The sequence below is a fragment of the Gopherus flavomarginatus genome, chromosome 16 (genome assembly GCF_025201925.1).
Source record: "Gopherus flavomarginatus isolate rGopFla2 chromosome 16, rGopFla2.mat.asm, whole genome shotgun sequence".
Taxonomy (NCBI): Eukaryota; Metazoa; Chordata; order Testudines; family Testudinidae; genus Gopherus; species Gopherus flavomarginatus.
The window spans coordinates 13,950,845-14,021,813 of record NC_066632.1 but is presented as its reverse complement, the minus strand read 5'-3'; positions in this window follow the sequence as shown (position 1 = coordinate 14,021,813).

The window sequence follows — 70,969 nt, the reverse complement described above, 5'->3', positions numbered from 1 at the left end:
TATGGTGCAGTGTGCAGTTACTGGTGAGAATATGTTTTAGGTTGGCAGGTTGCCTGTGGGTGAGGACTGGCCTGCCACGCAAGTCCCTGATGATGGGTTGGATAGGTTTTAGCTGGGGACTGTATGTGATGGCTAGTGGAGACCTGTTGGTTTCTTTCTTGGGTTTGTCTTGCAGTAGGAGGCTTCTGGGTACACGTCTGGCTCTGTTGATCTGTTTCCTTATTTCCTCGTGCAGGTATTGTAGTTTTGAGAATGCTTGGTGGAGATTTTGTAGGTGTTGGTCTCTGTCTGAGGGGTTAGAGCAAATGCGGTTGTACCTCAGTGCTTGGCTGTAGACAATGGATCGTGTGATGTGTCCGGGATGGAAGCTGGAGGCATGAAGGTAGGCATAGCGGTCGGTAGGTTTTCAGTATAGGGTGGTAGTAATGTGACCATCACTTATTTGCACCGTGGTGTCTAGGAAGTGGACCTCCTGTGTAGATTGGTCCAGGCCGAGGCTGATGGTGGGGTGGAAGCTGTTGAAATCGTGGTGGAATTTATCCAGAGACTCCTTCCCATGGGTCCAGATGATGAAGATGTCATCAATGTAGCATAGGTAGAGAAGGGGGCGTGAGTGGACGAGAGCTGAGGAAGCGTTGTTCCAGGACGGCCATAAAAATATTGGCATATTGTGGGGCCATGCGGGTGCCCATAGCGGTGCCACTGATCTGGAGGTATATATTGTCATCAAATTTGAAATAGTTGTGTGTGAGGATAAAGGCACAGAGCTCAGCGGCCAATTGTGCTGCGCCATCATCAGGGATTCTGTTCCTGACAGCTTGTATTTCATCTGTGTGTGGGATGTTCGTGTAGAGAGCCTCTACATCCATGGTGGCTAGGAGGGTGTTTTCTGGAAGGTCACCAATGCATTGTAGTTTCCTCAGGAAATCAGTGGTGTCACAGAGATAGCTGGGAGTGCTGGTGGCATTGGGTCTGAGTAGAGAGTCCACATATCCAGACAGTCCTTCAGTGAGAGTGCCAATGCCCGAGATGATGGGGCATCCAGGATTTCCGGGTTTGTGGATCTTGGGTAGTAGATAGAATAACCCTGGTCGGGGCTCTAAGGGTATGTTGATTTGTTCCGGTGTTAGTGTAGGGAGTGTCCTGGGTAGATGTTGCAGTTTCTTAGTGTATTCCTGAGTGGGATCTGAGGGAAGTGGCCTGTAGAATTTGGTGTTGGAGAGTTGTCTGGCAGCCTCCTTTTGGTAGTCAGACCTGTTCATGATGACAACAGCACCTCCTTTATCAGCCTCTTTGATGTCTGGGTGGTTTCTGAGGCTGTGGATGGCATTGCGTTCTGCACGACTTACGTTATGAGGCAAGCAATGTTGTTTTTCCACAATTTCTGCCTGTGCACGTCAGAGGAAGCATTCAATGTATAGGTCCAGACTGTCATTTCGACCCTCAGGAGGAGTCCATGTGGAGTTCTTCTTCTTGTGCTGTTGGTGGGAGGGTATCTGTATATCAGTGCGCTGTTCAGTGTTGTCCTGAAAGTATTCTTTGAATCAGAGACGGCGAAAGTAGGCTTCCAGATTGCTGCAGAACTGTATCATGTTGGTAGAGGTGGCAGGGCAGAAAGAGAGTCTCCGAGATAGGACAGGCTTTTCTTCTGGGCTGAGTGTGTAGTTGGATAGATTGACGACATTGCTGGGTGGGTTGGGGGTACCACGGTTGTGGCCCCATGAGGCAGGTAGGAGTTTAGACAGCTTACAGTCGAAATGAGAGTGGGATACACAGAGGGCCCTGCCCCAATGGCTGATGTACATACAGGGCCCTGCCTCACCTACCCACCAGCGCTCACAGGCGCAATGGCAGTAGTGGGGTCACATAGGCAACTGCCCTCAGTTGCCACCAGGGGTCTCTGCAGCAATGCCAGGGGGGATACATGCCAGGCATTGCTGCCCCTCGCCACCAGGAGTCACTGCTCCTACAAGAAGGCACCTACAGGACACTCCCGTTCCTGGCCAGCAGGGGTCACTATCACTGGGGAGGGGCTATGGGGAAGCAGAGAAAGAGCAACTAACTGCAGTAGGGAAAATCATAATCTACCAGGGAGAAAGAACAGACTCCACTAGGACATCGCACCAACTCCGGCCAGGCTGGATACCAGCAATTCGGGGCTAAAGTAGCTCCAGCTAGAGGCTGGGCGGAGGCAGGTGACCGCGGTTTCTGCACTGAGCAGACTGCTTTGGCAGCGAGGAGGGACAGGGAACCCCCTGGTCAGGGTGTTGCTGCCCAAGGAGGGGGAGATCTGCGGCACTCTTTGGAGTAGCTGGTTCAGCAGCCATGAGCCACATGCTTCTCCCTGCCTGAGCTCTCCAGGAGCACATTATGCACAGGTGTGCGCTGAATGTAGGCACCAGTGTAACAACAGGGCCAGACTCTGCTGAGTGCTGCCTGCGAGAGACAGGGACAGAGTCAGACGGGCAGATAGGGGCAGGAGATGACAGAGCCAGTGGCCAAGAGCTGAACCCATCACAAGTCCAGCCTGTGACATCACCATCCGTCCCTGCAGCTCTCCATCTGTCCCGCTGTCCGTCCAGCCCTCAACCCCTCATCCGTCCCCAATGTATGTCACACACACCCCTTCACCCATCTGCCTCACACACTCATCTATTTCCTCATGCATCCTGCTGTCCCTCTGACTGTCCCTGCAGTGCCCAGCACAAGGAGGTATAATGGACCCTGAGCAAGACTTTTGGGTGATGCAGTAATGGAGCTAGCTGGTGATAAGGGGCATCTCTAATCCCAGCCCCACTTCTTCTATGCCCAAAGCCATGACTGTGAGTCCACCCTTCTCAGTCTCAGACCTCATAGCCCCAAAGACATTACTGGCCACTCACGCTGTGACCCAGTTACAGCAATGAGGTCTCCCTGAAGATAGGGGGTGGGAGGAGCAACCCCCTTATCCTGGCAGGCAGGACACATCCTTCCCAGTATGGCAGAGACCCTGCCCGTGGGCACATAGACCCAGCTGAGTCCATAGGAGACTGGGGAAGGGGGAGCAGAGAAAGAGAATGCAGGCAACTGAACATGACAGGTGTCCATGAAAGGAGAGACAGAGAGAGTTTGAGTGAAAGTTGGCCAACACAGAGAGAAACCTAGGAGGAAGAATAAAATTCAGAACAGGGAGTCACCCTCATGGATCCAACTTTCTGCTAGGGAGCACACACCACTCCTCGCAAGAGAGATGATCAGCCCTCGCAAATGGCAACATCATCTCCCTTGAAGCCACAGATAGTCCGGAAACCCACACCCAGATAACGGGAAGTCCCTGCCTGGAGCCAGGAGGGCTGTGACCAGAGCCCTTCCCAAACCAGATACACATCTCACCGACAGAGATGGTTACTCTTGTCCCAGTTGGGCAGCTCTTGCCTGGCATCAACAGGATTCACGCTGTCACTGCGCTTGTTCACTTTCCATCTCACCTCAGGGCTGGACTCCATCCCCACGACTTCTTTTCCCTTGGTATGAAACACAACACAAGAGGAAAAGAAAAAGCAATGGTGGTGAGGCTCCTCTTCTCGCTACTCCTGCACCCCAGGGTTTCGGCTTCAACCCTCCTCCCATTCTGCCATCACAGCTACAATTAGAAATCTGAGCCCGGGGCTCACACCTGCTTGTCTCCCCAATCCTAGGCCCTGTCCAGCATGTCTCCCTCCACAGAAGTTACCTGGCCTCATCTTACACTCCATCTTCATATTGCTCTTCTCCTTCCCAGAGCTCCTGCTCTGCTCCTCAGACCTGTCTGTCCTCAGCTCTGCAGGCAGAGGGGAAGGGGCATGATGGGAACACACACGCCCCATTCCAGACACCACACAGCATCCACAGGGCTACCAAACACCTCATCTTCGGCCAAAACCACACCTCACCCCGAGGGAGCAAAAAGCCTTTGTGAGCACAGCACACACAAGACAGGAAAAGATTAACACCCACACCCTGCCCAGCCAAAGTGGGAGCTTCCTGGCCACAGGTCCATAGGGCTCATGGATGGAGAAGTTTGCCGGGCTGTGGGGGTCTCTGAAGAAGTAGCTCAGCATGTGAGTGACTGGGATGTATGTGGGGGCCTGACTGTGGGTTGGGGTGTCCAGGAGGACCCCAGGGAAGGGAATAGGGGGATTAGGGATAGAGGAGGGTGGGGTTACCAACGTGCATTGTGGGAATGTGGGATTTAGAGAGCCCAGAGTGGATGGGTGTTGGTGGGTTGGATGACCCCACAGTTCTTGAAAAGGGGAACCTGGCAGGTTTGGGTGTAGCAGAGATTGAAGATGAGGAACCTTACACCCTGGGGATGGACTGAGGGAGTAGGGGGATGGGGAAGTGGGTTCCAGCAATGAAAAATGGGTTGGAGGCAATTAGGGGTGGGGCGCTGAGGACGGGGTTGGGGGGGAGGAGGAGGAAGGGGTGGTGGGGTGCTGAGAACGGGAAGGAGGATGGCAGGGGTGGGGCGAGAGGAGGAGGTCAGTGTCGGGGTGCTGAGGACGGAGGGGGAGGAGGAGGTCGGAGCGAAGGGAGAGGCCAGGTAGAGTGTACACGATGGGGGAGGGGATGCTGGGGGCTGAGGGATCCCCACAGATGGGGGTGGGGCTGGCAAGAGGGTCACAACAGATGGGGGGACACTGGGGGGATGGTTGGGGGGGCTTGAAGGGGCTGCTGGGGCCCTACAGAAGGAGAGGAGGGGGCGGTGCTGGCAGGAGAGTCACAGCGGATGGGGGGGACACTGGGGGGCAGGTTGGGGGAGGTTGAAGGCCCTGCAGCCCCAGGCTGCTGCTTGTGGGGCTGCTCCCAGGCAGCTTACCGCCCCCCCCCCCCGCTGCCCTCCAGGCCCAGCGGGGGGGGGGGGGCGGGGTGAAGCCCTTTCACTCTGCGCTGCCTCTGCCCTGTGCCCCCCGCAGCCCGGCTCCCACGGGCCCGGGGCTGCTCCCGGGGCAGGGGCTGGGCCTGGCGCCTGGAACTGGGTGTCTGAGCCCCTGGTCCCCCCGTGTGGAGCCGCCTCTCCCCGTCCCGCCTCTGTGCTCCTCGGCCCGGCCCCGCCCCGCCCCCCGGCTGCCCCCGTGGTGGGGGGGGGGTGCAGCGAAGCCTCGGGTCCAGGGACCAGGCCTCCCCCCCCAGGGCTGCGTTAGACCAACCCCCAATCCCGGCCCCGCGGTGCGAATCTCTGCCCTGGCTGGAGGCGCCTGTTTAATGTTGGCTCAGCGGGCGGCGCTCCGGGTCTGCGGCGGGTCCTGCGCTGGCTCTGGGTCTGCGGCAGCAGGTCCCTCTGCGCCGCCGCAGATCGGGAGCGAGTGCAGGACCCGCCGCAGACTGGGAGCGCCGCCCGCTGAGCACCGCCCCGCAGGGTTTGTACCGGGGGTTTTCATGTCTTCCCTGCCGGGGCCCCAGCGAGACTGTTCGAATTGGCCCCCCCCTAAAGCCGGCCAGGCTCACCCCGCCCACTGAGTCTGTCCCGCGCTCTCTCCACCAATCAGGGAGCGGGGAGGGGCGCGGCGAAATGACGAGTTACGTCCCCTCCTCCAATACAGGTAGCGTGTGAGAGGGAGAACTACGCTTCCCACTGTGCTCCGGGAGGGGGCGCGTTGCCTGAGCAACTACGCGTCACTTCCGCTCTGAGACGAGCCATGAACTACAACTCCCATCCTGCTTCCGTCGTCTCGAGCCCAGGTGAGGGCAGGTCCCTGGGTCAACCTGACACACCCCCCCAACTCCGCCCCCCGCCCCCCAGAGAGCCCCGCCCCCTGTGAAGTGTATTAACCTGCTCCGCGTGGGAACGTGCCGCACCGCTTCGCCCCTTTCACCCCCCGCACAAAGCAGCTGATCGGGGCGGGAGCGCGAGCGCGCTGGGGGCGGAGGCCGAGGACCGCGGGGGGCAGGTCAGTGCCGGGTCTGTCTCTGCCCGGTGACTTGGTACATTTGTCTGCACCGCGGGGATGTTCCCAGCGCCCCTTGTTCGCTGGGGCTTTAACCCCCCGTCTGGGTGTGAGCTGGTTTCTGGGTGTGTCCGATGAGCCTTGGAACCGGCTCCTTGTCACTCCCCGAACTCCCGCTGTGCCCGGCCACCCAGCCCCGTCCTCCTCCCTCGGGTGAGCCCGGCTTTAAACCCCCCCCTGCAGTGCCAGTGTGACCCGCAGACAAACCTGCCACTGAACCGAATTAATCCTCCTCATTCCCCGAGCTCCGCCCTCCCCCCAAAGCCCTGCCCCCTCCTCCTGGGGTCCTGCCCCCACACTGCCCCTACCCCCGACGTCCTGGCCTCACGTCACCTGTTCCCCTAATCCCTGCCCCATTCCCCAAAGCCCTGCCCCTGCCCCTTCCTCCAAGGCTCCGCCTTCGCATTGCCACTTTTCCCCAATACGCCACCCTCACTCTGCCCCTTCCCTCAAATCCACACTTCTGCATTGTGCCACCCCAATACACCCCTGCCCTGCACCCTTTCCCCAAGGTCCCACCCCCGCCCTCACATTGCCCCTTCTCCAGAGTTCCTGCTGTTAGGCCTGAATAAAGATATAGCAGACAAAACCAGGTATGCCAACCTGACCAAAGTCAGGCTAACAGAGGTTTGTGGGTAATCCCTGAGTGGAAAACACTGAGAAGCAGCAGCATGTCTCACAAGCGCTGGGAAAAAGTGAGATAAGAGAGAAGCTGCATTCCTGGCATAGTACCAGATGTGCTGTGTTCGGGCAGCTCCTTCGAAGAACTGATAAGAGTCCTAGTTTCCCAGCCTCCTTGTTTTCACTCCCTGGTTTTGTTCTTTGTTTGTTTTTAACTCCCCTACATTTCTAACTTTAGGAATGCATGTATACTAAAGGTGTCTAGTTTCTAGTTGTTAGAAGAAGGGGGTGGGTTACTCCAGTGAATAATTTATGACGCAACGGAACTGTCTATATAGGCTTATACTAAGATGTAAAGAGCAGGCTGGTTCTCTCTGGAGACGAGCTGCTCTCTATTGATGCGTGCACTTGTCAATAAAGAGCTTTTGATCGGACCTTGCTGGTGTTGCCTGTCTCTCTCGCGGTCAGACAACGAACTTTGCCGTCTGGGGTAGAGTCCCTGACATCTTTGGCGACTCCACCGGGACCCGTCTGACTCTCCGGAGGGGGATCGGACCCTGAGGCAACGCAACGCGCATCCTCCGGTTTAGAGGAGCCTTGCCTGGTGATCTGATCTCTGCGTCGGCGATAAGGTGTGTTCTGTGAACCAGCTGAAGCTCGTAGAAATCCAGCAACGTCCACCTACCCGTCGAGTAGGGTTCAGGTTGTCGGGGTTAGAGTCCCTGACAACGTAGGTCTGGGTTAGAGTCCCAGTCCAGGTTTGCGTAGGATCCAAGTTGTCTGGGTTAGAGTCCCAGCCTGGGTTTGAGTCCCAGTCCAGGTGTTCGAGTCCCTGGAGAGGTAAGCGAGCGCTCGACGCGGGGAGGTGGGGGTTAGAGTCCCTTTACCTCGACCCGGGGAAGAGGGGTTCGAGTCCCTTCATTAAAATGGGACAAGTTGGCAGTATGTGCCCGGGGGACGCCCCGTTGTCTCTGATACTTAGAGATTGGAAACAGATTTCTGAGACAGCTGATCTAGTTAAATTTAAGATGAGACATCTGTGTTGGATCCAATGGCCATCATTTACCTTTCATTTGTCCCCAACTAGAGACTGGCCGGAGGATGAAACCTTTTCCACAGATAGGATGAACTCCTTAAGGGATATTTAAGTTGATCTTAGGCCGGGACAAATGGATTATTTGTTTGTATGGTATAATTATAAACCCATGGAGGGATGGGTAGCTTTTGAAGCTGTTTGTATGGAGAGCTCTTGTAAAAAAAATCCCCCACCATATGCCCCAGAGCCGCACTGGGAAGAGGAGAATTTTGTTCCTGTTCTTCCTCGTCTGGTGGAGTGCAAGGATTCAAAAGCAGGTTAGGGACAGTTCAGGGACAGAGGAGAATCAAGCGGGAGCTCAGAGTGATGTTCCCTCATCTTCAGAGGAATCAGGCAGCCTCACCCTCTCTGTGCAGCCTCCAGCCAGCCTTTTGCAAACTTGGTCAGGGACTGCTTTTCAAACACCCCCAATATTACAGCAGCCCTCGTCCTTGCCCTTGTGGACCCCTACTAGGTTACTTAACTCCATGAGGGAGAATGTTTCTGAGACACCCCTGATATTACAAGCCTCGTTGAGAATTTATCTGGTTCTACTGGTTGCTGGGGAACATGAGATGGTTTTAGCCATACCCTGTTTGCAACTTCAGATTTGTTTAACTGGCAGTGCACTATGCCTCACTTATGAGACAATCCTGAGGCAGTGGAAAGAATGTTCTGCACAATCTTTTTCACTCATGTGCCCACTTGGGCAAATGTAAATCAGTTATTAGATACTCTCATGAAAGAAGATGAAAGACAAAAAGTGAAAGAAATATCTGCAGATCATTTGAATGCACCTTGGCTAATTACTGACCCTAACTGGAATCCCAATAATCCAGCTCAAAAGACAAAGTTGGATGGATTTTTAAAAGCTGTTTTGAATGGTATTAGAGATGCAGGGGAGGCTACTCCAAATTGGAGCAAGGTGACTGCTTGTGTTCAGCATCCAGATAAGCACCTCTCTGACTTTTGTGCTCGACTGATTTGTGAAGTTAAAAAGCATGGGAATTTAAATCCTGAAACTGATCATGGAAAGGAGATGGTTAAAATGGTTTTCATGTCACAATGTGCAAAGGATATTGCAAAAAGATTTAGAGAGCATCCAGATGGTACGCAAGGGAAAAGTTTGTCTAAAGTAGTTAGCATTGCTACTAGAATGTTTAATGGGAAAGAGAAAAAGAAAGAAAAAGACATAAGGAACGGGTTAATTTAAAAATCATGGTCCCGGGATGGAAGGAGGGAGTTGCTCTGCGTTCAGGGTCAGGAATCGGCGCAGACTGTGCTTGGTGCAGGGAGGGGCTGCTTTCGGCCCCAGCTGGCTGTGAAGGAAAAAATATAGACAGAGGCGAAGCAAAGGAAATACAAGTTACAGAACTGAAATTACATTTGCAAAGCTTAACTGTCCAGTAAGATCCAACAGTGTGTCTTTGTGACCCTGGAGTCAGTATGGCTTGGTGACACCAAAGAAGCCACAGGCAGCCGACCTGGACTGGAATCTCTGAAAGGGACGCCGCAGGAGATTCCAGGGTGTAAAAGAACAGCCCTCCCAAGAGCAGAAGCATGTTGGAAATTCTGGACAAGCTGTATACAGGATAATCTCCCTTCCACCTCTTCCCCCTCCTCTGAACATTATACACAGAAGTGGCCAGTCTGGACGTATGTGTGTAAGTATGAAAGGAGCTTCGGGCTTGGGGCATTAATATTTTCCTGAGTGATGTGAGAGCGTTCAACACTCTCCGTTGTTGTTTTATTATTTTATAAATGAAGCTTTAAAATTCAGTTATATGGTGTGTTTTCTTTATCTTCCCCCAACGATCCTGTAGTGTCAGCCTGATCACCTGACACGAGGGATAGATTGGTAACAGAAATTTGTCACAGTTTGGTGAGCAATTAAGAAGGGGGGAGCCCTGCAGAATTTACACCATCTATTTGTTTTACCCTTGTTATTTTGTGTTTGCTTTGCTTGGTACTGTCGGTGCTATATGCTGAGAACTGCATGAGTAAAAGTGAGTCCTAATAGGATAAGGAAACACTATCTGGTTCTGGTTCTGTTCTATTTAACCAGTTACTGTTGTTTTTTTTTGCTCTGTTCATTTGGGTGTTAGGAGTGTGGGCGGAACTGAACCTCTTGTTCGTAATTCCTCGAAGTGCGAGAAAGCTGAGGTTGAATTGAGATCCTTCTGTCCCGTCCCCTGTAGCGGTCAGTGTATAGAAGTGGGAAAGTCTGGCTTAGACTGTAATTCCCTCTGCTCTCTGTGTAATTCTCTTTTCTGTTTAAGTGTCAAACAGATGAATGAGTCTCTGGGTAAACCCTCTAAGAATAGTCCTTCAAATTATATGTTAAGTAAATGGCCTTTGCCCAATGGGCCATGTGTCTTCGTGTAGGTGGCAAGCCTCATGAAGGAGGACTCGGGTAGTCTTGTGAGTAAGAATGTTTAAGGGAAGAGACCAGGAGGGGTGGGGGCTAGTTGAGAAGCCCACCCTCTTAGCTAAACTGGTAGTGGAACAAGCCGGTGCCTATGGAAGGGACGGTTCAGTGAGAAAAGCAGGATTGGGTCCAGGCGGGAAGGCAACAGACAGAGAGATTGGAAAACAGGTTGGAAAATTTTGAGGGTGTAGTGGAAGGAAGGAGTAAGTAAGTGTAAGCATGGGGATTTCAAATACCCAGGACTTACTTGGAATGGTGATTTGAGTTGATACAAGTGGCTGTTGGGAGACAAGCAAGTGATTTAAGGGAGAGTGAGAAGTTAACTCTGTAGTTGCTGGAGAAAACAGCAGTTGAACTTTGTAAAAATGCTAAAGAGGAAAGTTCTTGCTGTCTTTGAAATGTTTGTAAATAAATTGAGGTAAAAAAAATTGTTAATTGCAATCATTTAGAATTTAATTGAATTAGCTGAAGAATGTAGACAGTGCTATGTAATTGAAATTCTATTAGGCTCTAAGGGCGCTATAAGTGGTGATGTTTTCTTTCAATGTTTGAAAGCAAGAGTTAAAAGTAAAAAGCAAGCCAGAAAGCATCTGTATTAATGCAAATTTTTTAACTGATAAGGTAGAAGCCACTGAAATCTGGGCTGCCTATGAAACACATAAAATATGGGATAATTCCTCTGTTTCTCCTGAAATCAACAAGGGTATTTGTCTATTTTAAGCAATGATTGACTGCCCAGAAGGGGTAGACCTCTGTTTTTTTTGTCTTTCAGATAATCAGAGAAAACTGATGCCAGCTAAACAGCATTCAACGTACCATGCATTTACTGACACAATAGAAATTATGTTTTGTGTTCTATGTTCTGTCTTGTGGTGTTTGTCTTGTGGCCGGAATTTTTGTGTTTAATATTTTTATAAAATAGTCTAGTTTAAAATCAAACAAAAAGGTTAAATTAAAATGCAGATACTTGTTTTGTTCAACTTGAAATACAAAGTGTTTAGATAAATCAGGAGAATGTGATATACTGAAGTCTAATGCATTTCCTTAAGTAAGGAAAAGAAACTTTATTGGTCAAATTGTTAATTGCAAAAATTGTTGTTAAAATTTGCATACCAACAGTCTTTGAAAGCAAGGACATGAAAAGTTAACCCACTCCCCATATTGTACATGGGGTCTTTCTGGCTACCTCAGATTTCTAGCCAGAGGGCTGGGGATGGTGGGCAGCTATTGGACTAGAGGTTGTATTAAGTGAACTCCTCAAAGTGGATGTGCTTGTCCTGGCCTGTTGCTCCAAAGTTCTGTAATAAAGTTATTTTAGTGATAGGGTATATGTGGCATACATTGAATAATAAGACTAATGTACTGTATAATGGCAATGTTTATGTGTTCATGGTTGGGAAAAAGGTGTATAAGTAAAAGTGGAAGTTTCCTTTGCAGGTTAAAAGAAGCCAAGAAGGGAAGAAGGACAAAGAACAGAATGAATTAACTGAAAAATAAAATAAAATAAAATAGCAAGCTCAGGCTATAGATAAGACACTGACTCCATTCAAGGACACTGCTCACAGTTAAGACTTGGTTAACAACCAGGAAAAGGAGGGCTTGAATTTGCCCATGCAGCTATGAGATCTGAAAAACACTGCCAGGCACTAATGAAATGTGTTAGGTTTTTTTTCTCACAGGTAAGGAAGCGCTACCCAAAGACCCTAGCAGCCCTGCCACTCCTTGAAATCAGGAAACTGGATTGATGTAAAGGTCCACCAATTAAAGACTGCCTTGGCTCCACCCTGGAAAGGCCCTTTTCAAGTCCTGCTATCTACCAACACCACTGTAAAGTGCCAAAGGCTGACTGCTTGGACCCATGATTCTCACTGCAAAAAGACCCCTCCAACTCGGGAGAATTCTCCTACTGATGATTAGCCTATTCCTCCTTCTAGCTCCACTGTGTCTTCTGGACAGTAGGGAAAAAGTACAAGGTGACGTGCTAGTAACCTCTCCCTTATCCACCGACAGATCTATTGTGCCTTTGAATTTTTCTAGAAAAAGCAAAACCATTACAGGGTTATGTGCTAGTAACCTCTCCCCTGTAGGATGCTGCACCACGACTGTTTTTGGGAAAGAAAAAGAAACACTCACTCCACTGAAATTGCTAAAGTCCAGGAATTCCTGACTAGAAAGGACATTAAGAACTGACTCTGGTGAAGAAACAAAGAATTGTACACTGGCAGAAAAAATTTGTGGGACCCATGCTTGGGAATGTGGTATTGATTGGATTTTGGGGTTTATTCTACAGGCTGTGCCCTGTGTTCTGGATAAATTCTTCAGCATGTATTGCTCTCTCTAATTGGATTTTAAATAACAAGTACCCAAAGAGTTTGTTCTGCCACTGGAAATTTTACCTGTATTGAAACCATTCCAGTGACTAATAATGTAACCCCCTCCTATGCTATTAATGTCAATGCCTTTTAAAAGTACCTGAAAATAGTTAAATAACAAATGTAATATAGTACTACACCAAGGAAAGATGGTATTAAATATCACTGAGGCTGGGAAGGCATTGCAGTGGGATCTAGTATGTTTAGGAATTCAGAATTTCCTGAATGACCAGGTGATGGCCATTTGGAGTGATCTGGAGTACCAGACTTGGCCCACTGCCCTTACAGACACATCAGCAGTACCATCTGATCTGTGGTCATGGAGATATACTAAAGACTTTCTGGGTGGAAGTGTGAACATTTGCAGTGCTCCTTCCAAGCATTTGGACCGGGGGGTGTGGGCTTCCACATACCGAATCCTGACGGGTCCATGAGGAGGATGCACATGGGACTGGATTATTCACCGAAACATCTGGGAAATTAGACCACTTGGTATACCTAACTGATTTATAGTCAGTGCCCCAATCCCTTAGTTGTCAGACAAACAGGATTCCACTCTTTTGTCCGTGCACTCATTCCTGGATTGTGGGTGGCTAAGCTCAAGAGAGCAGTTGTAAATATTTCTGCAGAGCTTGAAAAAAAATCTAATGCATTAATAGACGCTTTCCAAAAGTTGCAACGAAAGACTGATGAAGTAGCAGAAGTAACTTTGCAAAATAGACGTGTGCTAAATGCCAGGAATGCTGAATTAGGGAGGGGCTTGTGCTCGCATCGGGGAAAAATGTTGCTTTTCTGTTAATCACTCTGGCTTAATTGACAAGGATTTACAAGCTATTAAGAATGTTGCTGTTGTTTTCCATGCTGTATCTCTTGATCACACTTTAGTTTTGAGGACCTCCACCCAGACCTTGGGTCATGGTTTACTAGCCTCTCCCGTACAATTGTTAAATGGATATGTGTCCCAAGAGTCCCATTATGGTCCTCTAGGGACAAAGCGGGGATTGTTAGGCCTGAATAAAGATATAGCAGACAAAACCAGGTATGCCAGCCTGACCAAAGTCAGGCTAACAGAGGTTTGTGGGTAATCCCTGAGTGGAAAACACTGAGAAGCAGCAGCATGTCTCACAAGCGCTGGGAAAAAGTGAGATAAGAGAGAAGCTGCATTCCTGGCATAGTACCAGATGTGCTGTGTTAGGGCAGCTCCTTCGAAGAACTGATAAGAGTCCTAGTTTCCCAGCCTCCTTGTTTTCACTCCCTGGTTTTGTTCTTTGTTTGTTTTTAACTCTCCTACATTTCTAACTTTAGGAATGCATGTATACTAAAGGTGTCTAGTTTCTAGTTGTTAGAAGAAGGGGGTGGGTTACTCCAGTGAATAATTTATGACGCAACGGAACTGTCTATATAGGCTTATACTAAGATGTAAAGAGCAGGATGGTTCTCTCTGGAGACGAGCTGCTCTCTATTGATGCGTGCACTTGTCAATAAACAGCTTTTGATCGGACCTTGCTGGTGTTGCCTGTCTCTCTCGCGGTCAGACAACCGAACTTTGCCGTCTGGGGTAGAGTCCCTGACACTGCCCTTGAGCTTCCCTTTCCCCCCGAGAGCCTGACCCTGCACTGCCCCTTCCCCCTGAGACCCTGCCCCTACACCACCCATTCACCCGGGACCCCGCCCTCACATTGCCCTGAGACCCTGCCCCTGCACCACCCATTCACCCGAGGTCCTGTGCTCACATTGCCCCAAGACCCTGCCCCTGCACCGCCCCTTCCCCCTGAGATCCCGCCCCTACACCACCCATTCACCCGAGACCCTGTGCTCACATTGTCCTAAAACCCTGCCCCTGCACCACCTGTTCCCTCTAATCCCTTCCCCCGCATCGTCCCTTCCCCCGAGGTCCTGCCCCTTCCCCTAACCCCCATCTCTGCATCGTCCCTTCCCCCGAGGCCCTGCCCCTTCGCCTAACCCCCATCTCTCCATCTTCCCTTCCCCCGAGGTCCTGCCCCTTCCCCTAACCCCCATCTCTGCATCGTCCCTTCCCCCGAGGCCCCGCCCCTTCCCCTAACCCCCATCTCTGCATCGTCCCTTCCCCCGAGGCCCTGCCCCTTCCCCTAACCCCCATCTCTGCATCGTCCCTTCCCCCGAGGCCCTGCCCCTTCCCCTAACCCCCATCTCTGCATCGTCCCTTCCCCCGAGGCCCTGCCCCTTCCCCTAACCCCCATCTCTGCATCGCCCCTTCCCCCGAGACCCCGCCCCTACACTGCCCCTCTCCCAGTCCCAGCCCCCCCCGGCCCCTTCCCTCTAGTCCCCGCCCCTTCACCACCCATTCCCCTGAATCGACATCCCTACATCACCCCTTTGCCTGAGACCCCGTCTACACCCTTCCCCTTTGCCCCGAGACCCTGCCCTCACACTGCCTCCTCCCCGAAGTCCCCAATGCCACACTGCCCATTCTCCCGATTCCCTGCCCCTGCATCGCCCATTCACCTGAGACGCCGCCCTTACACCACCCATTCACCTGGGACCCTGCCCTCACATTCCTCTAAGACCCTGCCCTCCCACTGCTCCTTCTCCTAGGACCCTGCCCCTGCACCACCCATTCACCTGAGACCCCACCCTTACACCACCCATTTACCTGGGACCCTGCCCTCACATTCCCCTGAGACCCCGCTCTCTCACTGCTCCTTCTCCTGGGACCCTGCCCCTGCACCACCCATTCACCTGGAACCCTGCCCTCACATTCCCCTGAGACCCTGCCCTCCCACTGCTCCTTCTCCTGGGACCCCGCCCCTGCACCACCCATTCACCTGAGACCCTGCCCTCACATTGCCCCGAGACCCCCCTGCATCACACATTCACCTGAGACCCCGCCTTCACATTGCCCCGAGACCCCCCTGCACCACCCATTCACCTGAGACCCCGCCCTCACATTGCCCCGAGACCCCGCCCTCCCACTGCTCCTTCTCCTGGGACCCTGCCCCTGCACCACCCATTCACCTGAGACCCTGCCCTCGCATTCCCCTGAGACCCTGCCCTCCCACTGCTCCTTCTCCTGGGACCCTGCCCCTGCACCACCCATTCACCTGAGACCCTGCCCTCACATTCCCCTGAGACCCTGCCCTCCTATTGCTCCTTCTCCTGGGACCCCGCCCCTGCACCACCCATTCACCTGAGACCCCACCCTTACACCACCCATTCACCTGGGACACGCCCCCTCACATTCCCCTGAGACCCTGCCCTCCCACTGCTCCTTCTCCTGGGACCCCGCTCCTGCACTGCCCCTTCCCCTGAGGCCCCCCCTTGCACTGCCCCTTGTCCCGAGGCGCCCCCCCTGCACCATCCAGTGACCCAGGAGCAGGCCAGACCTGGGAGTGAGGAGGCAGAAACATGCTTTGCTCTGCCACAGACTTCCTGGGTATCCTTGGGCACATCACTCAGCCTCTCTGGGCCTCAGTTCTCCCGTCTGGGAAATGGGGCTGGTAGCGCTTCCCACCCTCGCACGAGCCTGGGAGGAGAATTACCCTGCGAATTAGGAAGATGCTCAGATCCTGGAGTAACAGGGGAGGGACTCAGGGGGAGCACACCTCCTGACCCTGGCTGGGCGACCCCGGTCCCTCGTAGCAGGGGGCTGTGCAGGAGGTTCTCCTTTCAACCATGAGTGGGTGTCTGGTGGGTTCTGTCACCTCTGCCAGAGACCCCCTAGAATCTCACTAGCTTCCTCTGCATGCGGGGAGGGGCTCCTATTTTCTGACTTGGGGGGACATTCTGTGATGTCAGAGCCCGTGGGGAGAGGGGTTCGAATCACGAATCTGGAGTGGCAGGGCAACCCCCCCCCCCGTCAGATTCCACTAGGGGGCTGGGCTGGGACCTCTAGGGAGGGAGACACAGGAAAAAACAGCCGCCACTATGGAACCCAGGAGTCCTGGCTCCCAGTCCCCCTGCTCTCACCTCTAGACCCACCTCTGCTCCCAGAGCCAGGGATAGAGCCCAACCCCCACCTGCTCTGACCATTAGACCCCACTCCCCTTTTAGGCTCGCTGCCTTTTCTATCCACGCAGCCCACCTGTCCATCCCTTTGCTGCAGGTTTCTGAGGTGTCACCCCTGATCTGCACTCCCTCAGTGCAACCCAAGGCCTTTCCTCTCCCCAACCACATTTCCTCTCCCCCCTTGTGCTGGATCATCTGCTTGCCCCCCTGCCTCTTGCGGTGCGCTGTGCGGCATGGCTGGGGATTGTGCAATGGCCCAGCACCAGGCAAGGCAGAACGTAAACCACAGGCCCTGCCCTGCCTTGCCCTGCCCCACCCCACCCCAACGGATCTGACTTCCAGGTGCATCAGAGCCCAGCGCCCTGCACCTGTGCCCTCCTGCCCCACAAGGGGTGAGCTGCAGTCCCCACCATGCTCTGCAGAGGGGAGAAGGGTCAAGCCAGCCAGCCCATTTAGGATGGGGGAATCAACACCCTTTTTTCTGCACAGCCACTGACCATCAGCAGGATTCCTCCTTCTCCTCCCTCCTGTGCCTCGGTGCGACTAAATCTCTGCACCTAGACAGCCGGTCCATCTGCTGCACCTCAATCCCCCATGCCTGAGCCTCCCTGCCAAAGTCCTGCACCTGGTTCCATAGAATTAAGTCTCACATCTCACTGGGAACTCGACTTCTTGTGCCCAGAGAGTCTTGGTCCCTGTCAGTAGATGACCTAAGTCTGAGAAACACAGTGTCCGTCTTCTCTAAAGAAGTACTTGGAGAGGTTTTTCTTATGTCACCACGTGGCCTAATGGATAAAGCATCTGACTTTGGATCAAGTGATTGAGAGTTTGAGTCCCTTTATGGTTGTGCTTGTGCAGTTTTACTATTGTGCTGAAAGTCCTGCTTCCTTCAGGGCTGGAATCTCTTGGTCGCTCAGGCCAATGCTCTGGCTTCAGCTAGAGCCCCGGGAAGGAGTCAGGTGTTGGACATCCCAAAGGCTGGGACATGAGCCCCAAGTACTTCCAGTCTAGCCTTTGCTGTTCCTGACTTGCCAAAGAAACTGGGCAGCTGCCTGGGCTGGCGTGTAGAGCAGTTTCCCTCTTCCAAATATGCGCCTGTCCCTGTACTTGAGGGGGCTTGGTAAATAGCACCTTGGGAGCCTGGGTGTTTCTCTGCTTCTCGCCAGCTGGGGAAAAGCCTTTTGGGGTAAAATCTCCTGCCCCACTGCAAAAGTGAGCACTGTGAGTGGGAACAGACAGAGGCCACACCGGGGGGCTGGCCCTGCTTTCCTACTTTCTTCTGATGTTGGCCACAGAGCATCAGCAGCCTCCTCGCCTGCTGATCTGCGGGTGGCCTTCAGTGGGTGTTTGGCATGGCAGGGAGCAGGCTGGCTAGGGGTCTTTGTCGCTGTCTGCTGGCCACACATAGGCATGGTCCTCCCCTCTCCTGAACAGCCGGAGTTAGTCTGTGCTTGAAAGCAGGGACACAGGAGACTCAAAACAGGAGGGTGAGAAAGACTGTGAAAGGACCTATGAAGACAGCACACACTACAGGGACATTGCCTGGTGAAAGGATGTGGAGACACCAAGTTGCCCCATTTTTCCTGGTGCCCTACGCAGCTGCGTACTGCTCCGGCGGCCAGCCCGATCCCCCGGCTGGCTGAGACGGCCAGGAAAGCTGCCCCTGCTCCGCCTCTTCCCCAAAGCCCCCACTCCTGCTCTGCCCCAATGCTGCCTCTCCCCACCCCTGCTCCACTCCATTCCCCCCCACACTCCTCCCCTTCCCCTTAGCTGCATCCCGGTGGACTGCAGGAGGGATCAGTCTCATCCTGCACTCACCGGGCGCCGGGATGTGGAACGACCTGGCCCCAGCCTGCTCTGCTCCACCAGCTCCCTGCTGCGGCGCTGGTGAGTGCTGGGGGGCGTTTCCCCCCACCGCCCAAGTTCCAAGGCTGGGAGCAGAGTGCAGCAGGCTGGGGCTGGATCACTCCACTTCCCACTGCCCCGTGAGTGTGGGGTCTGGCCTGCCCTGCAATTACCGGGCGGCGGGAAATGGAGTGACCTGGCCCCAGCCTGCTCCGCTCTGCCAGCTCGGACTGGGGGACGGGGTGTTGTGTAGGGCACCAAAATGTCTAGGGACAACCCTGAATAGATTTTTCCACAGGGACCGATGGCTGTTAGAATAGAGCTATTCAGGCTGCTTGTACAGGCCTAGACTTTAAGAACTTAGGTGTATTTTTATCACTCAGCTAGTGACAGGGGTATAAAACAAAGAACCAAAGTCCCAGTCTGCCTGTCTGGGCCTTCTCTTCCTAGGAGAGTCTGAGCCCTTGTTCGTAGGTGTCATAAACAGATAGTTAAGGGTTAATGTCTCTTTTACCTCTAAAGGGTTAAGAAGCTCCATAAAGCTGGCTGACACCTGCCCAGAGGACCAATGGGGGACAGATACTTTCAAATCTTGGTGGAGGGAAGTCTTTGTTTGTGCTCTTTGTTTTGGGGGTTGTTCGCTCTTGGGACTAAGAGGGACCAGACGTCCATCCAGGCTCTCCAAATCTTTCTGAATCAGTCTCTCATGTTTCAAACTTGTAAGTAATTAGCCAGGCAAGGCATGTTAGTCTTATTTTTGTTTTCTCAACTTGTAAATGATCCTTGTTTGCTGAGAGGATTTTACCTCTGCTTGCTGTAACTTTGAACCTAAGGCTAGAGGGGTTTCCTCTGGGCTATATAAATCTGAAAAGTATTTTCCATCCTGATTTTACAGAGATGATTTTTATCTTTCTTTGTTTAATTAAAAGTTTTTTCTTTTAAGAACCTGATTGATTTTTCCTTGTTTTAAGATCCAAGGGGATTGGGTCTGGACTCACCAGGGATTGGTAGGGGAAAAGGAGTGGGGATGGTTAATTTCTCCTTGTTTTAAGATCCAAGGGGTTTGGATCTGTGTTCACCAGGGAATTGGTGACGCCTCTCAAGGCTGCCCAGGGAGAGGAATGTTTTGGGGGGACAGGGAGTGATCCAGACACTAACTTCTGGATGGTGGCAGTGTTACCATATCTAAGCTAGTAATTAAGCTTAGAAGGGTCCATGCAGGTCCCCCACATCTGTACCCTAAAGTTCAGAGTGGGGAAAAAACCTTGACAGTAGGCTAAGGCCTTTGGCTAAGCAGCAGAGGCAGCCATACACTGAGAAGTGAACAGTCACATCCTCACCTCCCAAACCCGTCACACTGAACTAAGGTGGGGTTGGGCTGTTAGGAAGATGATCCTGTCCCAATAGTGTCCATCACCACCAGATAAAGAAACAGATCTTAAGGGAGCATCTGGTCTGGCAAGAAATCTCTTCTCAATGGTTGTGGTTGTGAAACCGTCATTTCTGTAGAGTTTATCTTTATGGCCCCCGCTTTTCTGTTGTCAATCTGTCTGGTCCTCTAATTCTTTCTGTCTGCTGCAGAATTAATTTTACTGGCTGTAAGTTAATTAGGGGAGTGGGATGTAATTGGTTAGAGAATTCTGTTACAATAGGTTAGAATTGGTTAATTACATTTCAGTAAAATGATTGGTTAACGTCTCGCTGAGAATATTACCGTATAAACTGGGGTCAAACAGGCAGTGGGCGGGGAAATTGGAATCATGCTTGCTAACGGGGGGATGGGAATAGGGAACGGGGAACAGGGACACAGGCAGTGCTCTGGAGTGTCGGAGCTGGGAAGGGGGACGTGAGGTAAACACTCTGCAGTGTCAGAGCTCATAGACTCATAGACTTTAAGGTCAGAAGGGACCATTATGATCGTCTAGTCCGACCTCCTGCACAACGCAGGCCACAGACTCTCACCCACCCACTCCTGTAACAAACCCCTGACCTATGTCTGAGCTACTGAAGTCCTCAACTCATTGTTTAAAGACTTCAAGGTGCAGAGAATCCTCCAGCAAGTGACCCGTGCCCGACGCTGCAGAGAAAGGTGAAAATCCCCCAGGGTCTCTGCCAATCTGCCCTGGAGGAAAATTCCTTCCTGACCCCAAATATGGTGATCAGCTAAACCCTGAGCATGTGGGCAAGACTCACCAGCCGGACACCCAGGAAAGAATCGTCTGTAGGGATGTGGGGTAAACGCTCTGTGGTGTCAGAGCTGGGTAGGGAACACTGGGGAACGGACTCTGTCCGTGTATAGAGATCAACCTGACTGGTGTGAAGGGCGTTGGAATCTGCTTGCTTGGAAACTAACCCCAGTAAACATCCTTCTGTCTGCTCTTCGGACTTCTGGTCTTTTGCTGCTTGCTGTCTGTGTGACAAGAGCCAGGGAAGCGGGCAGGGGAAGGGAAAGCCCTCTAACAATGGCTCCTTGCTCCTCTCCCTCCAGGCTCAGGGGTCAAGGATGGGCAGGACTCCAGGCTCTGCTTGAGGGATCCTGGCACAGGGGCTGGTGGGGGAGAAAGGATTGTAGATTCTGACCTGCACTCTGGAGAAGAGGTAATAAGTGAAGGAGTATTTTTGATTCTTACGTTGCTTCAATGTTCCCAGGGCTAGAATTCTACATTCCATAGGGCCAAATGAGGGGGTGAAGCCATTTGGCTAATGAAAACCAGTGATCCAGGGGAGGTTTGCACTCACAACCTCAGCACTGCCCTATAAGTACTGTGTGCTAATCAATTGTGCCACTAGAGCACCTGTTAATTCCTAGTCTCTCAGTCCCCTAGGTTGATAAAGGCAAGGAGTGACCCCAAAACATTCTCAGTGGGGTCAGAAGCTGGTATCAACAAGTGTTGTACTTGGTGGGGTGGATTCTTCTTAAGGCTTCCAGGCACCATTTGACCCTTTTGTTCTTCCCTGTGTAATAACAGAGCAGACTGAGACTCACTGTAGAGTCTTGCTGCAGACCAACAGATCTGAAATCACTGATCACCAGGTCTGAGCATTCGTCCTGCTTTGGGACAGCGTCTCTCATCCAACAAACTGCCCAGTCTGCGCTAGCAGTGAGGCTCCCTCACTAACAGCTGAAATCAGGGAGAGCTGTGTGAAGTGCTGGGACCCAGGGGTGCCTGAACAGGGGCGAACAACACCCCAGGACTTTTAAAAATGGGAGGGCTCTGCCTTGCCACTTTGTAATGACAGTAAGAGTGAGTGAGGGTGGGGAGGGGGCCGAGAGCAGTGAGCGGGAGGAGGGGTCTTGGGGGAAGAGGCAGGGTAGGAGTGGAGGTTAGCTGGGGGTTGTGTGGGGAGAGGGCTGCCCGCAGCAAGTAATGGGGGTGGGGGCATGCAGGGGAACTGCTCCCTGTCCCAGCTCACCTCTGCTCCGTCTTCTCCCCTGAGCACGCTGCCCCCACTCTAATTCTCCTCCCCTCCCAGGCTTGCCGCACTAAACAGCTGATTAGCACCGCAAGTCTGGGAGGCGGGAGAAGTGGAGCGGCACCAGCGTGCTCAGAGGAGAAGGCAGGGGGAGGTGAGCTGGGTTGGGGAGCTGCTGCAGGGGGGGCTGCCTGGCTCTTTGCCATGGCCCCCGCCCCTGCTCCGCCCCAGCCCTGCCCCCCCACCCCTCCGCCCCTGTACTCACTGCATGGTCCACTCCTCTGGCTCCCAGCCATGCTGCCGGCGAGTGCTGTGGGGCAGTTCCCCTCTCTCCCCAAACTTGGGAGCCAGGGGAGGAGAGCAGGCTGAGGCCCCAGGCCTGTGTGTGGGGAAGCAGAGGGGGGCTGGTCCCAGGCCTCTGTGGGTGACAGGGGGTTGGCTACTTCCTGCAGGAAGTGGAGTGACCCGGCCCCAGCCTGCTATTGCACAATCCCCAGCCATGCCGCACAGCGTGCCCCGAGAGGGAGTGGGGGGCCAAGCAGATGATCGAGCACGAGGGGGTCATTCTCATTGGTAGCTGTCTCGTGGCAGTGAGTTCAACAGGCCTTGGCACATGCTGTGTGGGGCAGGAGGTCCTTGTATTTGGAGCAGTGGGAGTGAACTGCGTGCAGTTGTGTCTCTGAGCACAACTGTGAATGTTATGGTGTGTGTGAGGGGTTATTGTGAGTGTGGCTGGGGGTGTGAATGTTTCTCTCTCTGGGGGTTGGACTAAAATGTCCCTCTGGGTGTGTTGTATGTGAGTATTCTTGGGATTGTGTGAGTCCCTTTGTGTGTGTGTGTGTGTGTCACTTGCTGCAGAATACAAAATCCTGCAAAGCCATTTCCTACATATAAAGAGCAGGCTGGTTCTCTCTGGAAACGAGCTGCTCTCTATTGATGCGTGCACTTGTCAATAAAGAGCTTTTGATTAAACCTTGCTGGTGTTGCCTGTCTCTCTTGCGGTCAGACAACGAACTTTGCCGTCTGGGTTAGAGTCCCTGACAGTCGCCTGGCAGAGCTGGAGAGGGGAGCCAGTGCCCCGCCCCCGTCCCAACGGCCGACGCCCACTCCCCTCGCAGAGCTGGGGAGGGAGGACAGCTCCCCGCCCCCACTGGAGCCACCACTCCCCAGGCCCCTCCAAGAGCTGGGGAAGGAAGCCAGCGCCCCACCCCCACTCGAACCGCCAATCAACAGGTCCTACCCAGAGCTGGCGAGAGAAGCCAGCGCCCCGCCCCCGCAGGAACCGCCGCTCCCCATGCCCCTCTAATAGCTGGGGAGGGGAACCCAGCGCCCCGCCCCCGCAGGAACCGCCGCTCCCCATGCCCCTCTAATAGCTGCGGAGGGGAACCCAGAGCCCCGCCCCTGCAGGAACAGCCGCTCCTCAGTCCCTCGCAGAGCTGGGGAGGGAAGGCAGCGCCCCGCCCCCGCTTGAGCTGCCACTCCCCAGGCTCCTCCCAGAGGTGGGGAGCGAAACCAGTGCCCTGCCCCCGCTCGAACCGCCACTCTTCAGGCCCATCCCAGAACAGCTGGTGCTCTGCCCCTGCTCTAATCGCCACTCCACAGGCCCCTTCCAGAGTTGGGGAGGGAACCCAGAGACCTGCCCCTGATCAAACCGCCACCCCCCAGGCCTCTACCACAGCTGGGAAGGGATGCAAGCTCCCCGCCCCCGCTCGAACCGCCACCCCCCAGGCCTCTACCAGAGCTGGGGATGGAATCCACCGCCCTGCTCCCACTCGAACCGCCACTCCTCACTCCCCTCCCAGAGCAGGGGAGGGATCCCAGCCCCCCACCCCCGCTGCAACCGCCTCTCTCCAGGCCCTTCCCAGAGCTGGGGAGGGAAGCCAGCGCCCTGCCCCCGCTCTTACCAATTCTCCCCAGGCCCCTCCCAACCATTGGGGTGATCTGCCGAGGGATCCCTCTTCGGAGAAGCTGAGGGAACTTGCTGGCCACAGCTCTGCAAACCCCCTTGGGGAAGGCTGCAGGGACAGAGTCCTGTGGGTGAAGGGATTCCTGACCGGGAATGGGCTCCCCAACGGGAAGTAAAACTGGGGGGAATCGGGAGGCAGCTGGTGATGCCCCAGGAATCCACAGGGTTCTTCCCTTTCGAGCTGCTGGATGGGAGGAGAGTGAGGGAACCCCTGAACCTGGAAGGGGGAGGATTGGGAGGAGAAGGGGGAAGACCCCTTGGGGGATCTCTTCCCTGAGGTGGGACCCAATCTCTCCATGAGGTGTTCCCTGTTCAGAGTCACTGGGAAAGCAGCCCAGAACCTGGAGAGAGAGGTCAAGGACCTGCTGGCTTTAGATGGCATCCAGCCGTTCAACAACCCATGGGCCTCACCTCTGGGGCGGATCCCCAAGGAAGACAGGATGATCTGGTTTAGTGGGGACCATCGATACCTTAAAGCCATCACAATGTCCAATGCCTACCCCCTCCCTAGGCCTGGGGAGATTCTAGAGAAGCTGAGGGGAATGGAGAACATGGCCCTGGCATACAATGACATGTGTCAGACCTGGGAGGAACAGGTGTCCTCCCAGACCTGGGAGGAACAGGTGTCCCAGGTGAAGAGGGGGCTGGGCTGCCTCAAGGAGGCAGGACTGATGGTAAAAGCTGAAAAGTGTAAGGTGGGGACGGCAGAGGTGTTGAATCTGGGCCAATAGGTGGGGAGCGGCTGCCCAAACCTAAAACTGGCCAAAAGCCAAGAGGGGGAGCTCTGAACCAAGAAAGCCCCAATCGCAGCCCAGAGTGCTGGGAAAAGAGCCAATCTCAGTTTGAACCCCAGGGGTATTGGGGTGGCAAAAGGGTTCAGGCTGCATAATCCTTCCCACATGCGGCCTGCTAGTGCCATCAAGCACACCCGACCTAAGACCCCCCCTGCTGATCACCGCCCCTTGCAGAGACCTCCCAGGCAGCACCTCTCAGACCGCTCCACTCATTCCTTCCCCCTGCAGAGACCCCCCCAGCCAGTCTGTCTCAGACCCCCCCGTTCAGCCCCGCCTGCTGGGATCCCCCAGCCAGCGCCTCTCAGACCCCCCTGCTCATCCTCTCCCCCCACAGAGACCTCACAGACAGCGCCTCTCAGACCCCTGCCCCCCGGCACCTTCCCACAAACTCTTGTGTCTCACACCCTCCCCAGCATGTCCCACCCCTCCCTGGTCTACTTCACCCCCCACCCCATCTGCGTCCAAGTGCCCCCGACCACACCTTCAGCCCCCCCGGCCCTGTGAAATGCCCCCTGCCTGGGTCCGACCTGCCCCCTTGCCCCTTGACTTGCCCCACCTCAGGGTCCAACCACCCCCCGACCCACATCCCACCACTTCAGGTCTAACCACCCCGCATCCCACAACCCCAGATCCGACTGGCCCCTGCGTCCCGCCCCCCTCGCATCTGATAGTTCCCCATCCCCCCTGTCCTGCTTCACACTCCCTTCATGTACGTTCTGTCACAGAATCACAGATCGTGCCCACTCGTGGCCCCATGCGGTAAGTGGGGGGTGCACCTTTCAGTGCGACAGCCCTTCTCGGGGGTCCACTCTCACTCTGGGTCAGGCTCCTCCACATCCTGGAGCCACACCTCTCTGAGCTTTAGCGCTTCTGTCTCTGCAGTGGGCCCCCTCAGGGAGTCCACATGCTCTGGACCCCCCGGGCCTCCTCACCCCTGAAGAGGTTGATGCCTCCTGTTCTCTAGCCTGGAGTGACTCTCAACCAGCATAAAACAGGAGGGTTTCTTGAGAGTTGAACTCAGCACAGGAAACTCTCAGGGCCTCAGCCTTTGCCTCCCTTAGCTCAGCACATCCCAGTCTCCCTGCAGCCAGGTGGTGTGACGAACTTGGACTGTTCTTACTGTGGTCTGTGAATACTGTGTTGGTGCCTCAGTGTCCCCATGGCAGTTCTTAAGTATCTAGCAAAGCAAAGGGCCAGTTCACCAAAATGCCTGGCACTCTATCTCCTAGCCACTGATGGCCTGGGTCCCTCCTCTGCAAAGGTGCCAGCTGAAAGTGTTGGAGACAAAGGGATCAGATGACCTCCTGGCCCGGGGAAAGTAACTGAGAGAGAAGGAAGGGCTGGAGGGGGTTTGGCAGTCTGGAGCTGGCTGGGGGAGGAAGGTAAGGACAGACAGGGCTCTGAGCCCCACCCAAATGGGGCTGTGGTGCTCCTGGCACCCCAAGATGGACCTAACTGGGGTGATCCTGTTGTCTGGGCCTGCAAGACCTGTCTTGGACTGTGTTCCTGGCGTCTAAACAAACCTTCTGCTTTACTGGCTGGCTGAGAGTCCTGGTAAATTGCAGGAAAAGGGGTGCAGGGCCTCAACTCCTCCACACTCCGTGACAGCTGGTGGCAGTGGTGGGATTTACTGCACCTCATGGACGGCGCTTCCTGCAGTAAGTGACTGGGGAGAAGTAAACAAAGGGGGACTGACAAGGACCAGAGAGAGACAGGGTCAGGGGGTGATTAACGACTGGGAGTGTGTGACCAGAGAGAAGGACTTTGCAGTAACAGTGTCCCCCGGGGGGATTGCAGGAGTGGTCTGAGGGGCAGAGGAGTTTGCAGCTTGACCCTGGCAGAGAGGGGGTGACCGGAAAAAGGGCTGGTGCACGAGGGGTCTCCCTGGAACAGGTGGAAGCTGAGAACACAGGCCAGCGAGTGGCCAGCAGGAAGATGTGTGCTAAGCGCCTTAAGAAAGACTTGGTGGAGCTGTGCAAGCAGAGGGGGCTGTGCATTGGGAGGTCCACCAAAGAACAGCTAATTGCCCAGCTGCAGGAGAAGGATCGCTCGGGTGAAAGGAGCTCGGTCCATGAGGGAAGCTGCCCAGCGGACGCAGCGTGGGCCCAGGGGCCTCACATGGCTGGGAGAGGCCAGACTGCTGCCGAGGACACCCCAAGACCCTGCCCACCTATAGCTAGGAAAGAGGTTGGGGGAAGCCCAGTGAATACCGAGGGCACCCTGACCCCGGTGGCCAGCAGGGGATCGTCCTGGCGGAGCTCCCCATCCCTGGAATGGATGTGGATGGAACATGACAGGGAGCTGAGACGAGAAGAGCTCGAGTTAAGGAAGCAAGAACTGAAGGAGTGGGAGAACCAGCGTAAACATGAGGAGAACCAGCGCCAGCATGAGTGGGAGGAGAAGGAGAATCTGCGTAAGCATGAGCTGGAGCTGGCCTGGCTGAGGAGCAGTGGGGCCCTGGCTGTAGCGAGTGAGTGGGTACCGAAGCCTACAAAGAGCTTTGATAAGGGCTTCCTGCCCCAGCGTAAGGAGGAGGAGGACATAGACACCTTCCTGACGGCCTTTGAGAATGCCTGCGAGCTGCACAGGGTTGACCCTGCAGACAGGATCTCACCCCCTTACTGGACTCCACAGCCATGGAGGTGTACAGCCGACTGAAAGGGGCGGAGGCAGGGGACTACGAACTGTTCAAACAGGCCCTGCTACGGGAGTTTGGGCTGACTCCTGAGATGTACCAGAAAAAGTTCCGGAGTCAGAGTAAAACCCGTGAGGTCACATACCTACAACTGGTCAATCGGGAGCAGAGGTATGCCCGCAAGTGGACAGCTGGGGCCCAAACTAAAGAGGACCTGCTTGACCTATTCATACTGGAGCACCTGTACGAGCAGTGCCCGTCCGACCTGAGGTTGTGGTTGATGGACCAGAAGCCGGAGAAGCTGCAGCATGCAGGCCAGCTGGCCAACCAATTTGTGGACAGTCGGGCAGGGGATAACATGCAGGGGTCTCGATGGAGCAAGCCTGCCTCAACGCAGAGAGAGAGTCACCATGGGATCTCCAAGCGGGGGCCTATGGAGAACCCCCACCAAAAGGGAGCATCCAGCATCAGGTCCATCCGTCCCACTGGAGGGGACCCACGAGACATGGGCTGCTATCGCTGTGGCCAACGAGGCCACATACGGGTAGAGTGCCCCAAGCTCAGGGACAGACCGAGCAGACCCAACCCGCAGAGGATTGACTGGGTAAAGACCCAGTCGGATGAGGGGCAACATTCCCAAAAAAGGGGGGCTGGCAGCGTACCACCAGTAAAAAAGGGAGGAGGTCCCCATATCAGCTCCAGGCTCTGAGTTTTTGGTTTACAGGGTGGGAGTGGGGCTGCCCCTCTGGAGAGAGTGCCTTGTTTCCCTGGAGGTAGATGGGAGGAAGGTCACTGGGACACGGGTACAGAGGTGACACTGGCCCGGCCCGAGGTGGTGGCTTCAGATTGGATGGTTCCCGACACCTACCTGACCCTGATGAGTGTGTGCGGGACCTCATTCAAGGTTCCCGTGGCAAGGGTACACCTGAAGTGGGGGGTCAAGGAGGGCCCAAGGACGTGGGGATACACCCACATTTGCCCACGGAGGTGTTAATGGGGGGGCCCTGGAGGTCTGGCCAAGCAACGCCCGGGGTTCCCTGGTCATGACCCATAGTCAGAGTCAGCGAAGGGCACTGCACCCTGACAACGGGGAAGGTACTGTGCCCGAGGTGCAGGACCCTAACCTGGTGGGGAGGGAACGCCCAGGGACATAGCTCAGAGAGGCTACGGCCTCAGACACAGCCGACGAGAGAGAGCAGGTCCCCATCCCTGTGCCAGCTGCTGAGTTCCAGGCCGAGTTACAGAGAGATCCCTCCTTGCGGAGACCAAGGGACCTGGCCGACCTCAGTGCGGTACAGTCCATGAGGAGAGGTTGCAAGGAGAGGTTCCTGTGGGAGAGGTGGCTCCCATCCCCAGCTCTCGTAGGGGCGTGGGGAGTGGCGGTTCCAGCGGGAGCCGGGCGCTGGCTTCCCGCCCCAGTCTGTGAGGGGTCTGGGGAGTGGCGGTTCCAGCGGGTGGGGGGCGCTGGCTTCCTTCCCCAGCTTTGGATGGGGACTGGGGAGTGGCAGTTTGAGTGGGGGAAGGGTGCTGGATTTCCTCTCCAGCTCTGGGAGGGGAGCGGGGAGTGGCGGTTCCAGCAGGGGAGGGGCGCTGGATTTGCTCTTTAACTCTGGGGGGACAGCGGAAAGTGGCAGTTTGAGCGGGGGCGGGGCTCTGGCTTCCCTCCCCACCTCAAGGAGGGGCCTGGAGAATGGCGGTTCGAGCGGGGGTGGGGCGCTGGCTTCCCTCTCCAGCTCTGGGAGGGGAGTGGGGAGTGGCGGTTCGAGTGGGGGAGGGGCACTGGCTCAGGGAGGGGCCTGGGGACTGGCGGATCTAGGAGGGGCGGGGGGCTGGCTTCCCTCACCAGCTCTGGACAAGCCTGTGAAGTGGCGGTTCAAGCAGGGGAGGGACGCTGGATTCCCTCCCCAACTCTGTGGAGGGAGCGGGGAGCCGCGGTTCCAACGTGGGTGGAGCGCTGGTTTCCCTCCCCAGCTGTGAGAGGGGAGTGAGGAGAGGCCATTCCAGCGGGGTGAAGCGCTGACTTCCCTGTCCAGGTATGGGAGAGGCCTAGGGAGTGACGGGTTGAGTGGGTGCGGGGCGCTGGCTTCCCTCCCCAGCTCTGGAAGGGGCCTGGGGAGTGGCGGTTCGAGCGGGGGTGGGGCGCGGGATTCCCTCCCCAGCTCTAGGAGGGGCGTGGGGGGCAGGCAGCAAGCTCCTTGCTTTGGTCGCAGCATCAGAGCCATCATGAGCCCCCTCTCCGGTGTGCAGGGGTGAGGTACCCTGAGCCCAGCAGCCGCTACCCCCTGCCAACCGCGTCACTTGCATTTTCACTGACCATTTCCATCCTAGCCAATTGGTTCCCTGGACCGTTACCGGAGCAGTCCCCTCAGAGAGCCCGGGAGGGAGCCGAGCATCCCGCACTCGCTGGAACTGTCACTCCCCAGAGACGGGGAGGGAACTCTCCCCTCGCAGAGACGGGGAGGGAACTCAGCGCCCCACCCCGCAGTAACGGCTTCTCCCCAGTTCGCTGTGGATTCTCTGCCCTGTTTTGTTTGCAGTTCGCCCTGATTGAGTGACCTCAGCTGGCTCCCACGGGCAGCACCGTCACACGGCCCCCGCTGGAACCGCCACTCCCCTCTCCCCTCCCAGAGCTGGCGAGGGAACCCAGTGCCCCGCCCCCGCTGGTACCACCACTCCCCTCTCCCCTCCCAGAGCTGGCGAGGGAACCCAGTGCCCCGCCCCCGCTGGAACCGCCACTCCCCTCGCCCCTCCCAGAGCTGGCGAGGGAACCCAGTGCCCCTCCCCCGCTGGAACCGCCACTCCCCTCTCCCCTCCCAGAGCTGGCGAGGGAAGCCAACACCCCTGCCCCACTCGAACTGCCATCCCCCAGGCCCCTACTAGAGCTGGGGAGGGAACCCAGCCCCCAGCCCCTGCTGGAGCAGCCACTCTCCGGTCCCCTGCCAGAGTTGGAGGGAGTACACAGTGCCCCGCCCCCGCTGCAACCGCCTCTCTCCAGGCCCCTCCCAGAGCTGGAGAGGGAAGCCAGCGCCCCGCCCCCGCTCTTACTGCAACTTCCCAGGCCCATCCCAACCATTGGGGTGATCTGCCTAGGGATCCCTCCTTGGAGAAGCTGAGGGAACTTGCTGGCCACAGCTCTGCAAACCCCCTTGGGGAAGGCTGCAGGGACAGAGTCCTGTGGGTGAAGGGATTCCTGTACTGGGAATGGGCTCCCCAAGGGGAAGTAGAACTGGGGGGAATCAGGAGGCAGCCCCAGAAATCCACTGGGTTCTTCCCTTTCGAGCTGCTGGATGGGAGGAGAGTGAGGGAACCCCTGAACCTGGAAGGGGAGGATTGGGAGGAGAAGGGGGAAGACCCCCTGGGGGATCTCTTCCCTGAAGTGGGACTCAATCTCCCCATCAGGTGTTCCCTGATCAGAGTCACTGGGAGAGCAGCCCAGAACCTGGAGAGAGAGATCAAGGACCTGCTGGCTTTAGATGGCATCCAGCCGTTCAACAGCCCATGGGCCTCACCCATGGGGCTGATCCCCAAGGGAGACAGGATGATCTGGTTTAGTGGGGACTATTGAAAGTTTAAAGACATCACAGTGTCCAATGCCTACCCCATCCCTAGGCCTGGGGAGATTCTAGAGAAGCTGAGGGAAATGGAGAACAAGGCCCTGGCATACAATAACATGTGTGTCTTTAGCCAGACCTGGGAAGAACAGGTGTCCCAGGTGAAGAGGGGGCTGGGATGCCTCAAGGAGGCAGGACTGACAGTAAAAGCTGAAAAGTGTAAGGTGGGGACGGCAGAGGTGTTGAATCTGGGCCAATAGGTGAGGAGCGGCTGCCCAAACCCAAAGCTGGCCAAAAGCCAAGAGGGAGGGGATCTTAACCAAGAAAGCCCCAATCGCAGCCCAGAGTGCTGAGAAAAGACCTAATCTCAGTTTGAAACCCAGGGGTATTGGGCTAGCAAAAGGGTTCGGGCTGCATAATCCTTCCCACATGTGGCCTGCTAGTGGCAGCGGCAGGACTTACTGCAGCCCATGGATGGCACTTGACCCTGGCAGAGAGGGGGTGACCGAAAAAAGGACTGGTGCACAAGGGGTCTCCCTGGAACCAGTGGAAGCTGAGAGCACAGGCCGGCGAGTGGCCAGCAGGAAGATTTATACTAAGCACCTTAAGAAAGACCTGGTGGAGCTGTGCGAGCAGGGGGGCTTTGCATTGGGAGGTCCACCAAAGAACAGCTAATTGCCCGGCTGGAGGAGAAGGATCCGTCGGGTGAACGGAGCTCGGTCGATGAGGGAAGCTGCCCAGCGGATGCAGCGTGGGCCCCAGGGCCTGACATGGCTGGGAGGGGCCAGACTGCTGCCAAGGACACCGCGACATCCTGCCCACCTATACCTAGGAAAGAGGTTAGGGGAAACCCAGTGAATACCGAGGGCACCCTGACCCCGGTGGCCAGAAGGGGATCATCCCAGTGGAGCTCCTCGTCCCTGGAATGGATGTGGATGGAACATGACAGGGAGCTGAGACAAGAAGAGCTCAAGTAGAGGAGGCAAGGACTGAAGGAGTGGGACAACCAGCGTAAACATGAGAGGTCTGGCCAAGCAAAGCCAGGGGTGCCCTGGTCGTGACCCGTAGTCAGAGTCAGCGAAGGGCACTGCACCCTGACAACACGGAAGGTACTGTGCCCGAGGTGCAGGACCCTAACCTGCTGGGGAGGGAATTCCCAGGGACACGGTTCAGAGAGGCTGCGGCCTCAGACCCAGCCGACGAGAGAGAGCAGGTCCCCATCCCTGTCCCAGCTGCTGAGTTCCAGGCCAAGTTGCAGAAAGATCCCTCCTTGCGGACACCAAGGGACACGGATAACCTGAGTGCGGTACAGTCCATGAGGAGAGGTTACAAGGAGAGGATCCTATGAGAGAGGTGGCTTCCCTCCCCAGCTCTGGTAGGGGTCTGGAGAGTGGTGGTTCAAGCAGGGGTGGGGCACTGGCTTCCCTCCCCAGCTCTGGGATGGGATTCGGGTGTGGCGGTTCCAGGAAGGGCAGGGCGCTGGCTTCCCTGCCCAGCTCTGCAAGGGGCCTGGCAAGTGGCGGTTCGAGCGGGGGAGGGACATTGCCTTCCCTCCCCAGCTCTGGGAGGGGCGTGGGGTGTCGCCGCTCGAGCGGGGGCGAGACGCTGGCTTCCCTCCCCAGCTGTGGTTGGGACTTAGGGAATGGTGGTTCGAATGGGGGCAGGCAGCGAGCTCCTTGCTTTGGTCACAGCATCAGAGCCAGCGTGAGCCCCATCTCCGGTGTGCAGGGGGGGTGGGGAGCATCTCTCCCTCCCACTCAGCCCCAGGGGGCTGGTTACAGGTAGGCAGGTACCCTGATCCCAGCAGCCCTTCCCCCCTGCCAGCCACGTCGTTTGCATTTTTACTGACCATTTCCATCCTAGCCAATTGATTCCTTGTATTTGAATTCAAACCCTCGGCCGTTACAGGAGCAGGGCCTGGATCCTGTGCCAAAGAGACACGCTCACCCCCCAACAGGGCCTCCCAGACGATATCCTGGAGAACCCCAACAACCAGCCAGCCAGAACCCTCCTGGGTCTGCACAGGGATCCGGGCCATAGGCAGGACGAGGGGCTTCACCCTGGGGACCTTCACCCAGGTCCCACAGCTCCTCAGCATCTGCGGCTGCACCACCACAGTTTTCTCTGTCCCAGAGTCTTGACACCCCAGGCGTGTTTCCCCACTGACCCTTGGGCAGCCCCCTATGTCTCTCTGCTCCACCATCCCCAGTCCATGGTGCTGCTGCTTCTCCTGTAGCTTTTCATCAGACTCTTGCTCTCTCTCACGATCCTCTTGCTCTCTCGGACTCTGCTCCCATCCCATCCGTCTCCGATCCCCTGATGGGGAACCCAATCGTGAAAACCATCATCTGGTTGGGGATCAGACTCTAGGGGATGCCTGGCTGCTTCTCCAGCTGCTCCCAAATCCTCTTGTAGCCCCATCTGGGTCAGGAATCTGCTCCTCAGAGGGGTCCTTCTCCAACTCACGATTAACTGTGCCTTGGTGAACTTCTCCATGCGTCACCCTCTCTTTGTGCACAGGATCACAATGTCCTTCTACAGGAGATGGTGATAGGCCATCACCTCACCGTTCCCAAGTGGCTCTGGACTCACAGGCCTGTGTGCTCTTTACTCCCCGTGGTTTCCAGGAAGAACCCCTGGTGTGCCAGCCCTTCTGTTAATCACCACCTCTTTGCCAGGGTCAAGCTGCAGACTCCTCTGCCCCTGGGACTGCTCCTGCAATCCCCAGAGGGACCCTGCTACTGCAAAAATCCTCTCTCCCCGGGCAGAGTGGCAAGCTCCTCCGCCCCTGAGACTGCTCACTGCAGTCCTCAAGGGGAACCCGTTACTCCAACAGTCCTTCTCGCTGGTCACACACTCCCAGAGGTTAACCGCTCCCTGAAACCATCCATCTCTGAGCCTTCAGCACACCTGGTCCTCATTATCCCCCCTTTGTTTTACTGCTCCCCAGTCACTTACTTCAAGCAGCACCATTCACGGGGTGCAGTACATCCCACCTCTGCCACCAGTTGTCACGGAGTCCCCAGGCGATGCTCTGGTACTGCGCCCCACAAAGCCAATCAGGACTTTGACGAGCCTCCTCTCCCTTGGAACAGACATTTTTAGGGCAAGAAACTCACACGTCTTCACCTCTTGGGTCTTTCCTTGGAGGATTTAGCATCCTCTGACACTCTGTGCTCTTCCCCCAGCGAGTCCGCCCAGGCAAGGTCCATTCTGGGGGGGTATCAAGGTTTTTTCCCCACTTTGAACTTTAGCGTCCAAAAAGTGGGGACCTGCATGATCACTTTTAATCTTAATTACCAGCTTAAATTTGGTACTGTGGCACCAGCCAAAAATATCGTGTTTGGCACACTTCCTGTTCCCCCAAAACATTCCCTGGGGAACCCGAGACCCAAACCCCTTGGATCTGAACACAAGGAGAAATTAGCCTTCCCCCTTCTCTTTTTTCCCCCAGACTTTCCCTTCCCTGGGTTACTCTGAGAGGCTACACTGATCCAAACTCCTTGGATCTTAAAACAAAGAGGAATTAACCTTCCCCCCCTCCTTTTCCCCCCACCAATCTCTGGTGCGTTCAGACCCAATCTCCTTGGGTCTTAAAACAAGGGGAAAAATCAATCAGGTTCTTAAAAAAGAAAGCTTTTAATTAAAGAAAGAAAAGGTTAAAATTATCTCTGTAAAATTAGGATGGAAAATGTTTTACAGGGTATTCAGATTTATATAGCCTAGAGAGACCTCCCCCATCCCCAGCCTGTGATTCAAAGTTACAGCAAACAGAAGTAAAAATCCTTCCAGCAAAAGACACATTTACAAGTTAAGAAAACAAACATAAGACTAATCCACGATTCCTGGCTATACTTACTATTTTGAAACATGAGAGACTGATTCGGAAAGATTGGAGAAAACCTGGTTGCACATCTAGTCACTCTTAGCCACAAGAGTGAACAAAGAATAAAACAAACAGAACAACAAAAACGTCCCTCCACCAAGATTTGAAAGTATGCTGTCCCCTGATCGGTCCTTTGGTCAGGTGTCAGCCAGGTTCACTGAGCTTCTTAACCCTTTACAGGTAAAAGTGACATTAACCCTTAACCCTCTGTTTATGACAGGAGGGAAGCCAGCACCCTGCCCCCGCTGGAACCGCCACTCCCCAGGCTCCTCCCAGAGCTGGGAAGGGAAGCCAGCGCCCTGCACCCGCTGGAATTGCCCCTCCACTGTCCCCTTCTAGAGTTGGTTCAGGAACACAGCACCCCGCCTCCGCTAGAATGGCCACTCCCCAGTCCCCTCGCAGAGCTGGGGAGGGGAGACAGAGCCCTGCCCCTTCAGGAACAGCTGCTCCCCAGTCTCCTGGCAGAGCCGGGGAGGGAACCCAGCGCCCCTCCTCCGCAGGAACGACTGCTGCCCACTACTCTCACAGAGCTGGAGAGGGAAGGCAGCGCCCCTCCCATGCTGGAACAGTTACACCCCAGTCCCATCACAGAGCTGGGGTGGGAACGCAGTGCCCCGCCCCCGGAGGAACGGCCGGTCCCCAGTCCGCTCGCAGAGCCATGGAGAGAACCCAGCACCCTGTCCCCGCAGAAACGGCCACTCCCCAGTCCCCTGGCAGAGCTGGGGAGGGAACCCAGCGTCCCGACCCCGCGGGAATGGCTGCTCACCAGTCCCCCCATCACAGAGCGGGGGAGGGAAGGCAGCGCCCCGCCCCCGCAGGAACCACCGCTCCCCAGTCCCCTTGCTGAGCTGAGGAGGAAACCCAGCGCCCGCCCCCTCACTTGAACGGCTGCTCCCCAGTCCCCTAGCAGAGCTGGGAAGGGAACCTAGCGCCCCGCCCCTCAGGAACGGCCGCTCCCCAGTCCCCTCGCAGAGCTGGAGAGGGAACCCAGCACCCCGCCCCCGCAGGAACGGCTTCTCCCCAGTACCCTCATGTGACGAACTGGGAATGTTTTTAATGATTTCTCTGAGTACTGTGTTGGTGCCTCAGTGTCCCCATGGCAGTTCTTAAGTATCTGGCAGAGCAAAGGGCCAGTGTACCTAAGTGCCTGACACTCTCTCTCCTAGCAATTTATGGCCTGGGCCCCTCCCCTGCAGAGGTGCCAACTGAAGGTGTTGGAGACAAAGAGATTAGGTGAACTCCTGTCCCTGAAAAGGAACTGAGCAGAGAAGAGGAGCTGGAGGGAGTTGTTAGGCTGGAGCTGGCTGAGGGCGGACATGGGGGTCTGGTCACTGCCCCTCAGAATGGACCTGGCTGAGGGGTCCGGTTCGCTGTATCTACAAGCTTTATTTTAGACCCTGTTCCTGTCATCTAATAAATCCCTGTTTTACTGGCTGGCTGAGAGTCACGTCTGACTGCAAAGCAGGGGTGCAGGGCCCTGTGGCTTCCCCAGGACCCTGCTGGGGCAGGATCACTGTGGGAAGCGCACGGAGGGGGAGAGAATGCTGAATGCTCCAAGGAGAGACCCAGGAGGTAAAGACGTGTGAGCTTCTTGCCCTGAACAAGTCTGCTTCAAGGGAAAGGAGGCTCCTCAAAGTCCTGACTGGCTTTGTGGGGAGCAGTTCCAGAGCATCACCCGGTGACTCCGTGACAACTGGTGGCAGAGGTGAGATGTACTGCACCCCGTGAATGGTGCTGCTTGCAGTAAGTGACTGGGGAGCAGTAAAACAAAGGGGGGATAATGAGGACCAGGTATGCTGAAAGCTTAGAGAGGGACGGTTTCAGGGGGCGGTTAACCTCTGGAAGTGTGTGAACAGCGAGAAGGACTGTTGGAGTAACGGGTTCCCCTTGAGGACAGCAGTGAGCAGTCTCAGGGGCGGAGGAGCTTGCCACTCTGCCCGGGGAGAGAGGATTTTTGCAGTAGCAGGGTCCCTCTGGGGATTGCAGGAGCAGTCCCAGGGGCGGAGGAGTCTGCAGCTCGACCCTGGCAAAGAGGTGGTGATCATGAGAAGGGGCTGGCACACCAGGGGTTCTTCCTGGAAACCATGGGGGAGCCAAGAGCACACAGGTCTGTGAGTCCAGAGCCACTTGGGAACGGTGAAGTGATGGCCTATCACCATCTCCTGTAGAAGGACATTGTGATCCTGTGCACAAAGAGAGGGTTACGCACGGGGAAGTTCACCAAGGCACAGTTAATAGTCCAGTTGGAGGAGGAGGACCACTCTGAGGAGCAAATTCCTCACCCAGATGGGGCTACAAGAGGATCTGGGAGCAGCTGGAGCAGCAGCCAGGCATTCCCGAGAGTCTGGTCCCCACCCAGAAGAGAGTCTTCACGATCGAGTTCCCCATCAGTGGATTGGAGACAGATGGGATTGAAGCAGATTCTGAGAGAGCGAAAAGACCTTGAGAGGGAGCAAAAGGCTAAGGAAAAGCTGCAGGAGAAGCATCAGCACCATGGACTGGTGATGGTAGAGTGGAGAGACATAGGAGGCTGCCCAAGGGTCAGTGGGGAAACACGCCTGCGGGGGCGAGACACTGGGATAGAGAGAACTGTGGTGGTGCAGCCCCAGGTGCTGAGGGACTGTGGGACCTGGGTAAAGGTCCCTGAGGTTAAGCCCCTCGCCCTGCCTCTGTCCCAGATCCCTGTGCAGACCCAGGAGGGGTTGGGCTGGCTGGTCATTGGGGTTCTCCAGGATATCGGCTGGAAGGCCCTGTTGGGGGGTTACTGTCTCCCCTTGGGACAGGATCCAGGCCCCGCTCCTGTAAGGGCTGAGGGTTTGAATTCAAATCCAGGGAACCAATTGGCTAGGATGGAAATGGTCAGTGAAAATGCAAATGACGTGGCTGGCAGGGGGGAGGGACTGCTGGGCTTAGGATACCTGCCTACCTATAACCAGCCCCCTAGGGCTGAGTGGGATGGAGAGATGCTCCCCGCTCCCCTGCACACCGGAGAGGGAGCTCACGCTGGCTCTGATGCTGGGACCAGAGCAGAGAGCTCGCTGCCTGTCCCCACTGGGACAGCAAGGGCAGCGCTGAGCACAAGGGGAGCTGAGACCCCAGCTGAGTGCGGGGACACCCAGGCAGGGCAGGTTGGCTGCCAACCAGGTTTGCCTGGTCCAGACAGGCTGCTGGGAAGTGATTACACAGCAGAGAGCGAACTATCAGGGACAAGGCTCAGGGGGACTGTAACCCCAGGCACAGCCAGTGAGAGGGAGCCGGTCCCACTCCCTGCCCCAGCAGCTGAATCCCAGACTGAGCTGCAGAGGGATCCCTCCTTGTATTAGCTAAGGGAACTTCCTGGCCACAGCGCTGCAAGCCCCCTTGGGGAAGGCTGCAGGGACAGAGTCCTGTGGGTGAAGGGATTCCTGTACTGGGAATGGGCTCCCCAAGGGGAAGTAGAACTGGGGGGAATCAGGAGGCAGCCCCAGAAATCCACTGGGTTCTTCCCTCTCAAGCTGCTGAATGGGAGAATAGTGAGGGGACCCCTGGACCTAGAAGGGGAGGATTGGGAGGAGAAGGGGGAAGACCCCCTAGTGGATCTCTTCCCTGAAGTGGGAGCCAATCTCCCCATCAGGTGTTCCCCTTTCAAAGTCACTGAAAAAGCAACCCAGATCCTGGAAAAAGAGGTAAAAGAGATCCAGGCTTTAGATGGGATCCAGCTGTTTTACAGCCCATGGGCCTCACCAGTGGGGCTGATCCCCAAGGGAGACAAAATAATCTGGTTTTATGGGGGCTATGAGAAGCTTAAAGCCATCACAGTGTCCGATGCCGACGCCATGCCTAGGCCTCGGGAGATTTTAGACAAGCAGAAGGTGATGAAGAACTTGGCCCTGGCAGACACTGATAACATGTGCATCTTTAGCCAAACCTGGAAGGTACAGATGTCCCAGGTGAAGAGGGGGCTGGGCTGCCTCAAGGAGGTGGGACTGACTGTAAAAGCTGGAAAGTGTAAGGTGGGAACGGCAGAGGTGTTGTATCTGGGCCACAAGGTGGAAAGCAGCTGCCCAAGCCCAGAGCTGGCCAAGGCAAAGATGGGAGCTCTTAACCAAGAGAGCCCGAATCGCAGCCCAGAGTGCTGGGAGAAAACACTGTCCCAGATTGAACCCCAGGGGTATTGGGGTAGCAAAAGGGTTCAAGCCGCATAAACCTTCCCACATGCAGCCTGCGAGTGCCATCAAGCACGCTCAACCTAAGGGAGGGCGTGAGACTGAACTGTCCTGGTGTAACTCACACCGAGGAATGGGAGAGATGCTGGGGCATCCATGGGAACGTTGGTGAGTTCAAACTTCCCCAGGTCACTGGCTGGAGTGACCTGGCTCAGTTCGGTCTCAAAGGGGGGAGAGATGTGATGAACTGGGAATGTTCTTAATGTTTTCTCTGGTGCCTCAGTGTCCCCTAGGCAGTTCTTAAGTATCTGGCAGAGCAAAGGGCCAGTGCACCTAAATACCTGACACTCTGTCTCCTAGCAACTTATGGCCTGGGCCTCTCCCCTGCAAACGTGTCAACTGAAGGAGTTGGAGACAAAGAGATCAGGTGACCTCCTGGCCCGAAAAAGGAACTGAGCAGAGAAGAGGGGCTGGAGGGGGTTGTTATAGATTTATAGATTCATAGATTCTAGGGTCAGAAGGGACCAATGTGATCATCTAGTCCGACCCCCTGCACAAACCAGGCCACAGAACCCTACCCATCTACTTCTATAACAAACTCCTAACATATGCCTGAGTTATTGGAGTCTTCAAATTGTGGTCTGAAGACCTCAAGCTGCAGAGAATCCACCAGCAAGTGACCCATGCCCCACACTGCAGGGGAAGGCGAAAAGCCTCCAGGGACTCTGCCAATCTGCCCTGGAGGAAAATTCCTTCCCGACCCCAAATATGGCGATCAGCTAAACCCTGAGCATGTGGACAAAACTCACCAGCCAGCACTCAGGAAAGAATTCTCTGCAGTAACTCAGATCCCATCCCATCACCAACCACTGGGCATACTTATCTGGCGATAATCAAAGATCAATTGCCAAAATTAGGCTCTCCCATCATACCATCCCTTCCATAAACTTATCAAGATTAATCTTAAAGCCAGATATGTCTTTTGCCCCCACTACTCCCCTTGGAAGGCTGTTCCAGAACTTCACTCCTCTAATGGTTAGAAACCTTCGTCTAATTTCAAGTCTAAACTTCCTAGTGTCCAATTTATACCCATTCGTTCTTGTGTCTACATTGGTACTAAGCTTAAATAATTTCTCTCCCTCCCTAATATTAATCCCTCTGATATATTTATAAAGAGCAAGCATATCCCCCCTCAGCCTTCTTTTGGCTAGACTAAACAAGCCAAGCTCTTTGAGTCTCCTTTCATATGACAGGTTTTGCATTCCTCGGATCATCCTAGTAGCCCGTCTCTGAACCTGTTCCAGTGTGAATTCATCCTTCTTAAACGTGGGAGACCAGAACTGCACACAGTATTCCAGGTGGGGTCTCACCAGCGCCTTATATAATGTTACTAACACCTCCTTTACTTTGCTGGAAATACCTCGCCTAATGCATCCTAAAACCGCATTAGCTTTTTTAACGGCCATATCACATTGGCGGCTCATAGTCATCCTGTGATCTACCAATACCCCAAGGTCCTTCTCCTTCTCTGTTGCTTCCAACTGATGCGTCCCCAATCTATATCTAAAGTTCTTATTATTAATCCCTAAGTGCATGACCTTGCACTTTTCACTATTAAATTTCATCCTATTACTATTACTCCAGTTTACAAGGTCGTCCAGATCTTCCTGTATGATATCCCAGTCCTTCTCTGTGTTAGCAATACCCCCCAGCTTCGTGTTATCCGCGAACTTTATTAGCACATTCCCGCTTTTTGTGCCAAGGTCGGTAATAAAAAGGTTAAATAAGATTGGTCAGAACCGATCCTTGAGGAACTCCACTAGTAACCTCCTTCCAGCCTGACAGTTCACCCTTCAGTATGACCCGTTGTAGTCTCCCATTTAACCAGTTCCTTATCCACCTTTCAATTCTCATATTGATCCCCATCTTTTCCAATTTGACTAATAATTCCGCATGTGGAACCGTATCAAATGCCTTACTGAAATGGAGGTAAATTAGGTCTACTGCATTTCCTTTGTCTAAATAGTCTGTCACCTTCTCAAAGAAGGAGATCAGGTTGGTTTGGCACGATCTACCTTTAGTAAAACCATGTTGTACTTTGTCCCAATTACCATTGACCTCAATGTCCTTAACTACTTTCTCCTTCAAATTTTTTTCCAAGACCTTACATACTACAGATGTCAAACTAACAGGTCTATAGTTACTCGGATCACTCTTTCTCTTTCTGTTAGGCTGGAGCTGGCTGAAGGAGGACGTGGGGGTCTGGTTCACTGCCCCCCAGGATGGACCTGGCCGAGGGGTTCGGTTTGCTGTACTTACAAGCTTTATTTTAGACCCTGTTCCTGTCATCAAATAAACCCCTGTTTTACTGGGTGGCTGAGAGTCACATCTGACTGCAAAGTGGGGGTGCAGGACCCTGTGGCTTCCTCAGGACCCTGCTGGGGGGGACTCGCTGTGGGAAGCGCACGGAGGGGCAGAGGATGCTGAACGCTCCAAGGAGAGACAAAGGAGGTAAAGACGTGAGCTTCTTGCCCTGAACAAGTCTGCTCCAAGGGAGAGGAGGCTTCCCAAAGTCCTGCCTGGCATTGTGGGGAGCAGTTCCAGAGCATCGCCCGGGGACTCCGTGAAAACTCGCAGAGCTGGGGAGAGAAGGTAGCGCCTCTCCCCCGCTTTAATGGCCGCTCCCCAGTCCCCTGGTAGAGCTAGGAAGGGAACCCAGCACCCCAAATTCGCTTGAACGGCCACACCCCAGTCACCTCGCAGAGCTGGGGAGAGGAGACAGCGCCCCAGTCCCCTCGCAGAGCTGCGGAGAGGAGACAGCGCCCCGCCCCCACAGGAACGGCCGCTCCCCAATCCCCTTGCAGAGCTGGGGAGGGAAGGCAGCGCCCCGCCCCCGCAGGAATGGCCGCTACACCGTCCCCTTATAGGGCTGAGGAGGGAACCTTGTGCCTTGACCCCGCAGGAACGGCCGCTCCCCAGTCCCCTGGCAGAGCTCGGGAGGGAACCCAGCGCCCCACCCCCACAGGAATGAGAGCTGCTCAGTTCCCACATAGAGCTGGGAGGGGAACCCAGCACCCCACCCCCGCAGGAACGGCCGTTCCCCAGTCCCCTCGCAGAGGTGGATAGGGAACCCAGCACCTGCCCCTGGAGGAACGGCCACTCCCCAGTCCCCTCGCAGTGCTGGGGAGGGAACACAACACCCCGCCCCCACTCGAACGGCTGCTCTCTTGTCTTTTGGCAGAGCTGGGGAGGGAATCCAGCACCCTGCCCCCGCAGGAACAGCCGCTCCCCAGTCCCCTAGCAGAGCTGGGGAGGGAAAGCAGGGCCCTGCCCCCCTCGAACGGCCTCTCCCCAGTCCCCTGGCAGAGGTGGGGAGGGAACCCAAGGCCCTGCTCCCGCTGGAACGGCCGCTCCTCATTCCCCTCACAGAGCTGGGGAGGGAATCTAGCGCCCCACCCCTGCTGGAGCTGCCGCATCCTAGTCTGCGCAGAGGCGGGGAGGAAATTCAGCACGCCGCCCCAGCAGGAACGGCGGCTCCCCAGTCCCCTGGCAGAGCAGGGGCGGGAAAGGCACTGCCCCGCACCCTCTGGACCAGCCACTTCCCAGTCTGCTGGAATAGATGGGAGGGGAACCCAGCGCACCTCCTCCACTGGAACGGAGGCTCCCCAGTCCCCTCCCAGAGCCTGAGAGGGAAGGTAGCCCCCACCCCCGCTGGAACGGCCTCTCCCCATTCCCCTTGCAGAGCTGGGGAGGGAAGGCAGCGCCCCACCCCCGCTGGAGCAGCCGCTCCCCAGTGCCCTAGCAAGGATGGCGAGTGAACCCAGCACCCCTCCCTCGCTGGAAAGGCTGCTCACCAGTCCATTGGCAGAAGTGGGGAGGGAACCCAATGCCCCGCCCCCGCTAGAATGGTCGCTGTCCAGTCCCATCGCAGAGCAGGGAGGTAACCCAGCGCCCTGCCCCCACTGAAACGGATGGTCTCCAGTCCCCTCGCAGAGCTGGGGAGTAAATCCAGTGTCCCGCCCCCACTGGAACAGTCGCTCCCTAGTCCCCTGGCAGAGCTGAGGAGTAAAGGCAGCTCCCCACCCCCGCAGGAACGACCATTCCAAAATCCCCTCGCAGGGCTGGGGAGGGATTCCAGTGCCCTGCCCCCGCAGGAACGGCGGCTGCCCAGTCCCCTGGCAGAGCTAGGGAGGGAACCCAGCACCCCACCCCCGTGGGAAAGGCCGTTCCCCAGTTCCCTCTCAGAACTAGGGAGTGTTGGTGTCACTAGGCATAACCCTAGGTAACTCGGGTGGGTGGAAGGCCACGAATGTCGATGAAGCCCTCCTGTTCTAGGCCAAAGCGAACCAAAGCCCCTCCATGTTGAACTCTGCTCGACCTAGAAAGCTATCAGTTGCAGCACAGGTCAAACCGGTCTGAAGCAGTAGTGATAAGGCCTCCGTGTTGAAGGACAAGATAACCGGCAGAAGGAAAACTTACTAACGAGCTGTCGCAGCCAAGGTTACTTAATTTAAAAAGGGAAAAGCCGCTTATGTGTGTGTGCAGGATTTGAGATTGTATTCTCCCTTGCACCTTATTTGAGCTCAAATAAACTTGTGCTTTGCTTCTCCACCCTGGTGTTTTTATTCGAGCTGAGCACACTGGGCCACGAACTGCTGTTGCTTGGCCCCGGGCACTGTCTGTACCAGCAACAGGAGGGAAGGCAGCGCCCCATCCCCATTGGAACGGGCACTCCCCAGTTCCCTTGCAGAGCCGGGGAGGGAAGGCAGCACCCCTCCTCTAAACAAAAGGCCACTCCCCAGTCCCCTCGCAGACCTTGGGAGGGAACCCAGCACCCTGCCCCCCTGGAGCGGACGCTCCCCAGTTCCCTGGCAGAGCTGGGGAGGGAACCCAGTGTCCCGCCTCCGCTAGAACGGCTGCTCCAAAGTCCCCTCGCAGAGCTGCTCAGGGAAGGCAGCGCCCTGCCCCCACAGGAACGGCTGCACCCCAGTCCCCTCGCAGAGCCGGCGAGGGAACCCAGCGACCCGCCTCCGTGGCAATGGCCGCTCCCCATTCACCTCGCAAAGCTGGGGAGGGAAGACAGGGCCCTACCCCCTCCCCAATGGCCATCGGTCAGTTTCCTCGCAGAGCTGGGGACGGAAGGCAGAGCCCCACCCTCGCAGGAACTGTCACTTCCCAGTCCCCTCGCAGAGCTGGGGAGGGGAGGCAGCGCCCCGCCCCCGCTGGAACGGCTGCTGCCCTGTCCTCTCACAGGCTGGGGAGAGGGGGCAGCGCCCCGCCCCCGCTGGAACGGCTGCTGCCCTGTCCTCTCACAGGCTGGGGAGGGGGGCAGCGCCCCGCCCCCGCTGGAACGGCTGCTGCCCTGTCCTCTCACAGGCTGGGGAGGGGGGACAGCGCCCTGCCCCTGCTGCAACTGCCGCAGCCCAGGCCCCTCTCACAGCCAGGGAGAGAAGTCAGCGCCCCTCCCCCGTTCGAATAGCCAATCCACAGGCCCCTCCCAGAGCTAGCAAGAGAAGCCAGTATCCCGCCACCGCTCGAACTGCCACTGCCCAGGCCCCTTCCAGAGCTGGGGAGGGGAGCCGGCGCCTCACCCCCTCTGGTACCTCCGCTCCCCAGGCCCTTCATGGAGCTAGGGAGGGAAGCCAGAGCCCAGCCCCCGCTTGAACTGCCACGCCCCACTCCCCTCCCGGAGCTGGGGAGGGAAGCCAGCGCCCCACCTGTGGTGTTATGAGTATAATATAATATCTCAGTGAAAGGTGATAGGGCCAGAAAGAGTTAATTAACTCACCTCACCGACTGACCTGACCCATGGGTGAACCTTAAGGACTGGTTAGCAAGATATATAAATGAATAAAGCTTTGAAATGCAAGTCTGCATTGCTGGACGTAGAAGGGTAGAGGTTTGCTCAGGTCTTGGGATGTCAGCAAACAGGTCTTGTCTATTGCTCTAGTTTTAATTCAAAGATCAAAAAAGGGAGTATTAGCATTTAAGATCATACTAGAGTGAAATAGTTTTATTGTCTATATGTCTCTTTGAACGTTATGGTAACCTGTATCTCAACTGTTTAATGGATAAATTACTCTGTGCTAATGGCCAGGATGTTTGGGAGAAGGAGTTAAGCCTATTGTTTTCTCAGGCCGAATGGCTGCGGGAAATGTATAAGAAGCCTGGGATACGATCCTTCTTCATCTCAGATCTGCTTTGGGTTTCAAGAGGGGGAAACTTTAAGCCACAAGGATTGAGATCCCCAGTCATTGACTGGAGCCACCCTGAATCTGGAAATTGGACTATAACGTAGGGACTATTTCTAAAAGGACTTTTGGCAATTACAAGCTCACCTTTACTATGTATCTAAATCTCAAGAATTGAATTCAAGTCTGTCTGTATATGGATCTTTTAACCAACACTCTCTCTCTTTTCTTTACTAATAAATTTTAGCTTAGTTAATAAGTATTGGCTATAAGCGTGTATTTTGGGTAAGATCTAAGTTGTAATTGGACCTGGGTATGCGGCTGATCCTTTGGGATTGGAAGAACCTTTTCTTTTATATTATGAAGTAAGATTTTCAGGAATCATCATCATATGTTTGACAGGTGTGTCTGGACGGAGGCCTAAGGCTTGGCACTTTAAGGGAACTGCATGGTTTGGACTTCTAAGTGACCAGTGAGGTACTATAGAAGCTCTTTTGTGCTGGTTGGTAAATCTAAGTATTGAACTAACCACCAGCATTTGGGGTTTGTCTGTCCTGTTTTGTTTGCAGTTCACCCTGATTGAGTGACCTCAGCTGGCTCCCACGAGCAGCACCGTCACAGTGGCGTAGACGTGCAAGGATCCACAGAACCAGGTCAATTAGGCTTTGGGTCAGAATCCCACGCTATCCAAATTTGAGATTTGGGATTGAGAATTTGGTTGATTAAAGATCAGTGACCAAGAGACAGAAGGCATCAGCAAAAGCAATGAAACTGCAAGCCCTGATGGACAGCCTGCAGTTTGAACATGAGCAAAAACTGGCAGAAATTCGAATGAGAGAGAAGCAAGCCTTGGCCCAGCTGGAGGAAGAAGCTGCTGAAAGAAAGGAGGAGGCTGATGAGAGAGAAGAGAAAGCTCGTAAGGGGCATCTGGAATTACTGGCTGCTGAGGAGAAAGCTCGACAGAGGCAACACAAGCTGGAACAGGAGACTCACAAGATGCAACAAGAAACTGCCAGACTTCAGCTCCAAGTCAAAGAAGCAAGGAAAGAACAGCAGAAACTGTATCCTCTTGAAAATCCAGCTTATAACTATGTTGATATGTGGTATTACTCAGAGCAGTTTTCTGTGTTTAACCAGTTTTGCTATAGTCAGGGAGAGGGGGAGTCTAACCTGGTGGGTAATAGCTGTTTGTCTGTTCAAGAAAGCAGTGTGTCTGGGAATGAAGTTTCTGAAAGTCTGTCTAATGTCTCAGAAGTGAATCTGGAGTTAGGCCATGGCTACACTTACAGTTTTGCAGCACTGGTAGTTACAGCTGTGTTCGTACAGCTGTGTAGGGCCGGTGCTGCAGTGTGGCCACACTGACAGCTACCAGCGCTGCAGTGTGGCCACATTTGCAGCACTTGCAGCGCTGTTGGGAGTGGTGCATTGTGGGCAGCTATCCCACAGAACACTTCATCCCATTTTTGCGCTGTGGCTTGTGGGAAGGGGAAGGAAGTGTGCTGGTCTTTCCGCTTCCTGTTCCAAACACCCGTGGTGCTTTGCTACACATTCCGAGCAGTTTGGCGGCATTGTGAGTCTGCAGCGCGATTTCTGAGATTACTGTTACAAATGGAGCCTGAGCTGCTGAGGACCTTGCTGATGAATGTTGCCAGCACATCACGCATGGCAGTGGAGCTATTCCTTCAGCTGCAAAGTGACAGTGAGGAGTCAGACGATGATATTGAAACGCCTGACGCTCAAGACACTCAATTGCTTGTGGCAGTAACAGACGTGCTTAGCACCGTGGAATAGCGCCTTTGGGCTCGGGAAACCAGCACTCAGTGGTGGGATCACATCGTCCTGCAAGCATGGGATGACGAGCAGTGGCTGCAGAACTTTCAGATGAGAAAAGCCACTTTCATGGGACTGTGTGCTGAGCTCGCCCCTACCCTGCAGCGCAGGGACACGAGATTGAGAGCTGCCCTGCCAGTGGAGAAGCGGGTGGCTATTGCAATCTGGAATCTGGCAACTCCAGACAGCTACCGATCGGTGGCGAACCAGTTTGGAGTGGGAAAGTCCACCGTTGGAATGGTGCTGATGCAAGTTTGCACAGCCATTAATCGCACCCTGCTAAGAAGAACTGTGACTCTGGGGAACGTGCAAGACATTGTGGATGGCTTTGCACAAATGGGTTTCCCTAACTGTGGAGGGGCAATAGATGGGACGCATATTCCTATTCTGTCCCCACCCCACCTGGCATCAGAGTACATGAATCGCAAGGGGTATTTCTCCGTGGTTCTGCAAGCGCTTGTGGATCACCGTGGGCGTTTCACTGACATTTACTCAGGATGGCCTGGAAAGGTGCATGATGCACGCATCTTTCGGAACAGTGCCCTGTTCAGGAAGCTGAGGGCCGGGACTTTTTTCCCAGACCGCAAGATCACAGTAGGGGACGTCGAAATGCTCACTGTGATCCTTGGAGACCCCGCTTACCCCTTAATGCCGTAGCTCATGAAACCGTATACAGGGAAGCTTGACAGGAGCAAGGACCGGTTCAACTACAGGCTGAGCCGGTGCAGAATGACTGTGGAGTGTGCTTTTGGCCGTTTGAAAGGGCGCTGGAGGTGTCTTTATGGGAAGCTAGATTTGAGGGAAAGCAGCATCTCCGCTATTATATCCGCGTGCTGTACCCTCCATAATATTTGTGAAGGGAAGGGTGAAAGATTCAGTGAGGAATGGACCTCCGAGGTTCAACGCCTAGAGGATGAATTTGCACAGCCAGAGAGCAGGGCTACTAGAGAGGCCCAGGAAAGGCCTTCAAGGATTAGGGATGCCTTAAGGGAGCAATTTGATGCTGAGAGCCAACAGTAATGTTTGGTGCCTTTGCTGTGCTCCTTTCTACCTTGGGGTACAATATTTACCACTTCCTGCAATAATAAAATGTATTGTAAAAGCCATAAAATCCTTTATTCAAAGTACAGTACATAAAAGGCCAGGGGGGTGAGGGTGGTGGACTGTACATTCAGAGGTTTGAATATGTCCTGTTTGGATTACTGTTCAATGTCTGCTGCACTTCAGGATTACTATGCTGCAGGGGCTTATGGAGTCTATATGGGGTACAGATACCAATGTTCTGGCTGTATAGGTCCCTCGGGGGCTTAGGCGGTTTGTGAGGGGCACAGATACCTAAGTTCAGGCTGGAGGGATCTCTGAGTGTCTTAGGTGTTTGGTGGGAGGCACAGATACTTACGTCCAGGCTGCAGGGGTCTCGGAGGGGCTTAGGGTCTGTCACGGAGTGTGGGGGAGTCCGGTCCTGCACCCCTCTTCCTGGGACTCACAGTGACTCTCAGCCAGCCAGTAAAACAGAAAGTTTATTGGACAACAGAAGCAAAGGATACAGCAGAGCTTGGAGGCACAAGCAGGACCCCACAATCAAGTCCTTCTAGGGGTTCAGGAAACTTAGTTCCCAGTTTGGGAATCCCTGAATTCCAACCACCCAGACCAAAACCGAAACTGAACTAACCCAACTCCCTCCAGCTGGCCATTTCCTGTGTCCAGCTTCCCGGGCAAAGGTGCTGACCCCTCCCCCCGCCTAGCTCAGGTTACAGGCTGAGCACGTGTCCGGTCCTAAAGTCACCCCCTGCTCTCCCATCTCCCACACAGACAGTCCCTATTTCATCACAGTAATGCACAGAGCATTTCCCTCACAGAGCAACAGTGACACCATGTGGCCACACTGGGTAATGCACAGAGCATTTCCCGCATGGAGCAACAGTGACACCATGTGGCCACGCACGGTAACGCACAGAACATTTCCCATATGGAGCAACAGTGACACCGTGTGGCCAGGCAGGGTAATGCACAGAGTATTTCCTGCATGGAGCAACAGTGACACTGTGTGGCCACACAGGGTAATGCACAGATCATTTCCCCCGTGGAGCAACAGTGGCACCGTGTGGCCACGCAGGGTAATGCACAGAGCATTTCCTGCATGGAGCAACAGTGGCACCGTGTGGGCACGCAGGGTAATGCACAGAGTATTTCCCCGCATGGAGCAACAGTGACACCGTGTGGCCACACAGGGTAATGCACAGATCATTTCCCCGCATGGAGCAACAGTGACACCGTGTGGCCACACAGGGTAATGCACAGAGTATTTCCTGCATGGAGCAACAGTGACACCATGTGGCCACGCAGGGTAATGCACAGAGCATTTCTCTCATAGAGGAACAGTGACAACATGTGGCCATGCAGGGTAATGCACAGAGCATCACGCCTATGTAGAGGCTGTAGAGATCCCTGGGGGGCTTAGGGGTCGTGGGGGGCACAGATAACTATGTCCAGGCTGGAGACATTCTGGTGGGCATTAGGGGCTTCATGAGGGGCACAAATATCTACGTCAGGGCTGGAGAGGTCCCTGGATGGCTTGGGGGGTTGTGGTGAGTATAGATACATACGTCGAGGCTGTAGTGGTCCCTGGGGGTTTAAGGAGTTGGTAAGGGTCACAGAAACCTACGTATGGTCTGGAGGGGTCCCTGGGGGACTTAAGGGTTTGTGGTTGCGCAGATACCTACGTACCGGTTGGAGGGGGCCCTGGGGAGCTTAGGGGGTTTGTGTGGCGTACACATAGCTATAACCAGGCTTGTGGGGGCCCTATGGGTCTTAGAACGCTGGTGGGGGGCAGAGATACCTATGTAGGGACTGGAGAAAACCTGGGGAGGGCTTTGGGGGTTCCTGGAAGTCACAAATATCTACGTCCAGGCTGGAGCAGTTCTGGGGGTATTAGGGAGTTGTGCGGTGGCACAGATACCTATATCGAGGCTGTAGGGGTCCTGGGATTGCTTTGGGGCATTTTGGGGTACAGATACCTACTTCCATGCTGTAGGGGTCGCTGGGAGGATCAGTGGGTTCGTGAGGGTGCACAGATATCTACGTCCGGTCTATACGGATCCTGGGGGGGGGCTTAGGGGTTTGTAAGGGGCACAGATACATTCATCCAGGCAAGAGGGGTCCTAGGGACCTTAGGGGGTTCATGCTGGGCACAGATACCTGCGTCTAGGCTGGAGGGGTTTTGGGGGTCTTAGGAGGGTTGTGTGGGCACAGATACCTATGTCGATGCTGGAGGGGTCCTGTCATGTCTTAGCGGATTCGAGGGGTCAGAGATACCTACATCTAGGCTGGAGGGGTTCCGGGGGGATTAGGTGTGTTTGAGGGGGGAACAGATACCTACATCCTGATGGTAGGTAGCTTAGGCGGTTTTTGTCGGTCACAGATACAAACATCCATGCTGTAGGGGTCCCGAGGGACTTTGTGGGGCTCTAGGGGTCACAGATACCTACCTACAGTCTGGAAGGTTCCTGTGGGTATTAAGGGGTGTGTGGGGCATACAGATGCCTACATCTGGGCTTGTGGGTTCCCTGGGGGGCTTAGAGGTTTGTGGAGAGCACAGATACCATTATCCAGGCTAGATGGGTCCTGGTGGGATTAGGGGGTTGTGTGGGGCACAGACAGCTATGTAAGCAGAAGCATACTGAACTCTACCCTCACATCTGGTGGTGAATTATGGCAAGTGTGGAAAAGGATTTCAGGGTCTGATCACGTTTGCATAGACACACCCACCGTGCGTGACACGGCCACGGCAGCCTGGGATGGTTACTTTGGCAGCTATGGTATCCCCAGTTTATTTGTTGTTGGGGTGTGAGATGTGAAGTGTTATTACCCTGATTGTGTGGATGAGGAACTGTGAAACAGCTTTAAGACAGGGATTCTCACCATCAGTTGAGTGGCACTCACTAGACAAGGGAGTGGGCTCCTTGGATGGGCTAGAAACACCAATTACATCTTGTTCTCTTTTAACAGTTGAATAGTAGAGCTGCTTGTTGAATTTCTTAATAACTGAAGATCCAGGTTCCTGAGCCGAAGTGATTGAAGTGCTGTGTTAAATAGTGGGGGAGTTTAAAACTATATTGCAGAACAGCTGATGGAAAAGAGCAGTTTGTGGAACACTTGGAATGGCTCACGGAGTGAAGTAAGCTAAGCAGTTTTTGGAGACAGCTGGAGCAGATCACAGGTTGGCTGGTGGAGCAGAGCAGCTGGTGGACTGAGTTGAGCAGTTTGTGGGAAAGGTAGAAGCAGAATCCCACGGAGAGGCAGGGCAGACAGCAGTGGACCACGTAAGGTGCCCCTTTCTACCCAGGCTGGCAGGGGGGAAAACCCGGCAGATAGACTCTTGAACTCTGGGGCTGCGGGACTGTGGGTGATTATGGGGTTGCTGGAGTCTTGAAATATTTGAGGTATTGTACTTTGGAGTCTTGGGGTGATTTGGGGATTGCTAGATTCTAGAGCCCAGGGAAAAAGACACGGCCTAGTTGAGGTGTTTTCCAAATTTAATGCTATGTTGTTTATCTCACGTTATTAAACATTTTCTGTTATACCCAGATTCTATGATTGCGAGAGGGGAAGTATTGCCTCTTTGAGGCACCTAGGGGTGTGTATGTAAAATTTTCCCATGTCACTGGGTGAGGGCTCGATCTGGTTTGCATTACGTAATAGGGAAGGGACCCCTATGTATTGAACCCAGTCCTTGCTGCTATCAATTCAGCCTGGCAGACGGGTTCCACCTATCTCCAGGCTGAAGGGGTCCCTAGGGGTTTTAGGGGGTTCCTGGGGGGCACAGAGATCTAGGTCCAGGCTGTAGGGGTCCCTGGGAGGCTCAGGGGTTTGGTGGGGGGCTCAGATACCTACGTCCCAGCTGCAGGGGTCCCAGAGGGGCTTAGGGGGTGTCATGGAGTGTGGTGGAATCTGGCCCTGCACCCCTCTTCCAGGGACACACAGTGACTCAGCCAGCCAGTAAAACAGAGGGTTGTTTTGGACAACAGGAATGAAGGATACAGCAGGGCTTTGGGGCACAACCAGGACCCGTCAGTCGAGTCCTTCTGGGGGTTCAGGAAGCTTAGTTCCCAGTTTAGGATTCTCTGAATTCCAACTACCCAGCTCCAAACCAAAACTGAACTAACTCCCTCCAGCCGACCCCTTCCTGTGTCCAGCTTCCCGGGCAAAGGTGCTCACTCTCTCAGCCCTGCCTAGCTCGAGTTACAGGCTTAGGTCCTGTCCCTCACCTAAATTCACCCCTTGCTCTCCCATCCCCCACACAGACAGTCCTCACTCCATCACAGTAATGCCCAGAGCATTTCCCCCGTGGAGCAACAGTGACACCATGTGGCCACGCAGGGTAATGCACAGAGCATTTCCCTGCATGGAGCAACAGTGACACCGTGTGGACACACAGGGTAATGCACAGATCATTTCCCCCGTGGAGCAACAGTGGCACCGTGTGGCCACGCAGGGTAATACACAGAGCATTTCCTGCATGGAGCAACAGTGACACCATGTGGTCACGCAAGGTAATGCACAGAGCATTTCCCCGTATGGAGCAACAGCGACACCGTGTGGCCACACAGGGTAACGCACACAGCATTTCCTGCATGGAGCAACAGTGGCACTGTGTGGCCACGCAGGGTAATGCACAGAGCATTTCCCCGCATGGAGAAACAGTGACACCGTATGGCCACACAGGGTAATGCACAGAGTATTTCCTGCATGGAGCAACAGTGACACCGTGTGGCCACACAGGGTAATGCACAGATCATTTCCCCCGTGGAGCAACAGTTGCACCGTGTGGCCATGCAGGGTAATACACAGAGCTTTTCCTGCATGGAGCAACAGTGACACCATGTGACCACACAGGGTAATGCACAGAGCATCGCACCTACGTGGAGGCTGTAGAGATCCCTCGAGGGCTTACGGGGGTTCGTAGGGTCACAGATACCTACACCCAGTATGGGCGGGACCCTGGGAGAGTTAAGGGGGTTGTGAGGGGCATAGGTACTTGCGTCCAGGCTGTAGAGGTCCTGGTGGGGATTAAAGGCTTCCTGGAGGACAGCAATATCTACATCCAGGCTGAAGGGGTCCCTGGACACTTAGGGGGTTGTGGTGAGCACAGTGATCCCTGGGGGTATAGGGACTTGGTGAGGGGCACAGATACCTATGTATGTCCTGGAGGGGTCCCTTGGGGGGGGGCTTAGTGGTACTGTAGGAGACACAGATACCTACGTCCAGGCTATAGGCATTCTGGGGGGGCTTCGGGCTTTCGGGGGGCACAGATACCTACATCCAGGCTGGAGGGGTCCCGGGGGGCTTAGGTGGTTTGTGGGGAGGGGCACAGATATGTACATCCAGGCTGGAGAGGTTCCGGAGAGGATTAGGGGTTTTTGCGAATGGCAGAGATACCTATCTCCATACTCTAGTGGTCCCGGGGGGCTTAGGGTTTTTTGGGAGGCACAGACGGGGCGCTGCCTTCATTCCCATCTCTGCAAGGGGTCTAGGGAGCGGCTGTTCCTGCAGGGCCGGGGTGCTGGGTCCCCTCCCCACCTTAGTGAGGGGTCTGGGGAGAGGCCATTGCAGTGGGGGTGGGGCACTGCCTTCCCTCCCCAGCTCTGCGAGGGGACTTTGGAGTGGCTGTTCCTGAGGGGGAGGGGCGCTGTGTTCCCTGCCCCGCTCTGCTAGGAGACTGGGGAGCGGCCGATCAATCGGGGGAGGGGCAATGGGTTCCCTCCTCAGCTCTGCCAGTGGACTGGGAAGCGGCCATTCCTGTGGGGGCAGGGTGCTTCCATCCCTTCCTAGCTCTGTGAGGGGACTGGGGAGCGGCCATTTATTTGGGGGCGGAGCGCTGGATTCCCTCCTCATCTCTGCGATGGGACTGGGGAGCGACCCTTACAGCGGGAGAAGGGCACTGCCTTCTTTCCCCAGCTCTACCAGGGGACTGGGCACTAGCAGTCCAAGCGGGGGCGGGGCGCTGGTTTCCATCTCTGGCTCTGCGAGGGGCTGGGGAGCGGCCATTCAAGTGGGGGCAGGGCTCTGTGTTCCTTCCCCAGCCCTGTGAGGGGACTGGGCACTGGGTTCCATCACAGGCTCTGTGAGGGGACTCGGGAGCAGCCGTTCCGGCGGGGGCGGGGTGCTGCCTTCCCTCCCCAGCTCTGCGAGGGCACTGGGGAGCGGCCATTCCTGCAAGGGCAGGGAGCTGTGTTCCGTTCCCAGCTCTGAGAGGGGACTGGGGATTGGCCGTTCCAGCGGGGGCAGGGCGCTGCCTTCCCTTCCCAGCTCTGTCAGGAGACTGGGGAGTGGCCGTTCCAGCGGGGGCGAGGTGCTGCCTTCCCTCCCCAGCTCTGTCAGGAGACTGGGGAGTGGCCGTTTCAGCGGGGGCGAGGTGCTGCCTTCCCTCCCCAGCTCTGTCAGGAGACTGGGGAGTGGCCGTTCCAGCGGGGGCGAGGTGCTGCCTTCCCTTCCCAGGTTTGACGGTGCTGCCCGTGGGAGCCAGCTGAGGTCACTCAATCAGGGTGAACTGCATACAAAACAGGGCAGCCAAATCCCAAACACTGGTGGTTATTCCAATAAGATTTACCAAGACAGCACAAAACAGCTTCTATAGTACATCAATGTTTACTTAGAATTTCAAACCATGCAGTTTCCTTCAAGTGCCCAACCTCAGGCATCCTTAATAAACCTCTGTCACGGTATAAATCCCCACTCTGAACCTTAGCATCCAAAAGATGGGGTACCAGCATGAATTCCTCTAAGCTCAATTACCAGCTTAGAACCTGTAGCGCTGCCACCAACCAGGAATTCCAGTGCCTGGTACACTCTGGTCCCCCCAAAACCTTGCCCGGGGACCCCCAAGACCCAGACCTTCTGGATCTTAACACAAGGAAAGTAAACCCTTTCCCTCACCATTGCCTCTCCCAGGCTTCCCCTCCCTGGGTTACCCTGGAAGATCACTGTGTGATTCAAACTCCTTGAATCTTAAAATAGAGAGGAAAATTCACCTTTCCCCCTCCTTCTCTCTCCCCCTCCCAGACTCTCCCTGAGAGAGAAAGTAATCCTAACACAGAGAGAAAATTAACCTTTCTCTCCCCCTTCCCTCCTTTCTCCCCACCAATTCCCTGGTGGATCCAGACCCAGTCCCCTGGGGTCTCCCACCAGAATAAAAAAACAATCAGGTTCTTCAACAAGAAAAGCTTTTAATTAAAGAGAGATAAACAGTAAAAATTATCTTTGTAAATTTAAAATGGAATAGGTACACGGTCTTTCAACAATAGACACTGGGAATACCCTCCCAGCCTAAGGATACAAGTACAAATTAAAATCCTTTCAGCAAAATACAAATTTGAACTCCGCCCAGCCAAATACACATTTGTAAATAAAGAAAACAACCATAAGCCTAACTCACCGTATCACCTAGTACTTGCTATTCTGGACATATAAGAGACTGTATCAGGAATATTGGAGAGAAACCTGGTTGAACGTCTGGTCACTTTCAGAACCCAGAGAGAACAACAACCAACAACTAACAGCACACACAAAAACTTCCCTCCCTCAGGATTTGAAAGTATCCTGTCCCCTGATTGGTCTTCTGGTCAGGTGACAGCCAGGCTCACTGATCTTGTTAACCCTTTCCAGGCAAAAGAGATATGAAGTACTTCTGTTCTATTAACTCTTACTTATCTGTTTATGACAACCTCTCACTTCCTTGCAAGCCTCAGTTCTGACATAACTGGTGAGCTCATCACCTCCTCCCAGAGCACCGGAGACGAGGGGGTTGGCATTAGCCACTGCTCTGCTTGCACCTGGACTTAAGGTGGCGCTGTTGTGGCTCGGTTCAGCCTGGGTGCTCAGGGTAATGGAGCTGGCATTTACTGTGGCTCTCGGAGTTGCTGTTTTTGGGCTTCCCTTTAGGGTCTGGCAATCTGGTCTTATGTGGCCAAGCATACCACAGTGATAGCATTTAACTGGTTTATTTTCGGAGTGAGAGTTCCTACCCTGTGGGCCCCAATGAGCCACCTTATAAGAGTTGGGGCCAGGTTTACCTTTAAATCCTTGCCTCCTCTTGAACTGGGGAGAATGGTGGCTAGTTTTCCGCTGGGGTTTATAGCCTTCTTGAGCCCTGTTTTGGGTATGGGCATCCACAATCTCTGCAGCCCATAGGACTGACTCAGGGTCCCTATCACACACAGCTGCTCTCACATGGTCAGGCACAATGTTTAAGAACTCTTCCAAAGTTATTGAATTCAGCAGCTTTTCAAAACTCCCATGTACCTTTGCTCCCATCACCCACTTTTTAACAAAACCCATCAGCTTATGAGCACATTCTACAAAAGTACAATCATTAGACATCTTAAACTTTCTAAACTTAACTCTGTAAGAATCAGGAGTAACCTTGAACCACCTTAACACAGAATCTTTAAACCGCCTATAACCCAAGGCTTCTTGTTCCCCCAAAACATTAAATACCTCCCTGGCTTTTCCAGTCAGTCTGGTCAGCAGGACAGGCATTCGCTGATCATCGGGGATCTGGTACAGATGGCAGAGGCGTTCAAAGGTACACAAAAACTCCTCTATATCTTCAGTATCATTGTAGATGGGACATATTCTTTCCCAGGTCTTCTCATGGCGGTGGGTAAGTGGAGTACCAGGTGGCGATGACTTTCTCCGCTCCTCTATTACTTGAAGCCTAAGTTTGGCCGTTTCCTGTTCCATCTTTCGAACTCTCTCCTCTGAAGCCAGTAATTCCAGACACTCCTTACGAGCTGTTTCTTCTCTTTCATCAGCCTCTTTCTTTCTCTCAGCAGCTTCTCTTTCTAATTCAGCTATTTTTTGCCTTTCCAGCAATCGAAGATCTGCTAGTTTCTGTTTATGCTCCAGTTGCAGTTTATCTGCTGCCTTTTTTATTCGAATTGCTTCTGCAGTTTCTGTAGTGTCAGGTAAGGGCTGTGCTCCTGCCTCCTGATCACTGGCCGTTAACAGATATCTCAGTTCTTGATTTGTAGCATCTTTCTAAAGCTTATCCCCTTTTCTGAACACAAATCCTCCAGGGCTCTTCTGTCAAGACCCTCATATGCTCTTTGCTCACCCATTGCAACTGCTCTTTAACCAACCAATCTCTCAATACCAAAATTCCAATTGGGATAGCGTCGGGTTCTGACCCAAAGCTTAATTGACCTGGTTCTACGGATACTAGCACGACTACGCCACTGTGACGGTGCTGCCCGTGGGAGCCAGCTGACGTCACTCAATCAGGGTGAACTGCAAACAAAAAGGGGCAGACAAACCCCAAATTCTGGTGATTATTCCAATACTTAGATTTACCAAGCCAGCCCAAAACAGCTTCTATAGTACCTCACTGGTTACTTAGAAGTCCAAACCATGCAGTTTCCTTAAAGTGCCCAGCCTCAGGCCTCCGTCCAGACACACCTATCAGATATGATGATGATTCCTGAAAATCTTACTTCATCATATTAAAGAAAAGGTTCTTCCAATCCCAAAGGATCAACCACAAACCCAGGTTCAATTATAACTCAGAGCTTACCCACAATACACGCTATAGCCAAATCTTGTTAACTAAGCTAAAATGTATTAGAAAAGAAAAGAAAGAGAGTGTTGGTTAAAAGATTAATACACATACAGACTTGAATTCAATTTTTGAGGTTCAGATACATAGTAGAGGTGAGCTTGTAGTAGCCAAAAGTCCTTTTAGAAATAGTCCATAGGTTATAGTCCAATGTCCATACTCAGGGTGGCTCCAGTCAATGACTGGGGATCTCATTCCTTGTGGCTTAAGGTTTCCCCTTCTTGAAACCCAAAGCAGATTTGAGATGAAGAAGGATCGTGTCCCAGGCTTCTTATACATTTCTAGCAGCCTTTCGGCCTTAGAAAACAATAGGCTTAACTCCTTCTCCCAAACATCCTGACAATTAGCACAGAGTAATTTATCCATTAAACAGTTCAGATACAGGTTACCATGACCTTCAAAGAGACATATAGACAATAATACTATTTCACTCAAGTATCATCTTAAATGCTAATATTCCTTTTTTGATCTTTAAATTAAAACTATAGCAATAGACATGACTTGTTTGCTTACATCACAAGATCTGAGGAAACACCTCCCCTTCTACCTCTAACAATGCAGACTTGCATTTCAAAGCTCTATTCATTTACATATCTTGCTATCCAGTTCTTAAAGTTCATTCATGGGTCAGGTCAGTTGGTGAGATGAGTTAATTAACTCTTTCTGGCCCTGCCTCCTTTCAATGAGATATTATATTATACTCATAACATCACACCAGGTCTGCGAGGGGACTGGAAAGTGACCATTCCTGCTGGTGCGGGGCACTGGGTTCCCTTCCCAGCTTTGCGAGGGGACTGGGGAGCGGCGGTGCCAGCGGGGGCGGGGTGCTGCCTTCCCTCCCCAGCTATGTGACGGGAATGGGGAGCGGCCGTTCCTCCGGGTACAGAGAGCTTCCTTCCATAGCCAGCTCTGCCAGGGAGTTGGGGAGCAGCCGTTCCTGTGGGGGTGTGGTGCTGGGTTCCCTCCCCAGCTCTACGAGGGGACTGGGGAGTGGCCGTTCCTGTGGGTGTGGGGCGCTGGGTTCCCCTCCCAGCTCAGTGAGGGAACTGGGCAGCTGTCGTTCCTCCGGGTGTGGGGCGCTGGGTTCCCTCCCCAGCTCTGCGAAGGGACAGGGAAGCGGCCATTTCTGCAGGGGTGGGGCTCTGTTTCCCTCCCCAGCTCTGCCAGGGGACTGGGGAGTGGCCGTTCCTTCGGGATTGGGGCGCTGCCTCCCCTTGGCAGCTGTGCGAGGGGACTGGGAAGCGGCCATTCCTGCGGGGACGGGGAGCTCGGTTCCTTTCCCAGCTCTGCAAGGCCACTGGGGAGCGGTCGTTCCTGTGGGGGTGCGGCACTTCCTTCCCTCCTCAGCTCTGCCAGGGGACTGGGGAGCAGCTGTTCGGGGGGGGGAGGGCTCTGCCTTCCCTCCCCAGCTATGCCAGGGGACTGGGGAGCAGCCATTCCAGCTGGGGTGGGGCTTTAGGTTCCCTCCCTGGCTCTGCAAGGGGATTGAGGAGTGGCCGTTCCAGTGTGGTCGGGGCGCTTCCTTCCCTCCCCAGCTGTGCAGTGGGACTGGGGAGTGGCCGTTCCTGCGAGGGCAAGGCACTGATTTCTCTCCCCAGCTCTGCGAGGGGACTGGGGAGCGGCCGTTCCTGCGGGGGCGGGTAGCTGCCTTCCCTCCTCACCCCTGCGAGGGGACTGGGAAGCAGCCATTCCAGCGGGGGCGGGGCGCTGTGTTCCCTCCCCAGCTCTGCCAGGGGACTGAAGAGCCACCGACCATACAGGGGCGGGGTGCTGGGTTCCCTCCCTGGGTCTGCGAGGGCACTGGGGAGCGGCCGTTCCTGAGGGTGCTGCGCGTTGGGTTCCCTCCCCGGCTCTGAGAGGGGACTGGGGATAGGCCGTACCAGGGACGGTGGGGAGCTGCCTCCCCTCCCCAGATCTGCGAGGGGACTAGGGTGTGACCGTGCCTGTGGGGGCGGTTTGCTGCCCTTCCTTCCCAGCTCTAAGATGAAACTAGGGAGCAGCCATTCCGGCGGGGGCGGGGCGCTGCCTTCTTCCCCAGCTCTGCGAGGGGACTAGAGAGCGGCCGTTCCTGCGGGGGCCAGGTGCTGGGTTCCCCTCCCAGCTCTGGGAAGGGACTGGGCAGCGGTCGTTCCTGCGGTGGTGGGGCGCTATGTTCCCTTCCCAGCTGTGCAATGGGAATGGGGAGCAGCCGTTCCAGCAGGGGCGGGGCGCCACCTTCTCTCCCCAGCTCTGTGAAGGAACTAGGAAGCGGCCATCCCTGCGGAGATGGGGCACTGCCTTCCCTCCCCGGCTCTGCGAGGGGACTGGGGAGTGGCCATTCCTGCGGGGCTGGAGCACTGGTTTCCCACCCCAGCTCTGCGAGGGGACTGGGGAGCAGCCATTCCTGCGGCAGCAGGGTGCTGGGTTCCCCTCCCAGCTCTGTGAGGGGACTGGGTGTCACAGAATGTGGGGGAGTCCGGTCCTGCACCCCTCTTCCTGGGACTCAAAGTGACTCTCAGCCAGCCAGTAAAACAGAAGGTTTATTGGACAACAGGAATGCAGGTTACAGCAGAGCTTTCAGCGCAGTCAGGACCCCTCAATCGAGTCCTTCTGGAGTTTCAGGGTGCTTGGGTCCAGCATAGGATCCCCTGAATTCCCCTCACCTAGCCCAAAACTGAAACTGAACTGCCCCTCCTCCAGCCGGCAGATTGCTTTGTCCAGCTTCCCAGGAAAAGGTGCTAACCCCCTCCCCCCTACCTGGCTAAGGTTACAGGGTTAAAGATCCGCTCCCCCACCTGAAGACATCCCCGACTCTCCCATCCCCCACACAGACAGACCCTACTCCATCACACTGGGCAGCTGTCATTCCTCCGGGGGTGGGGCGCTGGGTTCCCTTCCCAGCTCTGCGATGGGACTGGGGAGCGGCCAGTCCAGCGGGGGTAAGGAGCTGCCTTCCCTACCCAACTCTACCTGGGGACTGGGCAGTGGCAGTTCCAGCAGGGGCGGGGCGCTGGGATCCATCCCCGGCTCTGCGAGGGGAGTGAGGAGCGACCGTTCCTGCAGGGGTGTTGGTGTCACTAGGCATAACCCTAGGTAACTCGGCAGGGTGGTAGACCACAAGTGTCAATGAAGCCCTCCTGCTGTAGACCTCAATGAACCAATGTTCCTCCATGTTTAACACTTTGTGTAACCTAGTGTAACCTAATATGTTCAGAGCTGTAAAATGTACTGTCAGCAGTTACTTTTCTGATTGTAACAGCCAGTTCCCTGCTGTAACACACTGGAGCTGAACTGAAGCAAGTTTCAAGGTCACTTTTAGATACAGTATCCATGTCTCAGCAGCGGAGAGCGGGGAGGAAGGGGGAAGACAAAGGATTGAGTGAGAAAAGACACTGCAGCGGGATGGGACAGGATGGGGGAGTGAGAGATCAGCTAGTCAGCAAGAAATAGTTCTCAGAAAGCAACTGGGATATAAAGGGAGGAAGCCGCTTGTGTAGGGGGCTGGATCTGAGGCATGTCAAGTCTCCCAGCAGCGCTTTGAGATCTCAAATAAACTTTGTTTGCTTCTCCACCCTGGTGTGTGTTCATTGGCGCTAAGCACTCCAGGCACAAACCACTGCTGCTTGCCTCGGGCACCCTCTGTGCCTGCAACAGGGGTAGGGCGCTCTTTCCCTCCCCAGCTCTGCCAGGGGATTGGGGAGCGACCGTTCAAGTGGGCCGGGGTGCTGCCTTCCCTCCCCAGCTCTGCCAGGGGACTGGGGAGCGGCCGTTCCTGCTGGGGCGGGGCGCTGCCTCCCTCCGTAGCTCTGCCAGGGGACTGTGGGGCCGCCATTCCAGAGGGGTGGGTGGGCTGCTTTCCCACTCGAGTTCTGAGAGGGGACTGGGGGTGGCCGTTCCTGCAGGGGCGGGGCGCTGTGTTCCCTCACCAGCTCTGTGAGGGCACTGGGGAGCAGCCGTTCCTGCAGGGGCGGGGCGCTGTGTTCCCTCCACAGTTGTGCGAAGGGACTAGGGAGCGGCTGTTCCTTCGGGGGCGGGAGCTCCCTTCCTTCCCCAGCTGTGCGAGGGGAATGGGGAGCGGACATTCGTGTGGGGGCGGGCTATGCCATCCCTCAAAAGCTCTGTGAGGGCACTGGGGAGCGGCCGTTCCTGCAGGGGCGGGGTGCTGTGTTCCCTCCCCAGTTGTGCGAGGGGATGGAGGAGCTGCTGAGTATGGACATTGGACTATAACCTATAGACTTTTTCTAAAAGGACTTTTGGCTACTACAAGCTCACCTCTACTATGTATCTGAACCTCAAAAATTGAATTCAAGTCTGTATGTGTATTAATCTTTTAACCAACACTCTCTTTCTTTTCTTTTCTAATACATTTTAGCTTAGTTAACAAGATTTGGCTATAGCGTGTATTGTGGGTAAGCTCTGAGTTATAATTGAACCTGGGTTTGTGGTTGATCCTTTGGGATTGGAAGAACCTTTTCTTTAATATAATGAAGTAAGATTTTCAGGAATCATCATCATATCTGATAGGTGTGTCTGGACGGAGGCCTGAGGCTGGGCACTTTACGGAAACTGCATGGTTTGGACTTCTAAGTAACCAGTGAGGTACTATAGAAGCTGTTTTGGGCTGGCTTGGTAAATCTAAGTATTGGAATAATCACCAGCATTTGGGGTTTGTCTGCCCCTTTTTGTTTGCAGTTCACCCTGATTGAGTGACGTCAGCTGGCTCCCACGGGCAGCACCATCACAGTGGGGTAGTCGTGCTAGTATCCGTAGAACCAGGTCAATTAAGCTTTGGGTCAGAACCCGACGCTATCCCAATTGGAATTTTGGTATTGAGAGATTGGTTGGTTAAAGAGCAGTTGCAATGGGTGAGCAAAGAGCATATGAGGGTCTTGACAGAAGAGCCCTGGAGGATTTGTGTTCAGAAAAGGGGATAAGCTTTAGAAAGATGCTACAAATCAAGAACTGAGATATCTGTTAACGGCCAGTGATCAGGAGGCAGGAGCACAGCCCTTACCTGACACTACAGAAACTGCAGAAGCAATTCGAATAAAAAAGGCAGCAGATAAACTGCAACTGGAGCATAAACAGAAACTAGCAGATCTTCGATTGCTGGAAAGGCAAAAAATAGCTGAATTAGAAAGAGAAGCTGCTGAGAGAAAGAAAGAGGCTGATGAAAGAGAAGAAACAGCTCGTAAGGGGCGTCTGGAATTACTGGCTTCAGAGGAGAGAGTTCGAAAGATGGAACAGGAAACGGCCAAACTTAGGCTTCAAGTAATAGAGGAGCGGAGAAAGTCATCGCCACCTGGTACTCCACTTACCCACCGCCATGAGAAGACCTGGGAAAGAATATGTCCCATCTACAATGATACTGAAGATATAGAGGAGTTTTTGTGTACCTTTGAACGCCTCTGCCATCTGTACCAGATCCCCGATGATCAGCGAATGCCTGTCCTGCTGACCAGACTGACTGGAAAAGCCAGGGAGGTATTTAATGTTTTGGGGGAACAAGAAGCCTTGGGTTATAGGCGGTTTAAAGATTCTGTGTTAAGGTGGTTCAAGGTTACTCCTGATTCTTACAGAGTTAAGTTTAGAAAGTTTAAGATGTCTAATGATTGTACTTTTGTAGAATGTGCTCATAAGCTGATGGGTTTTGTTAAAAAGTGGGTGATGGGAGCAAAGGTACATGGGAGTTTTGAAAAGCTGCTGAATTCAATAACTTTGGAAGAGTTCTTAAACATTGTGCCTGACCATGTGAGAGCAGCTGTGTGTGATAGGGACCCTGAGTCAGTCCTATGGGCTGCAGAGATTGTGGATGCCCATACCCAAAACAGGGCTCAAGAAGGCTATAAACCCCAGCGGAAAACTAGCCACCATTCTCCCCAGTTCAAGAGGAGGCAAGGATTTAAAGGTAAACCTGGCCCCAACTCTTATAAGGTGGCTCATTGGGGCCCACAGGGTAGGAACTCTCACTCCGAAAATAAACCAGTTAAATGCTATCACTGTGGTATGCTTGGCCACATAAGACCAGATTGCCAGACCCTAAAGGGAAGCCCAAAAACAGCAACTCCGAGAGCCACAGTAAATGCCAGCTCCATTACCCTGAGCACCCAGGCTGAACCGAGCCACAACAGCGCCACCTTAAGTCCAGGTGCAAGCAGAGCAGTGGCTAATGCCAACCCCCTCGTCTCCGGTGCTCTGGGAGGAGGTGATGAGCTCACCAGTTATGTCAGAACTGAGGCTTGCAAGGAAGTGAGAGGTTGTCATAAACAGATAAGTAAGAGTTAATAGAACAGAAGTACTTCATATCTCTTTTGCCTGGAAAGGGTTAACAAGATCAGTGAGCCTGGCTGTCACCTGACCAGAAGACCAATCAGGGGACAGGATACTTTCAAATCCTGAGGGAGGGAAGTTTTTGTGTGTGCTGTTAGTTGTTGGTTGTTGTTCTCTCTGGGTTCTGAAAGTGACCAGACGTTCAACCAGGTTTCTCTCCAATATTCCTGATACAGTCTCTTATATGTCCAGAATAGCAAGTACTAGGTGATACGGTGAGTTAGGCTTATGGTTGTTTTCTTTATTTACAAATGTGTATTTGGCTGGGCGGAGTTCAAATTTGTATTTTGCTGAAAGGATTTTAATTTGTACTTGTATCCTTAGGCTGGGAGGGTATTCCCAGTGTCTATAGCTGAAAGACCCTGTACCTATTCCATTTTAAATTTACAAAGATAATTTTTACTGTTTATCTCTCTTTAATTAAAAGCTTTTCTTGTTGAAGAACCTGATTGTTTTTTTATTCTGGTGGGAGACCCCAGGGGACTGGGTCTGGATCCACCAGGGAATTGGTGGGGAGAAAGGAGGGAAGGGGGAGAGAAAGGTTAATTTTCTCTCTGTGTTAGGATTACTTTCTCTCTCAGGGAGAGTCTGGGAGGGGGAGAGAGAAGGAGGGGGAAAGGTGAATTTTCCTCTCTATTTTAAGATTCAAGGAGTTTGAATCACACAGTGATCTTCCAGGGTAACCCAGGGAGGGGAAGCCTGGGAGAGGCAATGGTGAGGGAAAGGGTTTACTTTCCTTGTGTTAAGATCCAGAAGGTCTGGGTCTTGGGGGTCCCGGGCAAGGTTTTGGGGGGACCAGAGTGTACCAGGCACTGGAATTCCTGATTGGTGGCAGCGCTACAGGTTCTAAGCTGGTAATTGAGCTTAGAGGAATTCATGCTGGTACCCCATCTTTTGGACGCTAAGGTTCAGAGTGGGGATTTATACCATGACAGAGGTTTATTAAGCATGCCTGAGGTTGGGCACTTGAAGGAGACTGCATGGTTTGAAATTCTAAGTAACCATTGACGTACTATAGAAGCTGTTTTGTGCTGCCTTGGTAAATCTTATTGGAATAACCACCAGTGTTTGGGATTTGGCTGCCCTGCTTTGTATGCAGTTCACCCTGATTGAGTGACCTCAGCTGGCTCCCACGGGCTGCACCGTCAAACCTGGGAAGGGAAGGCAGCACCTCGCCCCCGCTGGAACGGCCACTCCCCAGTCTCCTGACAGAGCTCGGGAGGGAAGGCAGCACCTCACCCCCGCTGGAACGGCCACTCCCCAGTCCCCTCGCAGAGCTGGGAGGGAAGGCAGCGCCCTGCCCCCGCAGGAACGGCCACTCCCCAGTCCCCTCTCAGAGCTGGGAACGGAACACAGCTCCCTGCCCTTGCAGGAATGGCCGCTCCCCAGTGCCCTCGCAGAGCTGGGGAGGGAAGGCAGCGCCCTGCCCGCGCAGGAACGGCCGCTCCCGAGTCCCCTCACAGAGCCTGTGATGGAACCCAGTGCCCAGTCCCCTCACAGAGCTGGGGAAGGAACACAGAGCCCTGTCCCCACTTGAATGGCCGCTCCCCAGCCCCTCGCAGAGCCAGAGAGGGAAACCAGCGCCCCGCGCCTGCTAGGACTGCTAGTGCCCAGTCCCCTGGTAGAGCTGGGGAAAGAAGGCAGTGCCCTTCTCCCGCTGTAACGGTCGCTCCCCAGTCCCATCGCAGAGATGAGGAGGGAATCCAGCGCCCCGCCCCCAAATAAATGGCCGCTCCCCAGTCCCCTCACAGAGCTAGGAAGGTCCCAGATTTGGACCTTAGCGTCCAAGATATGGGGGTTAGCATGAAAACCTCCAAGCTTAGTTACCAGCTTGGACCTGGTACTTGCTGCCACCACCCAAAAAATTAGAGTGTTTTGGGGCACTCTGGTCCCCCTGAAAAACCTTCCCTGGGGACCCCAAGACCCAAATCCCTTGAGTCTCACAACAAAGGGAAATAATCCTTTTTCCCTTCCCCCCTCCAGGTGCTCCTGGAGAGATACACAGACACAAGCTCTGTGAACCCAAACAGAGTGAATCTCCCTCTCTGTTCCCAATCCTGGAAACAAAAAGTACTTTCCTATTCCCCCCAGAGGGAATGCAAAAATCAGGCTAGCAATCCAACACACAAATCTCCCCTTGATTTCTTCCTCCCACCAATTCCCTGGTGAGTACAGACTCAATTTCCCTGAAGTAAAGAAAAACTCCAACAGGTCTTAAAAGAAAGCTTTATATAAAAAGAAAGAAAAAATAAGTACAAATGTTCTCTCTGTATTAGATGATACAACACAGGGTCAATGGCTTAAAAGAATATTGAATAAACAGCCTTATTCCAAAAGAATACAAATCAAAGCACTCCAGCACTTATATTCATGCAAATACCAAAGAAAAGAAACCATAGAACTTACTATCTGATCTCTTTGTCCTTACACTTAGAAACAGAAGACTAGAAAGTAGAACTACTTCTCCAAAGCTCAGAGCAAGCAGGCAGCCAGAAACAAAGACAAAAACACTCAGTTCCCTCCACCCAAAGTTGAAAAAATCCGGTTTCCTGATTGGTCCTCTGGTCAGGTGCTTCAGGTGAAAGAGACATTAACCCTTAGCTATCTGTTTATGACACGCCCCCCAAATTGCAGACAGTGGGGAAGCTCACTGGCGGCGATTTCCTTCTAGAACTTGAAAATAAACAGATTAATACAACACATACACCTTTACATATACTCCTAAGTATATAACTAACAGACTTCTACATTTTAAGAACACTTTTTAACTACTGAATTATGGGAAACTCTCACGGGAGAGTGCATCAGCAACTTTATTAGAAGCTCCTGTGATGTGTTGAATTTCAAAATCAAAATCTTGGAGAGCTAAACTCCAACGAAGAAGTTTCTTGTTGTTCCCCTTGGCAGTATGAAGCCACTTTAGTGCAGCATGGTCAGTTTGTAGTTGGAACCGCCGTCCCCAAACATATGGGCGTAGCTTTTCCAGGGCGTACACAATGGCATAGCATTCCTTTTCACTGACTGACCAGTGACTTTCCCTCTCAGACAGTTTCTTACTGAGAAACACGACAGGATGGAAGTTGTGATCTGTTGCTTCCTGCATGAGCACTGCTCCTATACCACGCTCAGATGCATCTGTGGTTACTAGGAATGGCTTGTCAAAATCCGGGGCCCTGAGCACAGGGTCCGACATGAGCGTCGCCTTAAGTTGGGTAAAGGCCTTTTGACACTCATCAGTCCACTTAACTGCATTTGGCTGGGTCTTTTTGGTCAGGTCGGTCAGTGGGGCAGCGATTTGGCTGTAGTGTGGTACAAATCGCCTGTAGTATCCGGCCAAGCCTAAGAAGGATTGGACCTGCTTCTTGGACCGTGGGACAGGCCACTTTTGGATAGCATCCACCTTGGCCTGTAGGGGGTTTATGGTTCCTCGACCCACCTGGTGCCCCAGGTAAGTCACTCTGTTTTGGCCTATTTGACACTTTTTGGCCTTAACAGTTAGTCCTGCCTGCCTGATGCGCTCAAAGACCTTTTCCAGGTGTAGTAGGTGTTCGGGCCAGGAGTCTGAAAAAATGGCCACATCATCGAGGTAGGCAACTGCAAATTCTCCCAGTCCAGCTAGTAGACCATCTACCAGCCTCTGGAAGGTGGCGGGTGCATTTCGAAGGCCGAAAGGAAGGACATTGAATTCATACACCCCCGCATGGGTGACGAATGCTGACCTCTCCTTGGCAGGTTCATCTAGCGGTACTTGCCAGTACCCCTTGGTTAAGTCTATTGTAGAGATGAACTGGGCACGTCCCAACTTTTCCAATAGCTCATCGGTGCGTGGCATTGGATAGTTGTCCGGACGAGTTACAGCATTTAGCTTACGGTAGTCCACGCAAAAGCGTATTTCCCCATCTGGTTTGGGTACCAGAACCACTGGAGATGCCCATGCACTGGTAGATGAGCGGATTATACCCATCTGTAGCATGTTCTGGATCTCCCGTTCTATAGCAGCTTGGGCATGAGGAGACACTCGGTAGGGTGGGGTTCTGATTGGGTGAGCATTACCTGTATCAATGGAGTGGTATGCCCGTTCAGTCCGTCCTGGGGTGGCTGAGAAACAATGGGGCGAAGCTAGTGCACAGCTCCTTGATTTGTTGCCGCTGCAGACGTTCCAGGGTGGTTGAGAGGTTCACCTCTTCCACGCCACCGTCTTTTTTCCCGTCGTAGTAGACACCGTCAGGCCACTCAGCATCATCTCCCTGGACTGTAAACTGACAAACCTGTAAGTCTCTGGAATAGAAAGGCTTGAGAGAATTAACATGGTACACTTTAGGCTTTAGTGAGGAATTGGGAAATGCTATGAGGTAGTTTACAGCTCCCAGGCGCTCTTGGACCGTGAAGGGCCCTTCCCATGATGCTTCCATCTTATGGGCCTGTTGCGCCTTCAAGACCATAACCTGGTCTCCTACCTTGAAGGACCGATCTCTGGCATGTCTGTCATACCAGGCCTTTTGCTCTTCCTGAGCATCCTTTAGATTCTCTCTAGCAAGGGCTAAAGAGTGTCGGAGGGTGCTTTGTAGGTTGCTTACAAAGTCCAGAATGTTAGTTCCTGGAGAAGGCGTAAACCCCTCCCATTGCTGCTTTACCAACTGTAATGGCCCCTTAACCTCGTGACCATACACAAGTTCAAATGGTGAAAACCCTAAACTGGGATGTGGTACAGCCCTGTAGGCAAACAGCAACTGCTGCAACACTAGGTCCCAATTATTGGAGAATTTGTTGATGAATTTTCGTATCATGGCCCCCAAAGTTCCATTGAACCTTTCCACCAGGCCATTGGTTTGATGGTGGTACGGGGTGGCAACCAAGTGATTCACCCCATGAGTTTCCCACAGTTTTTCCATGGTCCCTGCCAGGAAATTAGACCCTGAATCTGTAAGGATGTCAGAGGGCCAACCTACCCTGGCAAAGATGTCTGTTAGGGCCAGGCACACAGTGTTAGCCCTGGTGTTGCCTAGAGCGACTGCTTCTGGCCATCGGGTAGCAAAGTCCACTAAAGTCAGTACGTACTGCTTTCCTCTGGGCGTCTTTTTTGGGAAAGGGCCCAGAATATCCACAGCTACTCGCTGAAATGGGACCTCAATTATGGGGAGTGGCTGGAGAGGGGCCTTGACCTGGTCTTGAGGCTTTCCCACTCTTTGGCATACCTCACAAGACCGGACATACTTGGCAACGTCCTTGCCCATCCCCTCCCAGTGGAAGGACTTCCCCAACCGGTCCTTGGTTCGGTTCACCCCAGCATGGCCACTGGGATGATCATGGGCTAAGCTTAAGAGCTTCCCCCGGTACTTAGTTGGAACCACCAACTGTTTTTGCGGCTGCCATTCTTCCCGGTGTCCACCAGAAAGAATTTCCTTGTATAAAAGTCCTTGGTCTATAACAAACCGGGATCGATTAGAAGAGCTGAGAGGCGGTGGGGTGCTCCGTGCCGCCGCCCAAGCTTTCTGAAGGCTGTCATCCGCTTCCTGCTCAGTCTGGAACTGTTCCCTTGAGGCTGGGGTCACCAGTTCTTCCTCAGACTGTGGACTGGGGCTTGGTCCCTCTGGAAGCGATGTAGGTGATGGGGTTGTTTCCGTTGCTGGTGAACCGCTCTCCGCTGGTGCACCTGAGGGTATTTTAGGCTCTGGCTGAGCCTTTTGGGTATGGTTGTCTTTTGCTTCTGCCAGTTCTGGCTCGCTGGCGCCCTCTGGCGTTGAGTTTGAAGATGGGGTTGCACTTGCTGGTGCTGGTTGCTGTTCCAGTTCCGGGCCTGGGACTGGAGGTGCTGTGGCTGTTTCAGTGGTTGGCATGGAATCCGGGTCCACTACCTCTGTCTGGGTCTCTGGTAACACAGACGGGGCCTCTGTGGACGGTTCAGGAACAGGAATGGGTCTGGAAGCTTGCCTGGTTTGGCTACGTGTAACCATTCCCACTCTCTTGGCCCGCCTCACCTGGTTGGCCAAGTCTTCCCCCAGTAGCATGGGGATAGGATAATTGTCATAGACTGCAAAAGTCCACATTCCTGACCAGCCTTTGTACTGGACAGGCAGTTGAGCTGTAGGCAAGTCTACAGCTTGTGACATGAAGGGGTAAATTGTAACTTTGGCCTTTGGGTTGATGAATTTGGGGTCAACGAAGGATTGGTGGATAGCTGACACTTGTGCCCCCGTGTCTCTCCACTCAGTAACCTTCTTTCCGCCCACTCTCAATTTTTCCCTTCGCTCCAAGGGTATTTGAGAGGCATCCGGGCCTGGGGATCTTTGGTGTGATGGTGGTGTAATGAATTGCACTCGCATGGTGTTCTTGGGACACTTGGCCTTGATATGTCCCAGTTCATTACACTTAAAGCATCTTCCATCTGATGGGTCACTGGGCCGAGGTGAGTTACTGGAGACTGGTGAAGTTGAAGGGTAGGGTATCTGTGGCTTTACTTGGGTGGTATGTGGGGTCTTTGGCTGTCCTCGGTTGTAGGGTTTATGGTCTGTGTGCCCCCTGGGGTAATCGTTCCCCTTGACAGTAGCTTTTTTGCTTTCTGCCAGTTCCATCCATTTGGCTCCAATCTCCCCCGCCTCAGCGATATTCTTGGGGTGTCCATCTTGTATGTACCGTGTGATGTCTTCAGGAACACCATCCAAGAACTGCTCCATTTGTATGAGGAGGTTCAGTTCTTCCAAGGTTTGAATGTTGTTTCCTGTTAGCCAGGCCTCATAGTTTTTTGCAATGTAGTAGGCGTGTTTGGGAAATGACTCCTCTGGTTTCCACTTTTGGTTTCTGAAACGCCGACGGGCATGATCTGGGGTTATCCCCATCCTGTATCTGGCCTTGGTTTGAAAAAGTTTATAGTCATTCATTTGGTGCTTAGGCATTTCAGCTGCCACCTCTGCTAAAGGTCCACTGAGCTGTGACCTCAATTCTACCATGTACTGGTCTTCGGGAATGCTGTACCCAAGACAGGCTCTTTCAAAATTTTCCAAGAAGGCCTCGGTGTCATCACCTGCCTTGTAGGTGGGAAATTTCCTGTGCTGTGGAGCAATAATGGGCGCCGGGTTGTTAGGGTTGGCTGGCACATGCAGCCCAGCTTTTGCCAACTCCAGTTCATGTTTTCTCTGTTTTTCCTTCTCTTCATTCTCTTTTTGTTGTTTTTCCATTTCTTTTTGTTGTTTTTCCATTTCTTTTTGGTGCTTTTCCATTTCTCGGCGGTGGGCCACCTCTTCTTCTTCTAGTTTTCTTTTGTGTGCTGCCTCTTGGGCTGCCTGTTCTCTTTGGAAGGCTGCCTCTTTGATCTGTTCTTCTCTTTCTTTCATCTCCATCTCTTTTT